We start from the raw sequence: 60336 nt of genomic DNA, 5'->3' as shown, positions 1-60336 counted from the left end.
AAATGCCAGCCTTCAGTGGTCGATCTGAGCCAAGAAATTCTCCCCTGAACTCAGTTGAGTTTACTCGCTTTTATAGGGGATTAAGGGGGTGTAACTGCCCTCTAAATCCGCTCCTAAGTGGGCGTGATTTCCTCAGATCGTGGGAAAAACGGTTCTGAAACCGTTCGACTCATATTTGAATGAGTCAAACGCCCAACCTGGCGTTCAGGACCCTAACCTCGCGTCTTAGGATTGAGACGCGAGGTTGGGTGTTGACTGAACATCCAGAACACGAAGGTCGCTCACGTTTCGCTTGTTGTAACACGGGTCCGACTCCAGCGTTTTGATGTTGTAACGCGGGTTTGACTTCAGCGTTTTGATGTTGTAACGCGGGTTTGACCCTGGCACTTTGATGTTGTAACGTGGGTTCGACCCTCGCGTTTTGATGTTGTAACGCGGGTTCGACCCCAGCGTTTTGATGTTGACACACGGGGAGGACCTCCGCGTCTTGTCTTGAAGAGATTATCACAAAGTAATCTCTTTTGTCATAGCGTTGCAAAGATCATTGTCTTATAATCTTTGTCTTGGTCCTTGAGAATATGAGAGTCGTCAGATTGTAACTCCCGATGTTGATTGTGAATGCTGTTGAACTAGAGCTCTCATCGGTTGTCGTGAAGGTCGTCAGATTGTAACCTTCAGCGATCTACGTGAAAGTCTTTAAATTGTAACCTTCTGGAAGTCGTCAGATTATAGCTTTCATCATCGGTGCTTGATGAAGGATAAGCTATCTATTGTGATTTTTAGACAGCCTACACCCGACCCAACCCATTTATAGTGGGTATGGGTCGAGTTATATGGGTCGGGTCATAAACGGGTTAACCCAAAATGACTCGTTTATTAGATGGGTAAATTACGATTGACCTGAACTGACCCGTGTAACCCAATACAGACCTGTTTAATTCTAAATGGGTTGCAGACTCCAAATATGAAATCATCTTCGTCGTCTTCATCCTCCTCCTTCTCCTCTCTCTCTCTTATTCCTTCGACCCCTAGTTTCCCACCAGGTCCAGCGTCTCCGACGATTCTTCCTCTAATTGTAAAAAAACATTTATCCATTTTTGTAATCGAGAACGAAATTAGCTAGGGTTCCGATGAAGTTTGGGAAGAGTCTGTGCAATCAGATAGATGAAACCCTACCCGAGTGGAGAGACAAGTTCCTCTCCTACAAAGACCTCAAGAAGAAGCTCAAGCTCATCGCCGCCGGCGGTGATCGACCGGCGAAGCGCGCCAAGACCTCTGTCGGTGGCTACGAGATGACGAGGGAGGAGGAGTTTCTGGGGTCACTTGAGGACGAGCTTGAGAAGGAGGAGAAATACGTCATTCGGCAAAAGGTGGAATTTTTAGGGGTTTTTTGAGATATTTTCACCAAATCTCTTTGTTTCGAAAGAAGTCCGCAAAGATTAATATCATGTAAAGATTTTATGTATTTGTTATGCTCTATCAAAGGTTCAGAATGAACCATTGAATTTTGCACGTTAAAATTGATGAGATTGGGCAATGATATCTCAAAAACCCAAATTTTTATGTGCCAAAGTTGTTACGTTTGTGCTTCCATTGGGTTTCTGTGGATTTGAGCTGACATGGTGGGCTGTGATTTGGTTGCAGGAGTTGCAGGATCTGGTGGTGATGGCGATGGTGAGAGAATCTAAGGAGGAGCTGATGAAGGTGAGAAAGGGGAGGAAGTGGAGTTTTCAGTATAATATTATGTTTTTTTTCACAGGATCAGTGTGTGTGATAGGATTCTTTAGGTCTTTTCTCTTTAGTCAGTTAATTTGTATAAATTGGCCAAACTGCACATTGCCCCCTTTGATATTGGCGGGATCATTTCATCTTGATTTGTACAGTATCCATGACATTGAAATGAGATATGATAAACGGATCATTCGAGTTATATGGGTTGGGTCGGATAACCTGTTTGATAAATGGGTCGGATCGCATTGACTCATTTGTTAAACGGGTCGGGTCGGGTCACATTTAAACGGGTTGGATCAACTATGACCCGACCCGACCCATTTGCCACCCCTAGGTTTTAGTTAGGGACCACTCCATCTTGGTCTGTAACTAAACTAGTTTTGTAGACAAAAATTGAACTAAAATACAATTTTCAACAAATAAAAAGCTCTCCTTAACTAGATTAAGGCACTGTTTGGCAACTAAAAAAAATGTCTTATCTAAGAGCTTGTGTCTTATTGACTTGGTCAATAAGCTAGTAGAGCTGTTTGGTGACCAAAAATAGGAGGAGATTATTTTGGAGATTGTGTTTTTTGCAAGTAGCTTTTGGAAAGCTATCTCAAGTAGCGTTTGTCTTTGGGAATGAGCTGTTAATTTTTTTCTTCTGTTTTTATCCCTAATAATTCTAATTTTATATCAATAATAGTGCATGACCTTTTTAGTCATTTAACAAATTTAAGATAGTTGTACAGCTTCTTTTGTCAAACAGCTCTAGTCAATCAGCTAGCTACACAGCTATCAGCTTTCAGCTACAATTTCACAGCTTTCAGCTAGCTTGACAGCTTTCAGCTATAATCTCGCAGCTTTCAGCTAGTTTTGCCAAACAGAGCCTAGAGCTGTTTGGCAAAAGTAGTTGTACAACTAGCTTAAATTTGTTAAATAACTAAAAAGACATGCAATATTATTGATATAAAATTAGAATTATTAGGGGCAAAAATGGAAGAAAAAAATTGGCAGCTCATTCCCAAAGACAAACGCTACTTGAAGTAGCTTTCCAAAAGTTACTTGTAAAAGACACAATCTCTAAAATAATCTCCTCCTATTTTTGGTTACTAAACAACTCTACTAGCTTATTGACCAAGTCAATAAGACACAAGCTCTTAGATAAGACACTTTTTTTGGTTGCCAAACAGTGCCTAAATGTAGCTCATTTTTTAAGAGTTATCGAATACCCCATTACCCTTCAACATCCTTGTTACATGTGAATTATTGATTTTTCATCTACCTACTTAATTGAAATTGTCCTATTCATCCGAAAGTCCAGTGTTATATTAATTTGGTTATGCGGCGCTAATCCTACAGATTGATTGAGGAAACACCAAACATATTCATTTTATTTTGCCAAAAAGTGCCCAGTTGTTCTAGTATATTGCATTAATGCGCACCAAGACTATATCAACAGTTGGATTAGCATAATAAAAATATGTATATTGATCTAACGGTTGACATTCCTTTGATGTACTACTAAAGTAATAGAACAGAATTATTGGATAATTACTTTTACTTTTCCACATCCATCTTCCGTTAATGTCAATCTTCACTGTGATCAACCTAGCTATGGGGTTCTCTGTCTCATCAAAGGAAACTCTATATTTTGATGATCGTGATTTTTTTTAATGGGTGCTTATGGGCACTTATTAGGAAATGAGTGAGAAATTATATATTTTATTTTTAATGATTACACTTTTTCTTACGGGTGTTCATGGGCACTTGTTAGGAGATGAGAGAGAAAGAGGGATCTTCCCGATTTGCACTAATTTCTCTCCATACCTCTCTTAGCAAGTGTATCCTCCTTATTTGCACTAATTCCTCTCCTTACATCTCCTCTCTCGCTCTCTCATCCTCTAGTGAGATGAGCACCCGTTAGAAAAACCCTCATGATTAATATATGTATGGGTACTACCGTTGAAGGCTGATTTCCTCAACCTTGGCTTCTAAATTAATAAGCAATTAACAGAATCTAGTTAAGGCCACTGCTTCGTGATACATATGCATTGAGAACACTACATATTGGTGAAAACAACATCTACTTGTCTGTTTGTTTCTTTATAGTTCATCCCTTTAAAGAGCGCTGGTTAGATTTAATAATCATTATGTCAAAAAAAATTAAAGAAATGATATACAATTATATACTGTACCTACCTCTATATGCATATATTAATACTAATGACCATTTTTATTCATTGGTAACTCATTTAAAGGAGGATCACTTGCACATGGGTTAGAGAGAACCATTTCAAGTCAGGACCACTAAGATGAATGGTTAAGCTTTGGCCACATCACTATCAAACATACATTGTAAAAATAAATACTTAACGATCAAACTCATTCTATATCCAGTCAAATGAGGGTTTCATTACTCTCATATATTGATAACTTATTTTGTTAAAAAGAGTTTCCAAAGAAACAACCTTTAAAATAGGATAATTATATAGAAATCACCTTTTAATTTTTATTTATATATAAGCCACTTTTAAAGTGGGTTTTTGTTCCACTTTTAAAGTGGGTTTTGGTTGCAATCAACCACATTTCAGTCAAAATTTTCATTAAAAACTCAAAATTACACTTGAAAACTCACTTTCATGGTACATGACTCATTTTTGGACAAAATGACCATTCCTTCTTAAAGTAGTGGTGAACTACCAAGTTACCCCAAAGTACTAGCTAGTTTTAATTTTTTTGCCCCTTAATCTATGATTGTGGTTTCAATATGGTCATTTCTTAAATTTCCATGCAAATATTTAACTAATCAATTACGTGATAGTGTTTTTTTCAAATTTTTTTGCAATTAAAAAAATAATTTTTAATTCGTAAAAAAGGGTTAAAGGGGGAAAATTTTTAGGCAAAGTAGTTAATAAAATGAGAAAACTGATAAAAATCTATTAAAATATAAAAACATTGTTATGTATTGATCTGTTAAATATTTGACTACAGACTCATGAAATGACCACATCAAAATAAAAAATATAGTTTGAGGGGCATACTAGGTAAATTGATACTTTAGAGAGTAATTTGAGAGTTTGCTAACACTTTAAGGAGGAAATGATCATTTTGTCCATTATTTTTTTTAGTGTTTAGGTCTTATTACTGTATAACTTAAGTACTTTGAACTTGAATTTTTTAAACTTATTTTTTATTTTTAGTACAAATTTGACTGAAAATGTGGTTGACTGTAACAAAAACCCGATTCAAAGGTGTTTGCATATAAATTTAAATTGAAAGGATGCTGATTCTTCATATGAATTATTTGTGATTTTCTTAGAGCTGTTTCTAGGGGTGGGGGGGACTTTATAAATTTGGAATACCCTGTAATATCATGAATCTACACGGATGATCATAGGGTTTATGTATTTACATGAATAATTCTAGGATGAAGAATTTTTAGAAATAGATCAGTTCTAATGTAATATCATGAAACTAACACCTAGAATAAAAAGGGAGTTGCCAAAGTGACCCTTATACCAGCGTTTTCACATATTTTCAACTGGAGACTTTTTTTTTTTAAAAAAAATTCAAAGAAAAATTAATGAGGAAAATAAAGTATAACTTCCACCTGATCCATAAGAAAGGGACGAATGAGAGAATGAATGAAAGTAATAGCAGCCACTCGGAGTTACTCGTACCGATAGTAATAAATACGAGTGAGAGAGAGAGAGAGTTTTTCAGTGAAAACCAGAAGTGCCGTAGCTGTCACCCGTGTGGCCGGATGCACGTGGCTCCGTCACGTGCGGTTGTTATGACGTTTGTGGAAGAAGGGGAGAGTAGCGACAGGAGAAAAAAAAAGTGGGGGTATGCTAGGGAGGGGGGCAGAGCAATGAATGAAGTGGGTCCCACTGCTCCACACCTGGCAGTTCTCCATCTTGTTGGGCCCACTTCGATGTCTTTGACTGAGAACCCGCACGTGAGCCGAGGGGTTGAGACCTTGCACGTTTTGGGCTCCATTTGGGCTGGCTTCCAACTTTGACGAGACCCATCCACTTTGGAGAAAGAAAAAAAAAACACCGATAGCGAATATAGTAGGTAATAGTCAGGGATTTCGGTCATCTCCACTGATCGATGATGATGATGATGATAATAATAATTATTATTATTTTAATTATAACCATCGATTTATATGCTGGACATGCATAATTTATTTTATATTTAGCACTCATTTTATGTCCTCATGAATTTCACTATTTTTTCTTAATTTACACTGAAAATAAAATCATAGACATTCATTAAATAAACTAAATGTTGTTGATAATGTAGTAATCTCTTTACTATTTTTTGATAGTGTAGAAGATGTGAATCTCATAGTTACTATGGGGTAAAATCATATAGAGGTTCTTTTAGGCCTGTCCAAAAAGCCCGTCGACCTAGACCCGCCACTGCTACACTGACTAGCCCGTGTTCTAACCCAACCTAGGCTCGAGTTCTTGCCTGGCAAGCCAGCCACTACCCAGGTCTGGGTCGAGATCTGGACCGAGCCGACCGGGATTTGACCTAGAACAGTCCAAAAAAAAAGGCTAGCCCAAGCTACCCGAACCTTGCTCGACTCCTGGTTGACCACAAGGAACAAAAAACAATTAATTGGGCTAAAAGGAGGGTCGGGTCGGGTCGGGCTACCCGATGTCTGACAGACCCTAGCAGCCTAAAAACGGCTAGTTGTGGTCTTTTAACCAAATACCCCACAAATAAGATCAAATTTTGAGGATACTTTGATCTCTATGGATCTTGCCTTTATAAACGGTTAATTGCTAAAATTGAGAGCAAATTTAATAAGTATTTTAGACTCATTCATGTTTTTTTATGGTTTTGGTATTCTTATTAATCCATGATTGAAGGATGTCAGTCTTTCTAATCTCTTGACTTCTTTATATGGTAGTATACTAATGGATCATAATTATGAAAGTGTTACTACTTTAGTCATTATACAAACAAACATCATTTTTCTAAATTATTTTATGAGTTTAATGCTTCCAGGTCTTAAGCTTCATCTGCTATGAGATCTAACCCACCTAAAGGTAAGCCTTTGTCTTCAAGCGATTTAATTATAAATAAGATAGATGGTTTGGGGTAGTGGATCATGATTAAGGGAAATTTCTGAACTTGAATACTATTTTACTGCACCTTTAACTATATGTCTGGATAATGAACCGAACTTTGATATTTTACGTGGTGAAGAACACATGGATCAACTGTATATCATATAGTTTCTCGTGATATACTAAAAATACAAGTTTTTACTAAAGCTTCCAAATGTACGCCTTTAGCATTCCGGACAGTTAAAAAAACAATGTTCAATTTGGATATTCAAACCATTATTTTTCTAATTTTTTTATTTTTGAAATTCCAATTTATAATTCTGAGTGATTAATAATAAGAGAGTGTTTTTCTTTGAATTTTTAATTGTTTTAAAAAATTCAAAAAATTTGAAATACTCTAATTTCAAATTGACAGACGTTACATTCTCTTTCTGTCTTGTATAGTTCCACTTTCTATGCTGTATAAGCTAGGATTTTGGGATTTTATGTATTTAATAGTAGTCTAACTATATTAGAGATTTTATCACCACTTTTATACTAAAAGACAAAGAAATTTAGATATTTTAGGGACTCGTGGTTTATGATAGTAACTCAGAACACATGATCCCACCTGTATTTGCTATTAGTATAAAATTTTTAGTATAATAGTACAGAGGAGTTAACAAAAAAAACTAATTGCGTGCAACTCTTATATTTTCGGTTTAAAGGTAAACAAACTTTCGATGTTGGGTTTAGTGAAATATATGAACTAGGTCTTTTTTTGGTAAATAGAAATAAAATTTGGGATTAAAAGCGAAAACTCCGTTTTCCACAAGTTTTGGGATGGTATGGAATGGACGGACCATGGGGGCCTTTTTGTATTGGGCCCACTCAGGGTCTTGCTTGTTGCCTCCGGATTGGGCAAGTACTGGAAAAATGACCCGAAGTACAATTATCATTTTAGAGGATTCAATTTACTTTTAGGGCATTTTTGGTTCGTATCCTTCATTTTCCAAAAATAAATTTCCTTTATTTTTTTGTGTTTCCTTCACTTTTATAGAAATTATTTTTTGTGTTTGTTTCGCCAAAAAATATGGGCTGAAAATACTTTCCACCACTTTTCTTAGTTTGGTTAAACTTGAAATAAAAAACAATTGATATGTGAATAGATTCCCTCATTTTCTAGTATTTGGTTCAAACTAAAAAATCATGAAAACTTTATTGTGGTCACCATTGTGTGATTAGTGATTACCACCCATATAAGACAGAATATTGATAACAAATATTGAGGCACACAAAATATTAGCTAGTACATAGCTGAATATTGCTGGAAATTCAGTTCAGTTTGCACACAACTGAAACCAAAGGCCAAGCACACATATATAACCAAACACTGGCTGAAACCAAGATCATAACCAACACAACTGAAAACAAACATTGAATATCTAACACAAATATCAAGCACAAATATCCAACACAACCGAGACCAATGCAAAAGTCATCCAAGTCGCAAACCAAACCAAGGCTGAGACCAGGCTGCGTTCAAAACTAAAACAAAAAAGACCATCATCATAGTATTGATCTAACCTGTGCAATTAACCATTAAATGAAATAATAGTCTTTTCCCCCTCTTCTCACATTTCTTATTTTTACACATCATATGCAATAAGAATCAACATAAGATGAGATGCAGAAGCCAACCATTGAGTAGTTCATCTTCAGGAAGATGATATCTTTTGATCCATGCCCACCAGGATATTATTGATGAATCAAAGACTACATGCTCGTCGTTACTTGATGCTTCAGGAGTTCCTTGCAGCCATTTCCTTTTTCTAGCCTCTGAAAAGAAAATAAATTTCTTAATAAGAGTTGGAAGTCTTGACTTTCGTATATACTAAAAAAAGGAAAATCAAACATAAACATTAACCTTCGTATATTGCATATTAGAAAGAACTGTCAAATGGAACGATAAGAAATAGTAATTGACAAGGAAATGTTGGACAAAGATGAATGGATGCTCAATATCAACTTTTTGTTGATGAATCTGCAAAGAACCCTGTTCTTGTTGTAACAAGGATTTCAAACAAGCTCCTCGGCTTGGTGACAACTCCTTATAGTGTATGCTTTTAATAAGGTATAAGAAATGAACTAAAAGATGAATCGGTAGCACTAAAAAAAGGTAAATATAAGTGCTACTGCTGCCTTGTGTATAGTAAGTTTAGGGCTGTCCATTTTACCCGCCGGCCCGGGCCCGGCCCCGAGCCCGGCCAAAGGCCAAATCTGGCCGTTGTGGCCGGGCCGGGCCGGGCCGGCCCGGTAACAACGGTCAGATTGGCCCTTTGACCGTTTTGCCCTCAAAAACGGTCAAAAAACGGCTATTTTGTGAGGTTATTTTGGTCATTTACCTAGGGGGCTGGTTCTATAAATAGAGGGGGGTTTTCATTTGTTTTCTTCACACCAAAAACTCATCTCTTCTCTCTTATACTCTTATACTCTCTCTTATACTCTTATACTCTCTTATTTATATATTCTAATCCTTTCATCAAATGGCTTCCGGATCTGATTATGAAGAGCAAAACATATCTCCCGATCCTGAATTGAGTCCTCCTACTATGAGTCCTCCTACTATGAGTCCTCCTACCGAAGTTAATCCCGAATCCGGTGGCGACGAATCTGCACCAAGAGCTCCTAAACGGCCAAGATCCGATGTGTGGAATTTTTACGAGAAGATCGACGTCACCAAGGATGAACACGGTAGGATCCTCACCCAGAAGGCTAAGTGTGCTTTGTGCGGCAAGATTTTTCAAGCTCATCATAAGAGCGGCACCAACCACCTCAAACGCCATTTAGATAAACACAACAAAGGCCAGCCTCCTCAAGGTGATATCCGACAATCCATGATTTCTCAATCCTCCTCTTCTGGTAGTCTCGGTAGTTGGAACTATGATGCTGCCAGAGCCAGGAAATGCGTAATCAGGTTTATCATTCTTAAAAACCTTCCTTTTAAATTAGTAGAAGATGATGAATTTGAAGATATGTTTAGAGATGGTTTTTATCCTGCATTTAAAAAATTTTCTCGTCAAACTTGTCAATGTGATATTTTAAAATATTATCAGCAAGAACAAGAAAAAATAATTTTTTATTTTAAAAATTTAAACTGTAAATTTTCTTTTAACTTCTGATATTTGGACATCTAGAGCACAAACTGGATATTTATGTATCACAGCATACTGGATTGATGAAAATTGGCAAATGTTTAAAAGAGTTGTTTCTTTTATTGCAATAGAAGAGTCACATACTGGTGCTAATGTTGCAAATTTAATAATTGAAGAACTTATGAAATTAGAAATTTCAGAAAGAATATTTTCTCTTTCACTAGATAATACAAGTAATATCTTTATCATTACCATGTCATGGTGATCTTTTTCATATTAGGTGCATCTGTCATATTTTAAATTTAATTGTTCAAAGTGCATTTACTGAAATTAAACCCATGATAGAAAAGGTTAGAACAGTTGCTTACATGCATAGTGCTTCTGAACAAAGACTTAAAAGATGGAAACAATTTTGTAAAAGAAAAAATATAAAGCCTAGACTAATTCCAAAAGATGTTGACCATAGGTGGAATTCCACATATGCAATGTTAAGTGTAGCAATAGAATATAAAGACATTATAACTGATTTTATAAACTATTATGCTTCTAGTTCTAGTTCTGGTAGCACTTATGGAATAACTGAAGATGAATGGACAGTTATATATAATTTAAATAAAATGTTACAAGTTTTTTATGATGCTACCATGTTATTATCTGGCTGTTATTATCCAACCATTACTTTAGCTGCTTTACAAATTTTAAATATTCAAAATTTTTTTGATAAATATCGTTTGGATGCTACTTTTGGACCTATGGTTTTTGAAATGGAGAGCAAATTTAATAAGTATTTTAGGCCTATTCCTCATATTTTTGGTTTGGGGGTTCTTATTGATCCATGCTTGAAGGATATTGGCCTTCGAAGTTTGTTACAGTCATTGTATGGTGGACAGGTTATAGACTTAGATGATGGAACCACCCTGAATGCTACTACTCATCATTTACTTATTAGAAATTATTTTCAAACTTTATATGATGAGTATGCAGCTAGACATGGTGTAGCTGCACAACAGTCTGCAGCTTCGGTTTCTTCGAGCTCATCCCGAGCCCGAGGTAAAAGTGTAAGTTTTGATAGGTATGCAATGGTAGCCGAGCTAACTGGTGGATCTGGACTTGGATCGTCATCATCGGAGGTTTCTGAAATAGATGAATATTTTTCTGCTTCTTTAGTTAGATGTCAAGGAAATGCTTTAGATATTTTGCAATGGTGGAAAGTATATGGATCAGTTTCATATCCTATACTTTCCACCATGGTTCGTGACTTACTAACAGTGCAGGTTTCGACGGTAGCTTCGGAATCCGCCTTCAGCACAGCAGGTCGTTTGATCGACGATCACAGGACATGCTTGGATCCATATACTGTACAAGCGGTGATGTGCCTACAAGATTGGTGGAGGTACGAGAAGCGAACGCAAGGCATCGATCGGATGGCTGGAATTGAAGATAAATTTGAAGAATTGGGACTAGCAGATAGATATAAAGAATAGATTGTAGTTTTTATATCTTAGCTTACAATTTGTGTGATGCGATTAATTCTAAAATAAATTTGTACTTGTAATTTGTAAATGATTTATTAATTATTAATAAAGAATTTGTTTTTATCATTTTTTATTTGTAATTTATGTCATTTTAAGTAATTAATAAAATTATTGTTTTTATTATTTTTCTTGTCTTTTTTTATAATTTATAATTTAAATAACATTAAAAAAATTTGGAAAAAATAAAAATAAAAATAAAAAAGAAAATCACCCGGGCCAGCCCGGAACCCGGCCCGGACCCGGCCCGGACCCGGCCCGGGGTACCCGGGTCCGGGTCCCAGTTTTGCCCGGCCCAGGCCCGGATTTCCGGGCCGGGCCGGGCCGGTCCGGATGGACAGGCCTAAGTAAGTTATACAGTAACGTACAAGGAAATGAACCAAAAAATAAAATTCATTAGCACTGAAAGTTTTATATTAAAAGAAATTTCAGCTAACTACTCACAAACCAGTTGACATATGAACAAGCGGTTTAGGATAAATATGCCCTTGAACAACAATCAAAACATTTTAATTACTTGGAAAATGAATAAGGAATCCACATTTTGATGTTCTGTGCATAGGAAGTGATAGTCGTTCATTGAGTAGAACTTGTGTCAACTTAAGTGGATAGTGAATAGTGTGTCCACCAAACTTTATATCCACTCATTTAACATATAAAAAGTCACTTCATATCATGCAAGGATCCCTAGGAAACATCTAAGGGTTAAAAAGTTTAGTGGATGTCCACTTAAGTGGACACAAGTTTTGCTCGTCGTTCATTTGCCATAAAGCTAAGGTTTCGTTTGGATATCATGGTATTTTTCTTATGTGTTTTTATAAAAAAACACCATGATGTTGTGTTTTCCTTAAAATATTTTTAAAACACCATGTTAAGTATTTTTTGTCAACACTAGTTTGACCCATTGTAACATTAGTATTAAAAATATTATTATTATATTATATATTAATTATAATAAAATATAATTCATTAATAGAATGTTAGTATATTTAGTTTATATTATTATAGTATTAAAGTACTAAATGTAATGCAAATTTTTTTTAATAATACTGTATAATATGCTCGGAGACTACCTGTTCCTTGAATACCCTTGTACGTTTAATGAGTTATATTATAATTAATTATATCATTATTTTTTAAATAATGTATATATTTATTTATTTTTGCCGTTATCAAGTTTTATTATTGTTGTTATATATTTAATATTTTAATAATAATGTTATATTATTATTAATATAATATTATACCTACTTATTCTAATATTAATTATAAAATATTATACTTCATTATTCATAATAATATAATATTATATATGTATATTATGTTATTACTAGTATGTATTAATAAACTAATCATATTTATAAATATTTTAATATTATGTAATTATATTATAGCTTTTTAATATGTTGACTTTATTAATAGTACTTTAACCACTTATATCCAGTATTTATGCTATAAATAAATATTATTATATTTATGAATATATTATTTTTACATAAACATTTATTAGCCAAATAAATTATTTTAATTATAAAAATCATTTTACTTTATAATAAATTATTATTATTTATTCACATAATATAGTTAATATGCTTGATATATTTAATATTTAGTTTACCTATAACAATATGCTTATTGTAATATTATTATTATATTGTTATGTTAGTATTAATATGTTACTATTATATAATACTTTTATAATTATTAATTTATTATAATTTATTTACTTACAAAGCTTAATCAATATTATAACAATTATACTATTGGTATAGTATATTATTATATTATTATAATCATTTATTATTTAATTATCGATAACTTTTTGTATTATTTTATTAGTTTATTTATTTTTTATTATTTATTTATCTATTATATACATACATTACTAAGAAATATTAAATACTTGGTATTTAATATGTTTAGTATCATTATTTAAAAGTATCTTTATATGTTATTATTTTTATTTTTCATTATTTAATAAATATTACTAAATATTCAAATTAACTATAATATATTATAGTAGTATAGTATAGTATAGTATAGTATAGTATAGTATAGTATAGTATAATAAGTATTTTGTTAATAACTCTATATTAATTACATTTACTATATTATATTAGATATTATATTAACAACTTCTCAAACTCAAAACCAAAACACCAAACTTAAAACAGCTAAAAAGTGTTTTGAAATAAGTGTTGTGTTTTTCGTTTGATGATGATTTAGCTCAAAAAACATCATGGTTTCCAAACACATAGTGTTTTGTTTTTGGTAAAAACACTATGGAAACAAGTAAAACACCATGCTATCCAAACGGAACCTTATTATTACATTGGCCTATTTGGTGGCACATATTTATCAATAAGTTATATTTAATGGTTTTGGTGATAATAAAGTATAAAAAATCAGTTCGTTTAGCCAATAAGACCTATTTAATCGCGGCTAGTTAAATTTGAGCCCCAAATCATGGTTTTTTTTTTGCATATATACACAAATTATGAGTGAAGAGGGCATGAGAATAACGATCTACTATTATATGAAGCATAAGAAACATTAATCGAGATGGGAATGTGGAACAATTGATACAATTTATGAGAAAAAGAGTTCGATTTATATTGAATGGGATCGACAGAACATTAAAATACCATGAAAGCTTTTACATGACATTATATTTTCATAAGTTTGCAATGGAGAAAATAATAAAAGAGAGACATGGGGGGGAGGGGGAGAGGGAGTAGATGAGGGAGGTGAAGATGGGAGCGGAGGGAGGCAAGGGGAGTGAATGTGGAAGAGGGAGAGGGAGGAGATGAGGTGAGAGAGGAGTGGGAAGAGAGAGAGAGAGGGAGATATTTACCAAAAATCGAGTTTTTGAGGTAAATTTATAAATACATGATATTTGAGGGGTGCATATGAAAAAACCTGTAATTCGGTGCTCAAATTTCACCATTCATTACCGGACAGGTATTATTGGCTAAGCATACTCACTTTTTATACCTTGTTATCGTTGGAGACACTAAATATACATTATTGGTAAATATGTGCCACTAAATGTATCAATATAGTAATTCAGCATATTTCGGTAATTTTTCTTTTTTAAATTAATTTTATTAAATTCTCATCAATTTTAAGATTTTCAAGCAAACTTTCTATGTTAATTTGATGAAGATTTAAAATTTTCAACAACAAATTTTCTTTAGGTTTGATTAAGAAGATACGTTGCGTGCTCACATGTGTGTTCCTTAGAAGCAATTTGATAATTCCGATTGAAATTTTACTTGAAAATAAGTCAAGATTGTTGTTTGCTACTGAAACCCCCTTTAAAAAAATAATTTATGTATTAATTTAGATATTAAAGTTGGTTTTCGTGTTTTCAACCTATTTAGTAGTTTCTTGGAGGGGAAAAAAAAATCCTAAAATTATCCCCTCTTACTAACCAGCTACAAAAAGTCAATCCATGAAGCCTTAGGCCTTTAACCATCTGTATGTCCTAGTACTCTCTTAACTCTAAACAACAACCTCTTTAATGGTTTTCTTCCCATCATTTTCCACCATAAAATCTTGTTCTTAATACAAATTCATTCAGAAAAATAAAGTAAAGAAGCAAGAAAAAAAGATAGAAAATTATAGTGGAGGTGAGAGTTTCATGAGAAGGAACTTTGATGGTGTTGAGGTAAAATGATCATGAGATGGGAGTCAAAATAGGAAAGAAGCCAAAATTGTGTTATTTTCAGCGTTGGGCAAGATACAAGATTCGGCCCATCAAATTGCTAAACAAAAGGCCCATTAAAATGAGCGACACGCGGGTGAGTAATAATTAAAACATGGGCCTAAGCCTAAGTAGCTCTACGCTGCTTTGTTTTGAAGAGTAGAAGTAGATAGACGAAAATAAACAAACAAAAGTTGAAGGCTTTTTCTGATAGACATTTAAATACAGTAAAGCAAATTTAAAATGATTCGGAGGATAAACCGATAGGAAAGTATATTTCAATTTATAGAGGTCTTTTTTAAGAAAAATTATGAAGATTTTAAATATAAGGTAGTCGCGTATGACTATAGGGGATTAACCACCTAATTATTCATAAAGTTTACCATTATTAGCCAGACTTTGTGACGTCTAATCTGAGTTATTTGTTCCGTTTGTTATGTGTGTGTTATTTAACGGCAATGTGTTATTATGTGTTTCTAGAGGGACTACATGTTTCTTATAAGAAAAATGTTAAGCGTACTACTCAGTTAGGAGTGGGGGCCTCACTTGAAATTTGTATTGATCACTCATCATGGCCCCATTCTCTCTTAAGAGTGAGAGTGCCAATATAGTAGAGAATATATAGTAGTACACTTATCACTACTCTTCTTATAAATACTGAAGATACATAGCTATCACGTGCTAATAATAGAGAGAAAACTACGGTTGGAGGTAAACATGTTTAAGAATTAACGAGGAGAGTTGAGAAATGTTAATTATGCTAAATTCGTAATAACGTTTGGTAATAAGTTTTTTTTTTATGTGTGTTCCTTTATTTGCTGTTGCTAATAGATTCCTTAATTCTTAAATTATTTTAAAGTCAGCCCCTCAAATGAAGTGGGGAAGTACCAATTAAAGGGAAAGTAGTCACTCAAATAATTAAAATATTTTTACGTTCCCTAATTCTCGCTAGTTGTTTCAGATTAATTCTTCCAATTATTACCTTTACTCCTTGATTGAAGGGATTAGTTTTAAAATAACTTCATAATTAAGGGACACCATAAAAATTTCTACCGTCATTTTGCGATCATCAGATAAAAACAAAGAATTTGTCTTCGTGCAGGATTCAAATATGGCATCAAGACAAACGGATGCGTGAATTTTTATGGTGATCGCTTAATGAAGGGCTTAATACCACAAAAAACTCGAGGATTCTTCACCTCACTCACAAATCTAGATTATTTGCAGCTATGCCCTCCAAATCCAACTATTTGCCACTTTATCCTTGCATTTTTTAACATTGAACCCAAACAGCCCTCTTTATTTAACACTATGTCTTAACCTATTCACATACTTTCTATCTAGTTTGCGGTCCGTGCAAAAGCACGGTATTTTTTTTTGCTACAGTAATCCCACTTTTTAATACCGCATGCTTTGAATTTTTAAAAGTGCTACAGTATCCCGTTCTGCTACAGTAACTTCTAAAATGTTACAGTATATCATGTGCTACAGTAATATTTTTAATTAAGTATTAGCTACAGTGACAATGCTACAATAAATACTACTATAGTATTTACTGTAACATGAATAGTGAATCTCTGATCCTCCTGTTTGTATAAAGAAATAGATTTAACCTATGGAATTTACCCGGGGCATAAAAGTTTCAGCGTTAGGAATGTATGTGGAAAAATTATCAAGATTTGCTGGTTGGGCTGCAAATAGGATAGATTTTTTAGGGGCCATATGGGCAAAAACGCAAGAAATCACTGGCCGTACACGTGGCAGATACCCATCATCATCAGAAGGGAAAATCATGCGTTTGTGGAATTGGTTTCTCTTCCTCCTTTGCCTATAAAATGCGCCACAAATTTAGTTGGGTAAACAATCAGAGAACTAAGAAGCACTCATCCATGGCTCTGGAGGTATATATTTTCTTTTTAGCCTGTTATTGTGCAATTATTATTATTTTTCTTTTGTTGCTGCTAAATTATGGGGGTTTTTTTTTAAAAAAAATTCTTGGATTGTTATCTTATAAAGGCTTGGTACATGGAGGAGAATGAGGAGGACAAGAGACTCCCTCATCATAAGAATCCAAAGGAGTTTGTTTCCCTAAACAAGCTTGCAGGTATTGCTTTAAATTGGAAATTCTTGAATTCTCCACAAAAAAAAAAAATTCAAGATTTGAGATTGGTTGTTGAGATTAGCTTTAAGTGAAACTTGATCAGAGGAGTATTGTTGGCGTGTAGAAATTGCTGGCTGCATTATCAACTTATGAACTAACTTCATTTAGTCTGTTCATAAATTTGGACTTTATTCTTCAAGCTTAAGAGGGCTCTCTTATTTGTGCTTGTGGATCTAGGGGGAGTATATGAATATGATTTTGTGTGTGTGGGGTGGGGGTGGGGGTGGGGGTTCCCGCCGTGTCTGCCCGCCAAAGCTTTAGCCTTGCCCCTTGCTCTCTCCTATAAATAGAGAAGGGGTGGAGGTGTTTTTGGTGTGGGGAAAAAAAATACTAAGTGGGTTATGTGGAGTTCTTTTGAGAGAAAATAAAGAGTGAGTTGAGAGAGAACTTGTAAGAGTTAGCCGAACCACATAAATCTCGTGTTTGTATTGTCTTATCCGTGAGTTGTCATTACTTGTAGGTTCCCTCGACATTTCAGTCCTAGAACTGATGAGAGGAATAGTGTATATTTCACTTTGATAAAATATATCACTTTCGATTCTAGTTTTCTTTGAGAAACAAGAATTTTACTATCTATTCTAGTTTCCTTTGAGAAACAAGAATATCGAGGTTGACTTATGCTTTTGTGACAACAAAAGCCAGGGTTATCTCTCAGGTGATATCGCTTTCGCGGCGGTGGGCGTGATTCTGCGCCCAACAATTGGTATCAGAGCTCTTATTCAGATTGGCGGTGGTTGAGCTACTGATCTGAGGTGGTGCTTGGTTATTGTGTGGTAAAACACAAGGTATTTGTTGAAATTCCTGAGAGAAACAATTTTATTAATACAAGCGGATAATGGCTTCTACATGTAAAATAAGTAAAGTTGGAAAGTACGGGATTGAAAAATTCAATGGGAAAAATGATTTTTCCTATTAGAGGATGCAGATGAAAAATTCGCTGATTTCGTAAAAATTGCACAAGGCTTTGGCTGGAAAAGAGAAGCACAATAATATGTCTGATGAGGATTGAGAGGAGCTGGATCTGGAAGCACGGACGTCGATTATCCTTTGCCTTAAAAGAGATGTAGCTTTCTTAGTGGACGGGGAGAAAACGGCTACGGGCGTGTGGTTAAAATTAGAGAGCACCTTCATGACAAAGAGTCTAACGAACCGGATCTATTTAAAATCCAAATTGTATACTTACAAGATGGAGGAGGGTTCATCAATCCGGGAATACATCAACAAGTTCGATAGGATCTTATCGGATTTGAAAGACATTGAGGTGATAGTGGAAGACGAGGATCAGACACTTCTACTACTTCTATCTCTACCGAAGTCTTATGAGAATCTGGTTCAAACACTGATGCTTATGGGCGACAGTTTGTCGATGGATGAGACTAGAACGGCGCTTCTAGCGGATGATCTTTGAAAAATTACAACTAGTGATATGGCCACTGATGATAACAAGGAACAAGCTCAGGGACTGTTTGCCAGAGGAAAAGGCAAGAGAGAAAAGTCTAGATCTAAATCAAGACCTCTTGCGGGACGAGCATGTTTCAAATGCGGTGAAGTTAGGCATTTCAAGGTCGATTGTCCTAACAAGAGAGTAGGTGAGAAGAAGAACAACAACAAAACTGAAAGACGAGAAGGTAAGGAAGAAGCGAGTTATGCTTCAGAGGAAGGGAGCGATAAGGAATGCTATATCGTCACGGGTGACGAGGATACCTCCGGAAAGTGGATACTTGATTCTGGTTGCTCTTACCACATGTGTCCAAATAGGAAGTGATTTACTACCTACAGGAGCATTGATGGTGGAACCGTATTGATGGGGAACAACCATGCTTATAAAACGGTGGGGCTAGGCGATATCAAGATCAAGATGCATGATGGAGTGGTTCGAACCTTGACGGATGTAAGACACGTTCCCAACTTGTGGAAGAATCTTATTTCAGTTGGTGCTTTAGACTTCGGGGGTTGCAAGATTGTAACAGAGAACGGAGCGAAGAGGGTTGTTTGAGGTTCTCTAATAGTGATGAAGGGTGTTCGTCACGGTAATCTATATACTCTCTCGGGTACGACAGTGACGAGAGATGCAGCAGTTGGAGCTGAAGGAAGTGGTGAAGACCCATATGAGCACACACGGTTATGGCATAGGCGGCTTGGGCACATGTCAGAGAAGGGTCTGGATCTGCTTGGTAAAGATGGTTTGCTAAAGAATCTGAAGAAACCTTGCATGGATTTTTGCGAGGATTGTGTGTATGGAAAGGCGCACAGGATCCAGTTTCTGAGGAGCAAGCACAAGAGCAGAGGGATACTAGATTATGTGCACACGGATGTTTGGGGTCCGACTTCGATAACTTCCAAGGGTGGTTCAAGATATTTTGTCTCATTCATAGATGATCATTCGAGATATGCTTGGATTTATTTTCTGAAGCATAAGATTGAGGTATTTGAGACATTCAAGAAGTGAATGGCGATGGTTGAGAACAGGACATGCAAGAAATTGAAGACACTGAGATCTGATAACGGTACAGAGTATACAGACGGTGCTTGAGAACAGGACATGCAAGAAATTGAAGACACTGAGATCTGATAACGGTACAGAGTATACAGACGGTGCTTTCAAGGAGTTCTGGACACTGAGATCTGATAACGGTACAGAGTATACAGACGGTGCTTTCAAGGAGTTCTGTGATCAGGAGGGTATTGTCAGACACTGGACAGTTAGATCTACACCACAGTAAAATGGGGTCGCGGAAAGACTGAACCAAACACTGCGGGAGAAAGCAGTGAGTATGCGATCATATGCTGGTTTAGGTAAAGAATGGTGGGCAGAGTCGATTGCTACAGCTTGCTATATAGTGAATTGATCTCCGCATTCGACATTGGATGGTGATACACCCTATCGGGTGTGGTTAGGGGAGCATGCAGATTATGAGAGGCTCCGAATCTTCGGGTGTACCGCCTACTATCACGTCAACGAGGGAAAACTTGACGCGACGGCCAAGAAAGCAATTTTCTTAGGGTATGCAAAGGGTGTAAAAGGTTATCGTATTTGGTGTACAGAAGATTCGAAGTTCGTGATCAGCAGGGACGTTACCTTTGATGAGAAGTCCATGATTGCTAGGGTGCCCAAGGATGATGGTGTTGAGACTGTTGGGAATTCTAAGTCCCAGGTTATTGATATAGAACCTAAAGACCAACCAGGTTCTAGTCGTGTTCAAGTGGGAAATCAGGTAGATGATGAGCTTGAGCAGGAGGAGGTTCAGCACTCGAGGATAGTGGCTTCCACTAGGCTAAAGCGAGCATCCAAGCAGGTACAGAAGCTAGGGGCTGATCAACCCCTGAAGCACTATGGACAGGTTAATTTGGTTGAGTACGCACTCTCGGTGGAGGAAGATGAGTCAGTCTCCTTCAAGGAAGCTATTCGGGATAAAGATAGCGAGAGTTGGTTGGCTGCGATGGAGGAGGAGATGGAATCTTTCCGGAAGAATCAAACATGGGAGGTGGTCCCATTATCCGTAGGAAAGAAAGCTATAGGTTATAAGTGGCTGTATAAAAGAAAGAAAGATCCTTCAGAGCTCGGTGGTACGAGGTACAAGGCGAAGCTAGTGGCTAAGGGGTTTGCACAAAGAGAGGGTGTGGATTATAATGAGATATTTTCTTCGGTGGTGAAATACACTTCTATTCGGGTGCTATTGAGTATTGTTGCTCATGGTGATCTTGAGCTGGAACAACTCGATGTCAAGACAGCCTTCTTGCACGGAGACTTGGATGAAAAGATCTATATGCATCAACCTGAGGGTTACAAGGTTGAGGACAAGGAAAATCATGTATGTTGTTTGAGGAAGCCATTTTACGGATTAAAGCAATCTCCGTGACAGTGATACAAGCGATTTGACTCCTTCATGCTGAAGTATGAGTTTTCCCGAAGCGACTATGATTGTTGTGTTTATATTCGGAAGCTTCGTGGAGGTGACTATATCTATCTTCTTTTTTATGTGAATGACATGCTTATTGCATCGAAGAACAAGGTGGAGATAGATAGACTAAAATCTTAACTTGGTAAAGAGTTCGAGATGAAGGACATGAGCGCTGCTAGGAAAATACTGGGTATGGAGATTAGAAGAGAGCGGGCGAATCAGTGATTGTTCTTAAGTCAGAAGGGCTACATAGAGCGGGTGATCGTGAGGTTCGGGATGCAAAGTGTAAAGTCGGTGGTGACCCCATTGGCTCCACACTTTAGGCTTTCAGGTAAACAATCTCCCACTATAGCGGAAGATAAGGCACACATGGAGCGTGTTCCTTATGCTAGTACAGTTGGCAGTTTGATGTACGCCATGGTGTGTACACGCCCAGATATTTCATAGGCGGTTAGTGTGGTCAGCAGGTTCACGGTGAATCCGGGAAAGACGCACTGGGAAGCTGTGAAATGGGTCCTGAGGTACTTGAAAGGTACCACGGCTACAGGTCTGTGTTTTGGTGGAGATACATGTCAGATCGACGGGTATGTGGACTCAGATTATACGGGCGATCTAGATAGACGACGATCTACTACTAATTATGTATTCAGGATACATGGAGCTCCAGTTAGTTGGCGATCCATGATGTAGGCTACAGTGATACTTTCTACTACAGAGGCCGAGTACATGGCCATGACGGAGGGAGTGAAGGAAGCATTGTGGCTGTGAGGTCTTCTATACGATTTGGGGATTGAGCAGGAGAGCGTGAACTTGTGGTGCGACAGTCAGAATGCGATTCACTTGGCGAAAAATCAAATTCACCATGCTCGTACCAAGCATATCGACGTTAGGTATCATTTTGTGCGGGATGTCATAGAGGAAAGTAATATTTCTCTCATGAAGGTGCATACGAATGAGAATCCCGCGGACATGTTAACCAAGGTGGTCACACGTAACAAGTTCCAACATTGCTTGGACTTGCTTCATATCAGTCTGTGTTACTTTGCCCAAGAGGGCATGGCCCTACGGGGCGGTGATAGAGATGAGGTGAAGACTATGTTGGAGAATGGTTGCAGAACTACGGTTAGCTTGATCCTGGTGGAGGGTACGTAGGTAGTCGCGGTATACTGACGCAGCTGGTTTGGCCTGGATCTCTCTGGTGGAGTTCGCGGGGTTCTTCTGGTGTTCGTCCAAAATTTAAGGTTTATCAAATAATGTACGAGGTGGAAAATTGTGATAGGGGGGCCCACCTACGTGGGTGGTCAGGGGGCACCGCTTGTGCGGCCACGACGAGCGTGGGCTCGTGTTCGTGCCTCCCACGCGCGCCGCTTGCGACGTGCGCCTGCCCACATCGCTTCAGAGCTCGTGCTCGAGCTCGGTTTCCACACGCACGTGTCTTTCCTGCGTTCTTTTCCCGCTCGCCCGCGATTTCCTACCGTGTCTGCCCGCCAAAGCTTTGGCCTTGCCCCTTGCTCTCTCCTATAAATAGAGAATGGGTGGAGGTGTTTTTGGTGTGGGGAAAAATACTAAGTGGGTTATGTGGAGTTCTTTTGAGAGAAAAGAAAGAGTGAGTTGAGAGAGAACTTGTAAGAGTTTGGTATTCTCCTCATAGTGAAACCCCCTCCCGTGGACGTAGGTTAGTTAGCCGAACCACGTAAATCTCGTGTTTGTATTGTCTTATCTGTGAGTTGCCATTGCTTGTAGGTTCCCTCGACATTTCAGTCCTAGAACTGATGAGAGGAAGAGTGTATATTTCACTTTGATGAAATATATCACTTTCGATTCTAGTTTCCTTTGAGAAACAAGAATTTCACTATCTATTCTAGTTTCCTTTGAGAAACAAGAATATCGAGGTTGACTTGTGCTTTTGTGACAATAAAAACCAGGGCTATCTCTCAGGTGATATCGCTTCCGCGGCGGTGGGCGTGACTCTGCGCCCAACAGCTTTTTTTTAGCTGATTGGTTTGTTCAGTTATGTTCAGTGTTTCGTTGATTCATGTTAAAAATGATGAGTTATTTTGTCCAAGTCCAAATGGAGATGATCATTATTGACCCTTGTCTTCAGTAAAATCAGTTCGATCATAGTTTTAAGTTTCAATATTAGCTGTGCTCATCAGAAAAATAAAAATTTATTGAACTGACAGTTTAACACCTAATATGTTAAAATGACAGTAGAAGTGTGAAATAGAATTGGGTTTTTTTTAGCTGAATAAGAACAATTACTTTGTTCAACCTCGTCTTGGTTACCAATAATTTAGCACATAATTTATAAAAGCTCTCTTTTATTACACAATAATTTATGTTGTATTATTATTTTCTATAATAATAAATATTTTAAATAGATAAAATGTTAAAAGGTAAGAATAATAAAATAAATATTCTTTTTGGTGTAAAATTTGGTGTAATGGATCGGAGATGGAATAGTAATTTGGTGTAAAAACTACACCAATTTGGTGTAAAAACTACACCAATTTGAGTTTTGTGGTTGGAGATGCTCTAATAAGCTTACCTCTCCTTTCGTTTGTGCTGAACATTTGTGAAGCATTTTCGTCGAGCCTCCGCATGAATCTCGTAGAGTAATTGCGTGACTGCTTGGATTATAGATGGGTTAATTGTGGGTAGACCCACTATACTGTTGCCAACTTGCCGATAGACACCATGTAGTTCTATTTGCGTGAACAGACCTCCTATACTATTTGTTCAAGTGCAGATAGTCCCCATGAGCGATTTTTTTTTTTGACTCCTAAAATATTCAAAAAAGCTCACTGAGTTGATACAACTTCAGGGGGCCTATCCGCAACTGGGATATAATACACGAGATCTGTCCGCAATTAACCTGTTCTAGATCGACAATAAGGAAATGTTGTGCGTTGTTTAGTGTATAATTAAAGGTGTGCAATTTGAACTCATGGATGCAAGATAGCAACGCTCCCAAATTTTTTTTTGCTTGATGCTATCCCGTATTCAGTTGATAGATAGAAGCACCGTGGTACCTTTGTGCTCTTTGGAACCGTGTATACTAGAAGACATCATAGACATCAATTTCATTTACAAATAATCATGTAACGTAGTCTCTTGTTCAAAATGATCATTACATGGAATATATGAGCTTCGTAAAATTGGTATTGTCTACAGAGCAAAGCTTATGGATATTTGTTTACTTGCAGAAATTGGGATTTTGTATTGGCATTTGAATCCGAAAAACTATGAAAATGATGAAGAACTAAACAAGATTCGTGAAACCAGGGGATACAACTATATGGTCTGCTTGCTCTGCCTCACTTTCTAACTTCTTTTTAACCTTGAATCATATTCTTCTTCTTCTTCTTTTTTTGTTGCAAACTTTACCATCATGAATATTCATTTTGCAGGATCTTTTGGACTTGTGTCCTGAAAAAATTGAGAATTATGAAGAGAAGCTGAGGAACTTTTACACAGAGCACATCCATGCTGATGAAGAGATCCGTTATTGTCTGGAAGGAAGCGGGTATTTTGATGTCCGTGACAAAGATGACCGTTGGATAAGAATCTGGATCAAAGGAGGAGACATGATTATATTACCGGCTGGGATCTACCATCGCTTCACCCTCGACACTTCAAACTATGTGAAGGTATGCTACATGCTTTATCTTGTTGGTTGATAAAATTTCTGAATTATCAAACATTTGCAAAGTCTCAATGAGCTAATTTTGTTCTGATGTCTGAAATGTGTTGATCCCATAACAATTGAGAATTTTCTTGATGCGTCACTATTTAATCAGTTGCAGATAGGGTGATTGATGAGCTCTGTCAGTAGACTCAGTACATGGAATTATGAAAGTTAAATACTTTTACTGCGGTGTAGCCTGAAGATAATCTAACTCGAGCAATTCACAAATTTATGCTAGAATAGTCTTAAAATCCTTCATCGGTGCAATAACCTTAAAAACACCCAGCGGTATACCAGAGTTACTAATGTTCACGAACTTATCAGTGACTTTCTCTTCCCGTGAATAAGGATTATTTTTTAAATATTTTCTCTGCGTCAGAGCTCAAATAGCATAAAGATTGACTGACAAATGATTAAAGTAACTTGGTCCTAGAGCTAATTCATGAATGGTAATTGGTATCTATACGTGAAGAAATAATTACTTTTGGATTTGGGACAAGTTTAGTATTACAAGTCTACATCGTAGGATATATGATCAATATTCCTAAACTTCATTTGGTAATGAGATATAGTGTTGTTTAAATTTGGCTTACGTGGACTCATGAAGGTGCGGATGTTTGCAGCTGATGAGATTGTTCAAAGGAGAACCAGTTTGGACTGCTTACAATCGCCCTCAAGAAGCTCATCCAGCAAGGCAAGAATACATCAAGAATGTAGTGGAAAATTCGGGCATTGCGCTTGAAGCACATTAGTTCATGTTATTCACCTCACTATGCATGGGCTTCTATGGTACTCTGCTCATGCACCTGTTTAATTATCCTTATTAGTTATGGGTATTTACATTATGGTGTCATCATTCTATGAGCGATCATAAACAGAGACAGGTATTTTTATGCAAAGGGGTTGTAGTTGTAAAGCTATATAGCATATTGAAGAGGCTGAGCACATATCCAGTGTCATGTGTGTGCCTTGGTGTGTGTACATATGGTTCAAAAGGAAAACTGTGTGTGTGCAAATTCTGGGCCTATATATAGTACTTTAGTTTGGTTCACGTAAGAAATTAGAAGATTATCGAAAACTGTTTACAAGCCTGTAATAATAGATAGCTATAGTGAGGGAGTTCCAGTCAGACAGCGTACTGACTCGTGATCTTTCGTCTCAAATGTAAGAGTGAAAACACAATCTGGTATATAACCATTGATAGATATAGTCATTCTTTCATCTTTTTCAGCCAAAAATGGTTTTGAAAATGAATCCGTAATGAACAAAGTGATAAGAGGTAAAGGATTATACCCAAGACTCAACATTTGTTATCTTGGTCGCGAAATACCCATTCAACAATTTTCTTCGACCATTAGAGGCACAAGGGCTATTTTCTGCTGCTTCAATCTCTTTATTCTGTTCCGTGAAGTTCTGTCAACTCCCCAACCCAAGCCAGATGTTACTGTTTGGGGTTGTAATGAACGCAGAGGTCTTATAAGCACACGCTGTCTAAACTGTGACTTAGTCGAAGAAATATCTGCATGGTCAAAGGCAATGTTACTACGAGGAGTTCTGATAATCTCTGGTGATTGCTAAATAGACAGTGTAAGTTTGTAAGAGTGCTAAACCTCTGTTTAAGATCAAGCAAACATGACCCCAAAGATTTCAAAGCATCACAGAGAAGACAACGGTGCCGTTGGAAGCCCATGAACGGATATATTCATCTTTGTCGAAGTAAAACAACGCTTCACTCACCATTAACAGCCTCTTCAAGGGCGAGAGCTACGCTCCCAGCCAGGTTCAACTGTGACTTATCACTGGTCCCAACCGTTTTCACCCTTTTCTGTTCCGTTATAGATTTCGGAACCCAGGATGTTGAACATATTACAGTACTGGATAAGAATCAGACGTTGACTATCGTGTGCTTTCAGCACACTTCAGATACCACGAAATCACTAAAGAGAGAACGCTGAACTAATAGACAGTCTTAACACTTTATGAATTGTAAACTCCAACTGTCAAATCCTCACCTTTGTACAAGCCTCTTTCTTCTAACATAAACAAACCATGTCTTTCTTCAAAGACAAGACATCGTTATAATGGACACTGTGCGTCATGGATACAGATCCCCCCGTTGTCAAAATCAAACTGTCTGTTGAATTGGAGAATTTGATCTTCAACTTTTGCACAAGAATTATTCACAGCTGCATCACCTTTTACCTCCTGTGCCAGCACAGAATCAACTGTTTTGACTTCCTGACGCTTCTCCAATCTTGTTAATTCAAATTGTTTCTCGACTTGACAACGTCCATTTGAATCCCCAGCTGAAGCTTTCAGTTCGTTACTCTGGCTCTGAGGCTCATCCTTCATTCCACCAGATCCTTGCTCATTGAGGGACTGAACACATCAGGTTTTATTTTTGTGCCAGCCTCAACATAGTCAGATTTCAATGCCTTGTCATGTTTTTTCTTACGTCCACCTTAACCATTTCTTCTTCGATCTGGCTTTCTTCGGCTTGAGTTGCTCAACTGGTTCGGGTTGCAGTTCCTTCTCCCTCTCCTTCCTTTTGGAAGGAAGAAGAGTGTACTGGGAACCACCATTTCCACTCATTTGAGAACCATCTTCCACAAATAAGTGCAACGGTTAGGTTAGGCTGTGTTTGTATCCCAGAGACAGAGACTGAAAATTATATACAACAATCGGGTTGGTCATCTAGATTCTTCTGCCCAGTTATGCTCTGTGATGCCCAACAGAAAGACACCAACACTCAAATCTCCTCGGTAGTTATAATTATACTGATAGGAAAATAATTTGGAATTTACATGAAATTTTTGTCAGAGCTCTGGTGCCCACCTAAACTTAATAAATGTCACTCAACCCCCAAATTCATTGTTTTCAACATAACCTCCTAATTGCGTAACCCCTAACTTTCAACATTATATTCAAAAAATCCAAAATTTTAACACTATTATCAGAATCCCCCACAATTTAATTTTGATAAAGTTTCAAGAAACCCCCATCATGACATTAGGAGGGGTATGTTGAAAAAAAGTGCAAATGTTTGGGGGGTTTAGACAAGCTCAAAGAATTTTTTTTTTTGTTTTTTTGTTTTTGTTTTGTTTTTATTATATTATAATATACATATTTATATATTTATATTAAAATTGCAAAAGGGAAGGTACGGCAGGGGGGGGGAGGGGACAAAATGAAGCTGGAACAAACTATATTAAACCATATTGATGTTATGGGAATGGGGGTCCCCAAAAAATATGATATGTGATTCTTTCTCCTTAAATTTGATTGTTAAGAATGAAATGTTTAAGTTATTACAAACTATAATTTTCTTTCAATTTATTTCAATGACCAAACTAATCGTCAATTCTAATATATTTCTCAATTTTCAAAACACGAGTGTAGCTTTAACATACATTGAATTGAAAGAAGGGCAGTTCGGGCTGCTTTGATCTCTACTTCTTTCTTCGTTCTGGATGCAGCGCCGATATATTGAATTCCACCAATTTCTACAGTACAGATCATTCCCTCTTTACGTTCAGTGCATTTATAAGACGGGATTGCGTAGTTCATCTTTTGAGCATAATCTTGAAGTACATTTTTGCATAGGCCAGTTTCATGCTGTAGATTAAAGACATACAAATATAAAAAACAATCACAAGGGAAAAAAGATAAAAAGTTTCTCAGTTCAGAGGCGTTTTTCATGAAAAGTAGAGACACGACACGAATATTGAAGGTTAACTATTGAGACAACATGTGACAATTAATGCTAAACAAAAGTATATATCAATAATAGTTGTTCTATCTCCCAAACGTAAAATATATAGATCAGAACAGATCAGACCCATGCAAAAATTAATCTAGCAAGAAAACGTAAGCTCCTAGCATTTCTGATAGCAAACTACCTGCTTGTTCGTTCTAAGAAATTTTCATTCATGACTTACATTAAATCAAACTTAAGATCAGGAAGACCAAACAAGAGCGAAGTTCTCTGGCAGCGAGGAAAAGCATATTCGATTAGGTCAGAGAAGAGAAGATTGTCACATACAAGATTCTCCCTTGACATCTTAAAATGGACATCAAAGCAACATGTCATATACACACCATCTTGAAGCAACTGAAATTAGTTTGTTGTAGTTGGACCTAGATTTCGGGAACAAATCATGAACAGTGCTGATTGTGGTATTCTGTTCAAAACTAGCAAAAGTGAGCTTAATGGGGTACCTTGATATCTTTGAGAGAACATCTCTCTTACAACAAGAGGCTCTAAATATTTCAGAGCCTCAGGCTTCTAACTAAACATTCTCCCAGTGAAAAGATTTAACATCTCTGCAAGCATTTCATCTGATCAAAGCAACCAAATGTTTGCTAAACTGACATTAGACTGACTACCACCACCAGTGTCAAGTCAAATACAGTGCAAATTTGATATAGCTACAGTCAAATTGTAAGTCACTTTTACAAATGTCACTAGCACCCAACCCCATGCTAAAAATGACTTGCCAGTAATGTAGAATTTCTCCACCCAACAAGCAGAAGGGTGTTTCTAACTTTGAGAGGTGAGGCAAGGCACCCCCTACTGTCTGTAATAATCAGTCAATATCTACATCTCAGTCAAATAGGAATCATGGTTTTATGTGAAGTGTTGTGCGCAGCGGAAATTTCGGCAGCACTTCGGCAGCACAACAAGAGAGATTAGATCGATAAGAATTCTCGTCTCACCAAGGAAACAAGAATCTGAAGCGGATATCTCAACCAAGTGAGATATTGGCTCTTCCTCTCATCAGTTCTAGGACTGACCTGTCGAGGGATCCTACAAGCTATTACAAATCACGACAAGAACACAAATTTTACGTGGTTCGGCAAATAGCCTACGTCCACGGGGCAAGGAGGGGGAGATCTACTATTAGAGGGAGAGATACAATTGGGGTTTACAATCACTCAATCTAAACCCTTTCACAAACTCTCAGATCCCTCACACAAATACTCTCTCAAACGAACAGCCGCAATTAACTCTGTGCACTGAACTCTCCTTCACAAAGCCTTGATTTGCAGCAGCAGCAAAAATCCCTTAAAGCTTCTGACCTCGCACCTGTTTTTCTCCGCAGCCGCAGAAAAAACTTTGCATGCCCCTGCCTCCTTCGCTCTTGCGTCCCAAAAACCTAGGATGAAACAAGTTATTATATATATGAGCAATTGATCGGGTGGGCCTGACCATGTATTTGTTCACCAAAATAAAATCCGCATCTGCTGGCATTCGTGTGGCCCCCACACGTTTTTACAACTATAAAACATTTATTAGTTTTTTTTTAACTCTTTCTTCCTTGGTGATTTTTTCTACTTTAACGGACTTTCTAAGTGACCATTTAACAAGTTTTGGGCCAATGTATCCCAACCCAAATGGGCTTAGGTCATTAAGTATGGAAATACTCCTTGGGCTTAGACCATGTATTTGTTCACCAAAATAAAATCCGCATCTGCTGGCATTCGTGTGGCCCCCACACGTTTTTGATCACGTGAACTCTGTCTGCCACGTTCACAATTCGCGGGAAAAATCGTATCTTTCATTAATTCCATTGCACACTCTTGTAAAAGTTTATCGATTACAAAGATCCGGTCTTTTTATAAGATCCGGTTAAATCAAAAAAAAGAAATAAAAAATTATAACTTTTCTCTTTTGTCGAACAAATCGCGAGCTCCTGTTTTGCGGTCGCTCGCTTTGTGGGTTCTTCGCCTGCGCCGGGTTTATCCGTGGACCACCCGGCGATCTTGATCCGGTCGGGATCTACGCAGTACGACGGGTATTATTTCACCAAGGAAATAATAGCCGGGGGGATTAGTTCACCAAGGAAACAATCACCCAAATCTCGGGATCAAAGACCAAGCTTTGATCCGTAGTACGCCTGCGTAGATCTGAGATCCGGTCCTCTCGAACTCTTGCCTTATTTGGCGTTGACGATCGCCGAGCACCGGATCTGGAAGAGCAAGTCCTCAAAGTCCTAAAGCTTGGATCTTTTTTTAGTTCTGAGCCTTGAATCCAGCAGAGCTTCGCCTCTAAAAGTTCCAACCTTTTCAAATGAACCAAAGGGGGGCCTATTTATAGGCTACCCTCACTGTGCCCGGGCACAGATCTGACCGGCCACCCATAGGTGGCTCGGCCACCTAGCCACCTATTCACGTGAACAAAAACGTGTGGGGGCCACACGAATGCCAGCAGATGCGGATTTTATTTTGGTGAACAAATACATGGTCAGGCCCACCCGATCAATTGCTCATATATATAATAACTTGTTTCCTCCTAGGTTTTTGGGACGCAAGAGCGAAGGAGGCAGGGACGTGCAAAGTTTTTTCTGCGGCTGCGGAGAAAAACAAGTGCGAGGTCAGAAGCTTTAAGGGATTTTTGCTGCTGCTGCAAATCAAGGCTTTGTGAATGAGAGTTCAGTGCACGGAGTTAATTGCGGCTGTTCCTTTGAGAGAGTATTTGTGTGAGGGATCTGAGAGTTTGTGAAAGGGTTTAGATTGAGTGATTGTAAACCCCAATTGTATCTCTCCCTCTAATAGTAGATCTCCCCCTCCTTGCCCCGTGGACGTAGGCTATTTGCCGAACCACGTAAAATTTGTGTTCTTGTCGTGATTTGTAATAGCTTGTAGGATCCCTCGACAGGTCAGTCCTAGAACTGATGAGAGGAAGAGCCGATATATCACTTGGTTGAGATACCCGCTTCAGATTCTTGTTTCCTTGGTAAGACGAGAATTCTTATCGATGCCGAACCACGTAAAAGTTGTGTTCTTGTCGTGATTTGTAATAGCTTGTAGGATCCCTCGACAGGTCAGTCCTAGAACTGATGAGAGGAAGAGCCGATATCTCACTTGGTTGAGATATCCGCTTCAGATTCTTGTTTCCTTGGTGAGACGGGAATTCTTATCGATCTAATCTCTCTTGTTGTGCTGCCGAAGTGCTGCCGAAATTTCCGCTGCGCACAACAAGTGGTATCAGAGCTCCGGGTTGGACTTGGGAGCTTGTTCGAAGGATTCGCTGAAGGATTCCTATTTGAAGATTAGATCGACAACATGGGAGAAACAAGCACATCGGGATCGTCTCTTTCGAAGGCGATACAGAGTCTGAGCATCAATAATACAAAAATTGATGTTCCGAAGTTCGACGACAAGATCAATTTCGGTTTGTGGAGGTGTCAGGTGATGGACGCCTTGGATGCACAAAATTTGAAGGAGACTCTTGAGTTACAAGAGAAACCCGCTGATATGGAAGACAAGGTTTGGAAGAAAATGAATAGTAGGGCTTGTGGAGTTATTCGGTCATGCTTGACGCCGGATCTTATTTATGACGTAATGAATAAGACGTCGGCGAAGAGAATGTAGGAAACACTCAATGAGAAGTATCTGACGAAGAGCATTGAGAATCGGTTTCACTTGAAGAAGAGGTTTTGCCAATTCAAGATGAAGAGGGGAGTTTCCATTCGGGAGCATGTTAACAACTTCACGAAGCTAATTTCGGATATGGCCAATGTAGATATCATGGTTGAGGATGAAGACAAGGCGATGTTACTATTGTGTTCATTGCCGGAGGATGATTTTGGAACATTTGTTCTCACTATGATAAATGGAAGAACTACGGTTAGCTACAAGGAGGTGACCTCAGCTTTGGTGAATTATGAGTTGAGGAAGAGTGATGGCGAACCCTCCGAGAAGGCATCGGGAGATGCATTAGCAGTTCGAGGCCGTGGTCCAAACCGTCGTCCAGGTGATCGCTCAAGATCGAAGTCAAGAGGTGGCCATAGAAATATTGGTAGGAATCAATGTCGCTTTTGCAAAGAAGAAGGACATTGGAAGAACGACTGCCCAAAGTTGAAAGATAAAGCCGGGAAGAATAAAGGGAAAGCTGTACAAGCTTCGGAAGTGAATGTTGTCAAGGCTAGTGACGACAATTCAGATACGGATTCTTCAGGCTATTCTTGCTCTGCATTACCGTCAGTTTGTTACGCTGACTCTACAGAGTGGAGGCTATTCCTGCTCTGCACTACCGTCAGTTTGTTACGCTGACTCTACGGAGTGGATGATGGATTCTGGTGCTACATACCATATTTGCCCTAGGAGGGATTGGTTCTCCAGCTTTGAGGAGTTGGAAAGAGGGGATGTCGTGCTCATGGGTAATGATCATGTATGCCCTATTGGTGGTATTGGTACAGTACGGATCCGGATGTGTGACGGGGTGACTCGGGAGCTGAAGGAAGTGAGATTCGTTCCTCAATTGACGAAGAATATCATTTCGCTTGGAACTTTGGAGGCAGCTGGCTATAAGGTGATCTTGGAGAATGCAACTCTGAAGGTCACAAAGGGGTCCATGGTGGTGATGCGAGGTGTCAGGAAAAACAAACTTTACTACTTGAAGGGCAAGACAGTAAAAGGGGGTTTGGCAGCTTCGATTACCACAGAGGAAGATACTACCAGATTATGGCACATGAGATTGGGACACACTGGTGATAAGTCCCTGCAGGTATTGGCGAAGCAGGGGCTATTGAAGGGTGCGAAGACCTGCAAGATGGAGCTGTGTGAACATTGCATACTTGGGAAGAAGACAAGAGTGAAATTCGGCACCGCTATTCACAATACCCAAGGTATATTGGACTATATTCACACAGATGTTTGGGGCCCTTCCAAGCACACATCACTTGGTGGGGCCAACTATTTTGTCACTTTCATTGATGACTATTCCAGGAGGAATTGGGTATACCCGATGAAGCATAAACATCAGGTCCTGGATATTTTTGTGGAGTGGAAGAAGAAAGCGGAGCTGCAGACAGGTAGAAAGGTAAAAACTCTTCGTTCAGACAATGGAGGAGAGTATAAGAGTGATCCGTTTCTGCAGTTTTGCCGGGATCACGGCATTAGGCGACACTTCACAGTACGTGAGACACCGCAACAGAACGGGGTGGCTGAAAGGTTGAACCGTACCTTGCTGGAGAAGGTGCGATGTATGATGACACAGAGTGGATTGTCAAGATCCTTTTGGGCCGAAGCATTGGTTTATGCGAGCCATCTCGTGAATAGGTTGCCGTGCACTGCGATACAGGGAAAGACTCCGTTGGAGCGTTGGTCTGGTTCGGTAGCTAGTGACTATGAGTCGCTTCGGATATTTGGGTGTCCAGCTTATTACCATGTCAGTGATGGTAAATTGAATCCGAGATGGGATGACAGCCGGGCATTTAGAGGATATAGTGGATGTTGGGACTCAGGAACATGGTCATGTTCAGGAGTCCATTGCAGCTAATAGACCAAGAAGAAACATTCGTCGGCCAGCTAGATATAACGATGTCATGGTTGCATATGCTTTATCAGCAGAAGTCGTTGATGATTTGGTTCCTTTTACATTCAAGGAAGCAGAGTCAAGCTCTGATTCGATTAGGTGGAGGGAAGCCATGGAGGAGGAGATGCAGTCTCTTCATAAGAACGACACTTGGGAACTTGCAAAGCTACCAAAGGGTAAGAAGGCTATTGGATGCAAGTGGGTGTATGCAAAGAAAGAGGGATCTTCTATTGGGGAAATTAGATTCAAAGCCAGATTGGTTGCCAAGGGATATGCACAGCTAGAGGGCGTTGATTACAACGAGGTATTTTCACCTGTTGTGAAGCATTCGTCGATTCGTATTTTATTGGCATTGGTGGCACAGCTGGATTTGGATTTGGTCCAGATGGATGTGAAAACAGCCTTTCTACATGGAGATTTAGAAGAGGAGATCTACATGACACAACCTATGGGGTTCAAAGCTGCAGGAAAGGAAGAATTGGTATGCAAGCTGAAGAAGTCTCTTTACGGATTGAAGCAATCGCCGCGACAATGGTACAAGAGATTCGACGGCTTTATGATTGGCCGAGGGTATACGAGGAGCCCATATGACTCGTGTGTTTACATGCACAAGCTACAGAATGGTGAGTGTATCTATTTGCTGTTATATGTTGACGATATGCTCATAGCTTCCAGGAATACTTCAGCTATTAGAAAGTTGAAAAAGGAGCTGTCATCCGAATTTGAGATGAAGGATCTTGGAGAAGCAAAGAAGATATTGGGTATGGAGATTGAGAGAGACAGGGTGAAGGGGAGGTTGAAGTTGACACAGAGGAGTTACTTGCAGAAGATGCTGAAGAAATTCAGTTATGATGGCAATGCCAAGGCGGTGAGTACTCCATTAGCTCCCCACTTTAAGCTATCAGCTAAGATGTCACCTGTTTCAGTTGAGGACCGTGAATACATGTCCAAAGTTTCATATGCCAATGCTGTGGGTAGCTTGATGTATGCGATGGTGTGTACAAGGCCAGATTTGTCACAGGCCGTGAGCATGGTATCCAGGTACATGCACGACCCCGGGAAGGGTCATTGGGAGGCCGTGAAGTGGATTCTACGGTATATCAAAGGTACCGTGGATGTTGGTTTGGTATTTCAGAAGAATAAGAAGAACGGGCAGGATTGTATTGGTTACGTGGATTCTGATTATGCGGGGGATCTGGACAAGCACCGGTCTACTAGCGGATATGTGTTTACACTAGCAGGAGCACCGGTGTGTTGGAGATGCACACTTCAGTCTACAGTGGCTCTCTCCACTACGGAGGCAGAGTATATGGCGTTGACTGAAGCTGTGAAGGAGGCTTTGTGGTTGCAGGGATTATTGGAGAACTTGGGGATTGCACAGGAGACCCTTCGGGTATATTGTGATAGCATGTCAGCTATCTATTTGGCGAAGAACCAGGTTTATCATGCACGCACGAAGCATATCGATGTCAGATTCCATTTTGTTCGTGACATTTTGGATGAAGGAGACGTCATATTGGAGAAGATCCACACGAAGGACAACCCTGCAGATATGTTGACCAAAGTTGTTTCAGGTGTCAAGTTTGGTCATTGTTTGGAGCTTTTGAACATTCTTCGGTGTTGAGGCCTTTCGAGGCCATTGGATGAACTACGGCGTTCGGCTTGATTCCTTGGGCAAGAGGATACGTAGGCAGTCTTTACGATACAGCCGGTTTGGATTAGTTGATGGGGGTGAGATTGTTTGGACTCTCGTTCGGGTTCTCGACTTGTTGTGGATTGAGTTCGTACTGGACACAACAAGTGAGATTTTTGGTTGCTTTGGTGTCGGCTCAGTTTTGAAAAAACTTCACCGAGGTGGAGAATTGTGAACGTGGCAGACAGAGTTCACGTGAACAAAAACGTGTGGGGGCCACACGAATGCCAGCAGATGCGGATTTTATTTTGGTGAACAAATACATGGTCAGGCCCACCCGATCAATTGCTCATATATATAATAACTTGTTTCCTCCTAGGTTTTTGGGACGCAAGAGCGAAGGAGGCAGGGACGTGCAAAGTTTTTTCTGCGGCTGCGGAGAAAAACAGGTGCGAGGTCAGAAGCTTTAAGGGATTTTTGCTGCTGCTGCAAATCAAGGCTTTGTGAAGGAGAGTTCAGTGCACGGAGTTAATTGCGGCTGTTCCTTTGAGAGAGTATTTGTGTGAGGGATCTGAGAGTTTGTGTGAGGGTTTAGATTGTGTGATTGTAAACCATCTCCCCCCTCCTTGCCCCGTGGACGTAGGCTATTTGCCGAACCACGTAAAATTTGTGTTCTTGTCGTGATTTGTAATAGCTTGTAGGATCCCTCGACAGGTCAGTCCTAGAACTGATGAGAGGAAGAGCCGATATCTCACTTGGTTGAGATATCCGCTTCAGATTCTTGTTTCCTTGGTGAGACGGGAATTTTTATCGATCTAATCTCTCTTGTTGTGCGCAGCGGAAATTTCGGCAGCACTTCGGCAGCACAACAAGAGAGATTAGATCGATAAGAATTCCCGTCTCACCAAGGAAACAAGAATCTGAAGCGGATATCTCAACCAAGTGAGATATCGGCTCTTCCTCTCATCAGTTCTAGGACTGACCTGTCGAGGGATCCTACAAGCTATTACAAATCACGACAAGAACACAAATTTTACGTGGTTCGGCAAATAGCCTACGTCCACGGGGCAAGGAGGGGGAGATCTACTATTAGAGGGAGAGATACAATTGGGGTTTACAATCACTCAATCTAAACCCTTTCACAAACTCTCAGATCCCTCACACAAATACTCTCTCAAAGGAACAGCCGCAATTAACTCCGTGCACTGAACTCTCCTTCACAAAGCCTTGATTTGCAGCAGCAGCAAAAATCCCTTAAAGCTTCTGACCTCGCACCTGTTTTTCTCCGCAGCCGCAGAAAAAACTTTGCACGCCCCTGCCTCCTTCGCTCTTGCATCCCAAAAACCTAGGAGGAAACAAGTTATTATATATATGAGCAATTGATCGGGTGGGCCTGACCATGTATTTGTTCACCAAAATAAAATCCGCATCTGCTGGCATTCGTGTGGCCCCCACACGTTTTTGTTCACGTGAACTCTGTCTGCCACGTTCACATGAAGAATGTGGAATTTGCTATCAAATTCCAGGGTTTCCCTTAGCATGTTCATAGTCATGCTCAATTATTTGGTTATAAGTCTAAAATTGATAGCTAAACAAATTTAAAGAGCCAAACTAGAATGTCCATGACATTCTATCCATACAAAAATAGATGGTACATCATAAAAAAAAAATTATCAGTAATAAAATCGTTCATATGCAGATAGCTTTTCATATTAAGCTTGGTCATACTAACAGGGACATTTTTAATCCTATTTAATTAACTAGTTAACAGAAGCCTATTTAGTATTTAGCATGGTTCCCCAGCCATGAAATGCACCATCTTAAATATTTCAGCATCTCCCTTGATACAATTGAAAACTTTTCAGAAACTTTTTCTTCAAATTAATGTCATGTAGAGGCCTCTAAAAAAAACTATAGCATGCTTTCGAAAAAGTTGACATATCTATAAAATTTGCTAGCCATAAAAAGATAAGTGACAACTTACCACTGTGGGGATACTATGCGTCATTTGGCCTGATCTCTGTATTTCCATAAGTGCAATTTCAGCGGCTGATTGTTCTGCTGCTTTGCGAGTGGAAAATCCAGGCAAAGATTCATACTTGACATCATCAACGGTAACAGCTGACCTGAAAACAGGTTCACTGGAAGGACCCTCCTCAACAGTTTGATATGCTGGAGTAGGAATGCCAACTTTCTGAGCATACTCTTGCATCCGGCTCTTGAATACGTAGCAATTTCCTATGCCTGGAAATAAAATAAAAACATTTAGCTATACTTAGTATGATCTCATCCATGCAAGCAGAGAAATTTCCATAGTTCTACAAGTTCAGGTGTATAAAAGCCTAAGTATGATCTAATATAACCGTAACTTGCCGTTGGGGACTGACACAATGCGAGGTAAGATTAGGCTACAATCTGCATTCAGATATATCATTAACGCAAACCTGCACAAAAGCGTTCTCAGATGTGGGATCTCATGTTCGACTCTCATGACGAACATGATGCCTAATTATCTCATGTGATCAGGTTGTAGGCATGAGGGACGAATTTGCTAAGCAATTGTAGCCTGTTATAACAAACAATAAAAATTGTTCACTATTTCCATTAACCCACTGCACAATGAATTCTGACTTATGAGAAGTCAGGTTTTCACCTACTTAAGTGTGAAAACAATAACTATCCACACAGAGAGATGGAGAAAGTTTTGCTTCTAAAATTTTTGCAACTGGAATAGAGAGTACAGATGAGGAGTAAAGTCATGCTCACCAGGATGCTCACAAAATACAAGTTGTAAAGTTACCAATTTCAACTAAGTAACACTTTTAATTGGGGTTTTCTGATATTCGGTCCTCCAAATTATGTGTATTTTGAAACAGGTCCTAAAAAAAGAATTACGCAAATAAGTCTTCAAATTATTTTGAGTTACTTGGGTCACGTTAACAAGTCAATTAAACTAACCTCCCCGTAAGGAACCTAGGAGAGAACCTGAATCCCTTATAAACTCACAACAAAATATATCAAATTGCAAAATCACCATATTCTTGAAACCCTATTAACAAAAGATAAAAGAGTTTGTACTCGGTATAAAGAATTTACCACTAAACGAAACAGAAAGTGAGGGCAGGTTCATTGGAGAATTCTCTGCAGCTGAACGATCCAAAGGAGGAGGAATTGTGATTTCCTACGTTGAGAAATTTCTAGATTCTCGCTAGGGTTTAATTAAACCCTATATTTTTCTTTAATTTACCTTTTTTTATCACTGTGATTGCAACTGTACCCGCTACGAGATTCGGACAAGGGAAAAAAAATAAAGAGTTATTTGCACATATACCCCCTTACATCATGTGTATTGGCAGAATACCCTCCAAATCTCATTATTTGCAATGCTACCCCTCAAATCATCAATTTTGAAAAAAATACTCTCGAAGCAATTAATCATCAACTTTGATAAGCTAATTTGTAATCGCAATGTAAAAATTATAAACAAAATGGCCGAACAATTAGCCCCAAGCTGATGATTTGTTGATTTTAGGGTATTTTTTTATAAAGTTAATAAGTAGTTTTGCAATTTACTAATATTTGGAGGATATTATTGCAAATGCCCATGATTTAAAGGGTACGTATGCAAATAACCCGAAAATAAAATAGGATCGTGTTTCAATTTATCATTTTGGGTCTTTTAATATATGAGAAATGAGTAATGATTCTATTAGAACACCTCTCACTAAATTGGGTGATCTATACCATACACTAGTGGTTAGAGGGTTAGATTGAAAATTGTGACAGTTCAATCAATGGTTTAAACCACCCCACTCTTATATGAGTAGTTTTGAGGAGGGTACTTTGTAATGAAACTATACTTTATGCAACAAAATGTATCAGAACCACAGGGCCGGCCCTAGGGGCAGGCGGGAGAGGCATGCGCCTAGGGCCCCCAAAAAACAGGGGCCCCCTATGTAATTTTATATATATACATATGGAAATTGGAAAAGTAAGAGGATTTTTATGCAAAAGTGTTAGAGGCTATAAATACAAAAACGAAAAACCCTTGGTCTCTCCGATTTCCGAAGTGGCCGTCTGATCGCCGACCTCTCTTCTTCTTCTCTGATTCTCTCTGAAGTGACGTTTCTTCTTCCCGACTCCGTCCGGACCGTCTGCAGTCCGCTCCTCCGCCGTCAAACTCCACGACGCCGTCTCCGGCCACTCCCTCCACCCCTTCCACCAGCAAGGCAAACGCGACCTCGCCGCCAGCGCCTTTGCCCTTTGGAGACTCTGTCTCTGTCTGCAATCTGCGCCTCCTCTGGCCGGCGACTCCGTCAAGGTTACAAGGTATATAAGTATATTTGAATAATTGAATATTTCTATAATTCTATACAGATAACAGACTATACTTAGAATAGCATGATATCTTTGTTTCATCACTTCATGACCTAATAATACTTTTGCTTTGTTATTGATTCTATACAGCAAGATCCTACGCACATTTGCAGGCCCATCAGCTTAATAGATGTGAGTCGAGACTTAAAACAGATGCGCCAAAAAAAAACAAGTCTCAAAGACTTAGTCAAAAATACACGGAAGCCACTTCCATGTCTTAAGTCAAAACGTTGAGGTATATATGAAATTATGAATCAGACTATACTTAGTATATTTGCTGATTAGTGATTAATCAATTGAAACAAGAAACCATAATATGCATACAGGCTGTATAATCAAAGTGCGGTACCTGAACAATGAAAATCAGTAGCTAGTGATCCATACTTCAAATGATTGCATCGTGTCCCAAATAAATCTTTAAGTCCAAACTTTGTTTTTGTCTATTGAATAGGAAGAAGAGATAAAAGTGCATCTTTTAGGATTCAGGCGTGTTGATCTGAAATTTGTTTGAAGTTAAACTATTCAAATTTCAAGGTAATTTTATAACTTTATAAATTATAATATTTGTTGATCTTATGTATTTTAGTATTTGTATATAATTTTTTATGTAGGCATCCCTAAAGTTACTTGGGTGCAACACTTTATTTTTTTTAAAAAAATCTTGAATATAGGAGGGCCCCTTTAAGATTTTTGTTCAAGTTTTTGCCTAGGGCCCCTGAATGCTCAGGACCGGCCCTGCAGAACCAACAACCTTTGCAAGTAATACACTAGATTTGTATTTGAAAATATTTTTTCCCCTGCCATAGATGGATCCAACGTAACAAAGTGGGGTCGAGTAACTCTATTTTGTTGTGGATTTGCATGGACCCCACCCCTTACCAAGAAAGAAATAAAGAAAAAAAATCATCCAATTGAAATTCCAATCCTAGAAATATGTACTGGGTGATTCAACCTAAAAAAATTTAACTCGCCGTCTCCTCCTGCCTCTAGTTCTTCCTCCTCGCATCTTCCTCCTCTCATATGTCACTTCCTCCTCAAAGACTTCAATCCACATTTTTGATGTGATATTGTTTGATAAAATTGGATGGGACATGTGATCTTTCAAAGAAGGTAATGGAAATGGTGGGGACTAAAAAACATAAGATCCATCTTTTGGTGTATTTTCTTTCAAAGATGAAATTGATCTTCATCCGCGGGCCGTGAGAATGACGGGAATGACTTTTTACTGCAATGAAGTTGATAAGGAGCAAGTTGCAGAATAAAATGAGTGATGATTAGCTCAATGATCGTTTAGTGACATATTGAAAAGGATGTATTTTATAGGGTTACCAATGGTGAGACCATGTACTTTCTTCAAGGTATGAAACCCCACCGGGGATAATTATAAAATTTTAAATTATTAATTATATAGTGATACCGTTTTTTAAAAATCTTAAACCCACTATTGTTTCATGCAATAACCAAGGGAAAGATTAATGCTGATTTTCTGCAACAAATGATGCATATAATGTTTTGTTGCATTTGCAAGAGGGCAAAAAAAAAAAACATGAGCTGTTTTTGAATCCGCTATTTTCTCTTTTTGCACAAAGACAAGATAGAAGCAGATTCAATTAACCAAACGGCAAAAGATAGTATTATCCTCATGAAATCAAAAAAAGTCAAGCCCGAACTAAACCCGCTAATCTCCACAAACCCGACCCGCTTAGCTGATGTCCCGCGGCAGCAAAGTAAGCCTCACAATGAACGGCCTACAGTTGCGTCAGCCGAAGCTTCTGCGATTAAAGATTAGGTTCAGGTTAAGTAACCTAACTCCTCCGGAGTATTTGCACAACGTTGCGGCATTATTTTGGCAACCACATTAGATTCCCGATACTTCCCCTTCGTTGAGTCTCTCCTCTCCGCGTTGTCTCCAGGCTTTTGGTCTTTAGAGGGAGGAAAGAGATGGAGCACGAATTTCAGGTGGTTTTCTATTTTATTTTTTGTGATTATTTCTAATTTCTGTTAATGGGTTTTGTTAATCAAGCTCTTTGGTAGTTTTTCAGGTGATTTTTTTTTTGTTTTTATTTTTATTTTATTATCTCTGGTTTCTGTTCATGGGTTTTGTGAATCAAGCTCTTTGATGGCGATTTTGCCTTCTTCTAAGCCTTGCAGCTGTTCTGTTTGATAATTGGATAGAGCTTGCTGATTTAATTAGAAATTGGTTCGATCGATTAGATGAGAAAAAGTTTAAGGTGATCGTCTCCTTTTTATTGTTTACCTTCATGGGTATTGAAATTTGATATCTTTAAACTAAGATTCGAGTTTTGGTTCTTAATAATCATTCTTGGAGATGAGAGGCTCACTTTCCGTTGTGAAGAGGTATCAATTGATTTCGCGCTAAAAAAGATCATTTCTATCTAACTGCTTTTATTCTTCTTCCTTTTGTTTTGGGGACAAATAAAGGGAATTATGCATCCAAGTATAGTTTGGATTGTAATCTAGAAAGTTATGTTATACTAAAGGGAAGTCTATTGTATGGAAGTATTCACTTAGAAAAACTAAAGTTTCACGCTTGAACGATTTAGGTAGAAAGTCATGGCTGTTTTTTTTTTTGTTGAGGCCTTAATGAACTCCGGTTAACTTTTGTTTGTTACATTTTTTTATAAGTAATTTGAGGACATAGACACTACATTAACCCTTGTTTGTTACATTTTTTTATAAGTAATTTGAGGACATAGACACTACATTAACCCCCACCAAAAAAAAATCAATAAAGAGAAAATCAAAGCATCCTTATACGTAATTCGAGGTAGACACTACATTACCCAACACCCCCACCCCCACCCCACCCAAAAAAAACGATAAAGAGAAAATCAAAACATCCTTATTACTTATGCAGACAACGAATAGGATAAGTAAAAGTTTGTTTTTAATTTCTTATGGTATTATTTAATTTTGAACCTTGTAGGGGTTTAGTTGCAATGTATTTTTCTAATATTTGGATCTCTTTTAAGAGATAACTGCGATGCAATAATGTTGTTCCCACTGTTTTAAAAAACCTCCGCCTAGTCCGCTTAGGCGTACGCCTAGGCCTAGGCGGTACTTAGGCCGTCTAACTAGCGCCTAGCGCCTAGACGGTATTTAGGCTGCCCATCTAGATTTTATGAGCATTTAGGGGAGCATTGTCTGCTTACGTGGATTGCACCCTGTAGGTCTTGGTTGTGATTATATGTGTTGTAGCCTACACGTCCTCCAAACTCCATTAACCTCCAAATATGAACACCTCCACTACCTCCTCCGACCTTCAGCAAAACCTCATCGACCACCACTTAAATGAAGAAAGAAATCCGTCTAGACACCAGTCCGGCATCTAAGCTTTCTATAACATTGACATTCACTATCAATTATTGTAATTAATAATAAAAAAGAAAATATCTTAGGCTCTAGTATTGTTAATTATTATTTTAGCTATTTAGTATCTGAGTATGCATGATTTATTGTGGAACTAAAATTGTTATCTTTTTTTAAAAATTTATATGAATTTAATACATATTTTTATCAATTATTATAATTAAATAATTTAAAAATAATAAAACTTCTGGGCGCATGCCCAGGGGTCTAGGCGCTAGGTGCTCGCTCAAACGCCTAGTCTGCTTAATGTCATCTGTAACATTACCCAGCTCCCCTGATCTCTGTAACTACTAACAAGAAAAAAGTACTTCTTAAATATCTATTTAAGTTAGTTAACAATAGTAACTTAAACTTAAGAAGTGTAAGTTAACAGTAAACTTAAGTTTAAGTTAAACTTAAGTTTAAGCTAACAGTAAACTTAAGTTTATGTTTAAGTTAATATTAAGTTTTTTGTTGATGGTAAACTTAAGTTTAAGTAAACAGTAAACTCAAGTAAACAATATTTTAGTTAACAGTAAACTTAAGTTTAAGTTTATTGTTAACTTAAACTTAACAGTAACTTATAAGTTAATAGTAATTTGAGTTGAGAATGCGTTTTTCACTGTTGAGATGAACTTATAATTTGAGTTGAGAAGTATAAACATACAAAGAGCTATTGTAATTGGTAAACCAAGCAATTTAGTTAATAGTGTTGGTATTTTAGTATTTATGCATCTTTGATTGAGTATATATATATTTATCTTCAAGTATCATAATTAAAAAATATAAAAAAAAACGCCCAGAAACCGCTTAGACGCCCGCCTAGGCGACTAAGCGCTGGGCGTCAAGTCCGACACCTAGAAACGTCTAGCGTTTAATGTAACATTAGCCATTATTGTGCACTCGAGGTTGACTATGTTAACTTGTTATGTTTCAGTACGATGCTGCAATGTATTGGTATAAACTTTTTAATGATATGTGATGGAGGTTTAGCATTGTTTATTTCAAAGAACGTGTTTCATGGTTATCATTTTTTAGTTACATCACTTGGTGTTTTGTATAATTCTCTTAGTGTCAGGATCAGGTTTAGTTTGTTCAACCTTACTCCTTAATCTTGTAAAAGCTATTCAAGAGATAAATTAATGAAAAAGAAGTTTAACTCTTTCTTTAAAAAAAATTTAACTTGTTGAAGGCATAAAATATTAAGCTCTGTTTATGCACAAGCTATAATGAGTCAACTTCTTGTTATTTAAGATGATTTATTTTTATCTTAAAATCCACGTGTACTATTTGATACAATGATTTATTTTTATCTTAAAATCCGTGTGTACTATTTGATACATCATCTACACATAAATGGTTCCAAGTTTAAACTGCATGAGTGACCAGTGTAGATAGAATGTCAATGTGAAGGTTGCTCATTGGCAAATCAGGAGATTGGGTAATGGAAGGTGCTAGGTTTAGGAGTAGGCTCTAGTCTTTGATTAGAAAAATATTTTAAAGCAAAGTCACAGATAAGTGTATGTATTCAGGGAGCAATTTTCGTATACAACTATCATCTCAAACGACCCTACTTATTAAAACTTTTGACCTCTCTTCAAAAGTGATAACCTTGATGCGGGTTTCATTTGGGAAAGTTATATGAGATGAGTGCATTATGAATCTTCATAAACATAATGCAGGATACTGTCTTAGATGAGAAATGTGGATGGGTGCATGTTTTTGATTATAGTTGGCTAATACTCTTTACTTTTACTCAATGTAATATTGTAATTCTTATATTTATCTGATGCTTGATGGCTAGGGTCAATTTTGTTCATTTAGTTAGTAAAACGAGCAAGGGAAAACAAAGTATTGTTTGTATAACCTTTGCTTTTATACCAGCACAAGTGTCACATTACTTCAAATTTGAGATTTACTTACCACTAGCAACTTTTTCTAATCTATAATATTTTTGATCTGTCTAAAGGAAATACAAAATCTTCAATGGAAATTTCATCTTCCATAGCCCATCTCTCTTGAGAATCCGTTTTATTTTGGAAATTTATCTGTGCTTGAGAACTTAATTTCAATTCCTAGCCATAAATTTATCATTTTTCCTTTCTTTTATACTCTTTCATCAAATGGTAGTATTATGGAAAATTGCTCCTTGATTTTACGAGCCTGAACAGTGTGAACATTAAGGCAGATCATCTTAGTTCCAACTGATCTGAGATTTATGGCTATCCCCTCTCTACAATGTTCGCTACAGATTTGGTAAATTTAGAGATTAATATTAGTTGGCAATGCAATTGTCAAATATTTCATGGATCCTTGTGCTACATAGGGCAGAGAACGATGATGACCCCTAAGAAAATAGAAGATGGCTGAACACTGATCAATTAAGCCTAGGAATTTTAACGTATATGATGTATTTGCCATGTGGTGGTTATTGTTATGTTGAGGTTTCTATATCAGATAACTTAGGTAGCAAATTAATCCTCCCTCCCCCTAAAGTAGCAGCCTTCCGTTAAATAATTATCTTGAGTCAAATTACTTCTATTGTTCTTGATTAGGAATTGGGTAATTCTGGTCATGTTTATTAATAAAATGACAAATTGCTTAGAAGAGAATGCTAAAAGCCTGGAGTATTTTGTCATCTATAGGATGGCAAAGAGGGAGTTATCCAAGCTTGGTACATGGATGACAGTGATGAAGACCAGAGACTTCCTCATCACCGTGAGCCCAAGGAATTTATCCCATTGAACAAACTTTCAGGTGTGTATCTTTTATGTCTCATCAATTTTCTCATGTGTCCGTTTGAGATAAGGTTAGTGTGTTCACCTAGATAAACTGTACTCTATGGCCAGAACTTGGTGTTATTAGCTGGCGCTTGAAGGGTGGTGATAACCATGAAGATGATGAAAACCTGAAGAAAATTCGTGAAGCAAGGGGCTACACTTACGTGGTTTGTCATTCAGCTACTTTTTGATTGGGTTAATTGTGGATAGACCCCTGTATCATCACCAAATTTAACTTACTACCCCTGTAGTCTATTGTTGCAGATAGACCCCCCCTGAGTGAAAAAAATTTGACCCTTTCCTGGGGGGCTGTCTGCAACAATATATTTTCACTAGGGGGTCTATCTGCAGCAATAGAACTCTTTCAGGGGGTTCAATAGAACTACAAGTAGTAAGTTCAATTTGGCAATATCACACGGGATCTATCTGCAATTAAACTGTTTCATTCTTTTTCATAGTGTTGACAATGAGGATGACAGCTATGCGATTGCTTTACCATTCTTGATTTTAATTTCATAGGATATTTGTGAAATCTGCCCAGAAAAGATGCCAAACTACGAAGCCAAAATAAAGAGCTTTTTTGAGGAGCACCTGCACATTGATGAAGAGATCCGTTATTGCCTTGAAGGAAGTGGTAAGAATGTCCTTAATTAACATCACTGTTTGTAAAATATACTAGATTTGTATGTGATTATCTATTTATCTTTCCTTCATTTTGCAAAAGGTTACTTTGATGTGAGGGACCAAGATGACTGTTGGATCCGAGTGGCTGTGAAGAAAGGGGGTATGATTGTGCTACCTGCTGGTATTTATCATAGGTTTACTCTGGACACAGATAACTACATCAAGGTATTTATCCTTGCTTATCTCTCCTACAATTTCACTACGTATTGAAGAAAAATAACATGTGTTATGCATGCTACCATGACACCATTTATTACATTTTTAGAGGCCCATTATAACAAATACTCAGTCTACCAACTACTTTATGAGTTGCAAGTAACCCCTCAAATTAATATAAACAAATGCACAATTAAAACTGCAGCAATCATCCTCCTTGCAGAATTATGTTTGCCTTGTTTCAGATTTCAACTAACATTCAATATACAAATTAATAGCCCGGCTAAACAGCCAATAGCCACCAACTCTTGATTCAATGATACAGAAGGGACCGGGATATTGGAGGTGCTGGGTTCAAGACCAAGCTTTGGACTCGCAAAAAGTAGCCCACAAAGATACAATACTTCTTTTTTGTATAACCAAAATGGTTTATTTGGTATATGACAAGGTTGATTTAACCGGGCTTGTTTCCAACTTTGATTCTGAGTTTCGGCCCTTAAGGCTTGGAACTAATAAGCTCAGCTGCTGGATTTCTGTATGATAATCTATACTTGTGAAAGTTTTTGGAGGTGGTTGTCAGATGATGTCTGCCTTCATGTGTAGAATGATTCAGAAAGGATCTTAGTAGTCAAACGCTAGCTTGGTGAGTCTATGAAACAGACTGTTTGTGGAGCATAACAAATTAAGTAATACCTGTTGCAATCCATGTCTGTGTCTAATATCCTTTTATCTATGTTCTTTGCCTTGAAAATAAATTTTCCTAGAATCAGATCATGATTCATTAGTACCATTGTCGTCCAGAATGTTTAAGCTGAAGCTGTTTGATTATTAAATATTCTCGTTCAAATCACTGCTTTGATCTTAGGCTCTTATTCCAGACCCATTCACTTCCCATGGTTGTTTTATTTAGAAATTTTGCATGAAGTCAAATGTTGGGGGAGTAATAGGGTCTCTTTAAGAGTTGTGGCCCTTAAACTGAGTCTGGAAATCAAATTTACCCAAATGTGTAATAATATGTTACTCGTTCTAACTCATTTGATACTCATGCATGAATCGCTGAAGGTAAGTTCCACAACAAAACTATCAAGAACTTTGGCGTATTTTATACAAACAATTGTTGTTGTTGTTTTTTTTTTTGGTGGTGGTGGTGGGGGCGGGGCGGGGGGCGGTGTTGTTTAGAGAAGCACTGCCCCATGAAATTTTTTACACTAAACTACCATGCATGATGGCAATTAGGGTAAGTTGTTATGTGCTTTGCAGGTAACGTATTTTGGACAATCTTGCCATTATGTAATCTATATTTCTTCTATATTACCCTTACGAACTTTGTTGCGTGATAGTTATTAGTTGAGGTAGTTTTTAGCCTTTCTATCCAAGGGGTTTAACACCGGTAGAAGCAGTTTCCTATATAGTTAATGCTATTTCTCTGCAGTTTTAAAAGTTCATGGTAGTTTTCTCCAATAAAGAGTGTTATGATTGTTTTGTGCAAAACTCCTGAAGTTCGTAGTACTTTATTGAGATCTACCTTAATTCCCATCGACAAGTTGACTGGAAAAGCTTGTATGATTATCTGTGGAGCTTCCTTAAGAGTAGTCGCTGGCGACATTTTTTGCATGTGAAAAATCGCTGGGAGATGATGATGACAATAACTTCACTGATAATGCATGTATCATTGAGCATTGGAGTGCATATTCCTATTGAATATGGAAGTCTTGACAAATTACGCCATTTGTGCAGGCACTTCGCCTTTTTGTGGGCGAGCCAGTGTGGACTCCCTATAACCGTCCCCATGATCATCTTCCTGCAAGGTAAAACCAAATTTCTCTACATTCTTTGAGCTATTATATACTTTATCTTTACAGCTTTAAACTGGTTTTTCTTGGTATAATACTCTGTTTTTTTAATACGGTTTGTATATCGCAGGAAGGAGTACATTGATGCTTTTGTGAAGAAGGAAGAAGCTGGCAATCCTGCCATTACAGCTCATTGAAGTACTAAGTAGACTGTATTGCTGGGGGGAAAAAATGTTCATGGTTTTGTGATACTTGCTTATAATTTCCGTGTAATGTGATGTGAGATGATGTTCCTAAAATAAAAGTACTCTTGTCTATATTTCTGGTCACTGATGTTTGCCTTGTTTACCAGTGAGACTTGCTGTTGGTGGATATTGCTGTAGTACCCACCTTTCCCCTTATGATTCAGTCTGTTATTTGCCTGAAGTATGGGTTCGTTAAGATTCGAGTGATCTATTTCGAGGTATCTACTGTTAGTTTTAAAAAAAAATTCAGAGAATTTGTTAAAATAGAAATATGGATGCATAGAGAAGAAGGCCGAAGTGCAATGGGGGTGAGAATAGGGTCCGATTGGATGAGGAGGAAGAAGCATTGGAAGTAACACGTATATTAAAGTATATTAAAGAAGTAACTTCTCAACTAATGAAGTAGGGAATAACAGAACTAATGAAGTAGGGAATAGCGGAAGTAATACCTTTTTAATTTGTTTTGTATAGTTTTTGATGCAGTGGAAATAGAACTTCTTCCACTTCATTCATTTTCTTTGTTTGGATAGCAATTGAAAATATTATTAGGAAGTAATTAATATTTCTTACCTCCGTGATTATTTTTGTTTAGAATGTCACTAGTGCGCACCCCACGGCTTCCATTTTTTTATTTTTGCTACAGTAACTCAGCTTTTAAATATAATTTTTGTAAATACCACAGTAATATTTTTAAATGCTACAGTGTCCCGTCTGAGCTATAGTAACAATGTTACAGTATGTTCTTAAACGCTACCGTTACCGCATGTGCTGCAGTAATAATGCTACAGTGATTTATTGTATCGTGAATTTCGCTGCTTGGATCTTCTACCTGTGCTACAGTAACAAATGCTACAGTATTTACTGTGGTATTTACTGCGGTATTTACTATGGTATGGATAGTGAATCTTGGGTCCTCCCATTATTATAGAGGAACAGATTGAGGTAGAAGATGCAGTAGGCACATACACCTTGGAAAGGTAAACTCCCTTTCTCACCTTCAACTATTCCCTGTGAAATACGAATATTTCTAAAGAGTTGTCTATTCGATGATCAAAACTTTTATCACAAAATGCCTACAATTTGTTTATAAATAGAAATTTGGTGATAGCTCATTGTAAATTTTGTATTGCTATAGACGTCGAGGCGGAAGGAGGTGATTAGTAACTTGAGACCGAAAAACACGTATCTTACTCAATCACTTTGGAGATCTGACGCCTAACCTTAAAAAAATAAACAAATTATTGCTTCTAATTCGAAGATGGGAGCCAATATGTGTCTTGTACCAATGATAACAAAAATTTCTTCAAGCTGATAAAAAAAAGGAGCCTCAGGACTTGTTTGACAATTCAGCTCAAGTTTTTTCTTTATTATATAAATAAACTTTCACGGAGAAGGGATGATTTAAAAAAAAAGAAAAATAGAAAAAGAAAACCTAAGTTGTTCATAAAAATAACACAGGCTATTGACATATGACACCAGAATCAAGATTTTAGCGTGCTGACGAATTGTCTCGCTTCACAAACAGAAATCTATATATATTTTTTTCAATAGTAATAAAATGCTTGACAATTAAATGTAGAATTGGCAGGAAAAATTCGGTTTCAGCAGAATTGGGTGGCGGTCGACCGGCCCGGTCGACCGCATTCGTGCACGAGGCTTACTGGGCTTCGGTGGTGGTGGCGGTCGACCGGCGCGGTCGACCGAATCTATGGGCGGTCGACCGTGTCGGTCGACCGACGGTTCTCTGGACATTGGGTTTGCTGCTGGATGAAGGGCGGTCGACCGGCCCGGTCGACCGCGATGGATCGCGGTCGACCGTGCCGGTCGACCGCCGCTGCGGGTTTCGGTTGGGTTCTGTTTCCAGACCCGTTTCGTTTGTAAGTTGTATATAAACCCTAAACTCGTTTCTAGGGTTAAGCTTTGGGTAACCCTAGTTTGTTCCTCTTGATTTCTAATAGTGAAAACTCCCCCCTCCTTGCCCCGTGGACGTAGGCATCTTGCCGAACCACGTAAAACTGGTGTTTGGTTGTTTGTGCTGTTGATTTTGGTTGGTTGTTTATCTTTCTTGGCGATTGTTTTGGTTTCTCGAGGCACAACAATTGGTATCAGAGCTCCGGGCTACGCTTGGGCTATTTTGGAGGAGTAGATCGCTTTGGAAGTTCATCTAGGGCTTCGTTTGGTGATAAAGGTGGGATCTTTTCAGTAAAAATCTCGTCTTTTTCAATTTGGATCTATTTCTCGTTTGTTTCCGCATTGGTTTGGTGGTGCTTTGAGATATATGGCTGAAAAAGATAAAAGTGGGGAGGGTTCTTCTGGTGTGAAGGCCGTCCAAAGTTTGAATATACATTCTATGAAAATAGATGTGGAAAAATTCAACGGCACAAATAATTTTGGACTTTGGAGATGTGAAGTCATGGATGCGTTAAATGCGCAAAATTTGGAAGATACGTTGGAGTTGGACGGGAAACCGGACAACATGGATGAAAAGGTTTGGAATAAGATGAATAGAACGGCGTGTGGTGTGATTAGGTCTTGCCTTACCCAAGACCTTAAATATGATGTGATGAATGAAACTTCGGCAAAGAAGATTTGGGAGGTCCTAGAGGGCAAATATTTGACGAAGAGCATCGAAAATCGTTTGCATTTGAAGAGGAGGCTTTATCGCTTCCAATTGAAGAAGGGGACATCCATTAGTGATCACATGAACCACTACACGAAGCTACTTGCAGATTTGGCGAATGTAGATGTCAAGGTTGAAGACGAGGACAAGGCATTGTTGTTATTGAGTTCCTTGCCCGACGAGGAATATGAGACCTTCGTTCTCACTCTTATTAATGGAAAGGCATCACTTTCATATAGTGAGGTCACCGCAGCCCTTGTGAATTATCAACTTCGAAAGAAGGACAAGGAGACTTCCATCGAGCCGGTTGCTGGTGCATTGGTTGCAAGAGCTAGAAGTCCAAACCGTGGAAGAAGGTCGCAGTCTAGAATGGGGCATCCTGCAGTTGGTAAGAATCAGTGTGCCTTTTGTAGAGAGGATGGATATTGGAAAGCCGAATGTCCAAAATTGCAAGCTGTGAAGAATAAAGGGAAAGCTATTCAAGCTTCAGAGGTGAATATTGCCAAGGCTAGTGGCGATGTTTCAGATTCAGATTCTTCGGGCTATTCGTGCCCAGCTCTTCCGTCAGTTGATGTTGCCGACTCCACCGAGTGGATGTTGGATTCTGGTGCTACTTACCACATATGCCCTAGAAGGGATTGGTTCTCCAGCTTTCAGGAGTTGGAAAGAGGGGATGCTGTTCTCATGGGTAATGATCACAGATGCCCTATTGGTGGTATTGGTACCGTTCGGATTCGGATGAGTGACGGGATGATCCGGGAGTTGGCTGATGTGAGGTTCGTTCCTCAACTGAGGAAGAACATCATTTCACTTGGGGTATTGGAGGCATCAGGCTATAGGGTGACCTTGGCGGATTCTCGCTTGAAGGTCACATCGGGGTCCATGATTGTGATGAAGGGAGTCAGGCGGAGTAACTTGTATTATCTACTTGGGAGCACGGTAGTTGATAGGGCGCTGACTACTTCTATGGCTAGACTGTGGCATTGTTTGGTGCTGGGATATATTGTTGGTTATACCGTGCACAGATTGTTGAGGAGTGCTATGACCTGCAGATTGAAGTCCTGTGAGCACATTGGTATGAGCGAGAAGACCGAGGTGGAGTTCAGCACTTCTATCCATCGATCGAGAGGTCTTATTGGAGGTGTTCAGTCAGGCATTGGGGGGCTTTCCGAGGAGGCATCATCGGGAGGTAATCGTTATTTTGTTTCCTATGTTGGGGATTGTACTAGGCATATTTGGGTTGCAACCAAGTCACGTTGGTATAAAGCCCTAGTAGTCCGCAATAGTTGGAGGAGGTGTATGGGCAGAAAGGTTACCAGTCGTACTTATTCTAGTAGGAGTCCTTTCTTGCATTGGTGCCGAGCTCACGGCAGTTGGAGACACTTCAGAGGGAAGGAGACAGTGGGACGACGTGATGAGATGGCGGATTTAGTGAGCCGTTCCTTTCTGGAGGAGGATCGGTATTGGTTGTCGAGCAGTGGATCTGGTATTCAGGCTTCGACAGGTTTGGGTCATCTTATGTGGTTGCCGACTGCTGCGTGTAGAGTTGTTAGATCTGGTGGAGCCGTTTCAGATTTTGGTTGGCGTCGGATATTTGGCTACCCAGCACTTGGTCACATCGTTGATGTGAGATTGGATCCGATTGCGCATTTGGGATTCAGGAGTTCATTTTCTGGGGGTGGAGATCCCACCTCGAGTCTCCTTTCCTTCTTTGTTCGGGGAATAGAATATAAAATTCTTCCTTCCCCATACCAATCCTTTTCGAAGAATTCAGGATTCATCCTAGGAAGTTTATCCCGAATCCTAAGCAGGGATAAGTCTGCGCCTAACACGCGCTGCCGGTTTAGTCTTTTTTCTGCACAAAAAGACACCAGAGTTCGATTCTGGGGTATTCTATCCTGAAACCTAAGCAAGGATAAGTCTGCGCCTGACACGCGCTGCCGGTCAGTTCTTAACCGTTTAAAAAGAACACCCGTTCACATATTCAACATTGTGACAGGTTGTTATTAATAACACCAAAATCCATGCCTTACACGCATGGGGAATTTCATCCTGAATCCTAAGAAAGGATATGCCGACGCCTAACACGCGTCGCCGGTTTAGTCTTTCCCCGTAGAAAAAGACACCAGAGTTCGATTCTGGGGTATTTTATCCCGAAGCCTAAGGAGGGATAAGTCAACGTTTAATACACGTTGCTGGGTAGCCTATTCCCATGACAACGGCGAAGTCTATGTATTCAAAGTCATAGCAACAAGTCTTAGAGGATTCAGTCTCTAAGCACAACGTTACATGCGGAACGGATTTAGACAATTCGCATGCTAGCCCGACTCAAACGGTAGTCGGTAAAGGCTAATCAAATCCGTTAAAGGCTTGGGGTTAGCCAAAAATCCTAAAGTCAACGCCTAACACGCGTCGCCGGGTAGTCTATTCCCGTGAGAAAGACGAAGTCTACGTATTCGAAGTCGTAGCATCAAGTCTAAGGGAGTTCATTCCTTTAGCACAACGTCACATGCGGAACGGACTTAAGACAATCCGCATGTAAGCCCGATTCAAACGGTAATCGGTAAGAGCACGTCAAATCCGTTGAAGGCTGAGGATTTGCCAAAAATCCTAAGTCAACGTCTGATACACGTTGCTGTTTAGTCTTTTCACAGGAGAAAGACGAAGTCTACGTATTCAATATCGTAGCACTAAGAGCGTTAACTCTCTTAGCACAACGTTACATGCGGAACGGATTTAGACAATCCGCATGTAAGCCCGATTCAAACGGTAATCGGTAAAAGTATGTCAAATCCGTTGAAGGCTGAGGATTTGCCAAAAATCCTAAGTCAACGTCTCATACACGTTGCTGTTTAGTCTTTTCACAGGAGAAAGACGAAGTCTACGTATTCAATATCGTAGCACTAAAAGGGTTAACTCTTTTAGCTTAACGTCACATGCGGAACGGACTTGAACAATCCGCATGCTAGCCCGACTCAAACGGTAGTCGGTAAAGGCTCATCAAACCCGTTAATGGCTGAGGGTTTGCCAAAAATCCTATAAACATGAGGGTCACTGACGCATCAGCTTCATTAGTTGGTCTCGTGACTTGAGCATCCAGCGACATTCAAAACCCTAAGGTTAACGCCGGACAACGCGTAACCTTAGGTCAACGCCAGTCAACGCGTTGCAAGCAAAAAAATTCAACGTTCAAAACCCTACGGTCAACGCCGGACAACGCGTAACCCTAGGTCAACGCCTATCAATGCGTTGCAATGAAAAAATCTCACTCCGAAAAGTATACGAGTATAAACTGCTTCTTAATACTCCAATAAGGTATATGAGTATAAACTATTCCCTATTTTTGGTTTGAGAAGTTCCTGGAGGATATGTTTTTATAAATATTCTTAAGGATAACTCAACAACACTACGCCGGACAACGCGTTGCAAATAAAGACTCGACGCCAACAATCGATGTTTAGCTAAAAGATCAGGAATCAACTCCAAGTTTAAAATTCCGACAACGGTCAGACAATAAATGCAGCACCGGAACTCTTACAGATATTCGACAAAGCACCGAATAACCTGGAAGATTGAAGGAATCAAGAACGGAGATCATTCCAAAGGTCCCGTTACACCGACTAAAGGTGGGGACGATCATATCCAAAGTATTCCAGACTCTTCTATAAAAGAACGAGACTGAAATACTTTGGAGGGGGTATCTGTAGGCATATAAAATTGCTTATAGGTCCCTTAGCACAGTTCGGCATAAACCGACGAACCAACGAGGCGACGAGATCGACGAATCGCACGCAAGCGACGGAATGCATCCATACGCGTTTGGAATCAAGCCAAGTGTCAAAGAATCAACGAGTCATCTAACCGAGAACAGACTCAGACGAATCACGATCGAATCAAGATCAGTTTCGGACTCGAACTCAGAAGTGGATTTACTGTCAAATCAGGAATCAGACTTACTGCCAAATCAGATCAACAAATCAGATCAACCAAATCACGGACAGAACCGGAAAACGAACACAAAAAACTCGGAAAACCCACCACCTAGAGGGGCTCGGCCGAAACCGAGCCACCGCCCAGAGCCGAGCCACCCTGAGGTGGCCGACCCAGATCTGTGCCTAGGCACAGATCTGGGTGCCTATAAATAGGAGAGGGGGTGTTCATTTTCAGAGGGCCGAGCCACCTCAAGGTGGCTCGGCAAAGGCCGAGCCACCTCAGGGTGGCTCGGCCCAGAGCCGAGCCACCCTGAGGTGGCCGACCCAGATCTGTGCCTAGGCACAGATCTGGGTGCCTATAAATAGGAGAGGGGGTGTTCATTTTCAGAGGTCGAACTTTTAAGAGCCGAAACTCTGCCGGCTTGAAGAGTGAACTCGGAGCTTTGAAGACCTGAAGACTTGCACATTCGGATCTGATCCTCGGCGAGCATCCACGTCAGAAAAGGCAGGATTTCGAGAGGAAGAAAGAACAGATCTGAGATCTACACGAGATCACACTCCAGATCTAAGCTTGGTCTTAGATCTCGAGATCCGAGCGATTATTCCCTTGGTGGACTAATCCCTCCCGGCTATTATTCCCTTCGTGGAATAATACCCATATAATCGTGTAGATCCGACCGGATCTAGATCGCGCGGTGGTCCACGGATTAACCCCGGCGCAGGCAAAGAACCCACCAAAACGAGCTAATTTTTACTTTTTTTCTTTGATTTAGTTGTAACCGGATCTATAAAAGACCGGATCTTTGTAATCCAAGATGACAATTATTTCAATGAAGAAAACAGTTTTCCCCGCGAACAGATATCACTAGGCTGATATGGGACCACGCATTTCTTTAACCAGATAGCGAGGTAACCGGCAAGAAGGGTCATCGGTCGAATCGACGCGGTCGCATGCCACAAGAACGATTTAAACTTGGTCCCTGTAGGAAAACCACTCTCAGGACTGCTAGTGGTATAGGAATGAGCACCAACCTTCTTCAGTAGACTATTAACCCCTGAAGGAGTGAGTGGTGCCAACTCACAAATAGCCTCGCCAGCTATTAACCCCTGAAGGAGTGAGTGGTGCCAACTCACAAATAGCCTCGCCAGAATTGCTCTCTAGATTCTTGAACAAATAAGACGCAAACTGCTTCTGGCTCACATGGGATTTAGCCCTCTTCGCTAAAGGTTCAGACTGCGCCAAAGCGATATGATAGTAACATGTGAGGTCCCACAAAATCTCGTAGCGGTCGGGCATGCGATCCTTCAGCTGACTTAATTCTTGGTTGGAGGGAAAATATTCCTGATATAGCATCTGTCCCATGGGCAAACCAGAAATCCTGTGCATCTCATGGAGGGCCAAGCCCAACTCCCCTTGCCGGGTCAGAAAAGTGTTCAAATCCGGGTTATAGAGCTCGCACAAAGCGAAGAAATGCTTCGCGCTAACACGCAAACCATACATGGTGGCACGAACGGCTGCATACAGACCACAAGTGTGAAACTCCTCACTCTATCGGCTCAAGACGTACTTCGTCATGCGAATCCACCAAAGCTTGTCCAAAGAATGGACCCAACCATAAAATCTGTGACGTGTCGCAGGCATCTCCCGTCCTAAAGCAGCGAGGCGATTCTTCAAAGTAGAAGCAGAGGCAAGAAGCTCGTTACGCGGCGGTGCATCCAACCCCAATACTCCAGGATGCAATCCAGTGATATGACTCCTGCTCGAACCAGGAGCTGCCTGATGAGTGATGTAGCCGCAGTGAACGCTCTCATGCTCCTCCGTCAAGCGCCACGACATCTCCCGTGTCACAGCCTGACGCCTGAGCTCAGTCAACGAACGATGCCGAGGAATCTTCGGCAAATATATGAAACCACTGCCAGTTTTATGAAGCCACTGCTCGGCATCAATAAACACTGCATCCGAATCTCTGGCAGAGTCGCCAAATAAAAAGTCGGTCTTCCTGAGAGGCTGAATAGAACTGGCATCCTTCACGAAAGGCGCATCTGTAATCAACTGTCGAAGAGCTCGATGTCCACCTTCCTTCACCACTTGGGCAACCTCTGTCGACGTGCCCGAAGCAAACTGAGGAGTGACTGGGATAGGGGAAAAATCGTCGGAAGTCGAATAATACTCGCCACGACGCCCGTATACTGCATGAGATGAGAACGCTCCAGAAGGATATCCCACTGGAAATAAACAGTTAAACATTTGTTAGTCTCAATTATAAAAGGAAATTGAACTCATCCTACGAACGGGTAAGATAGAGTCACTGCCTTATAAAAGGTGAGACGATTTGGCCACATTATGTACTTATAAGGTAAGATATATCAAAAAAATATCCCTGCCTTATAAAGCACAATGCAGCGTCAAAACGCCCCTTTATTGATTTTGAGATATGGTTTTGACCAAGCAAAACCCATCTTTAAAGCGTCGATCCTCACCAAGGAGAATCAAGGCTCTTCCCGATCGCCTCACCAAGGAGAACAAAATGGGGATAAAAAGGACCAATTTGCAAATTTCGAAGAAAAAATGGACTAATTTGTAAATTTCCAAAAATAGCTCACCAGCATAAGAGGGAGGCGCGCCATCAGCCGACGCGGTAGAGGATTGACCTCTCGCAATACGAGACATAGAGACCTGCAAAATAAATTAAGGTCAGTCAAAGATCCAAAGGAAGACTAGATCTAATGCAACTATGAAGTTTTGAGGGAGAAAGGATGCTCGAGGGAAGAGAAAAGTAAAAAAAAGGTTAAGAGGGGGAGCCGGCCCTAATGAGGAGAAAAAGACCCTCTTTTATAATGTTGAACCAAGCCTAGTTGAACCGGACCAGACCAAGTTGAACCGGACCAGACCTGATTTGAACCAGAATTCAAATTGAAGCTGAATCGAGCATCCAAAAAACTTCAAATCGACCGAGGGTTCAGTCCTTGGTTTATTCTTGCCTCTCCCACATATTCGGAAGGATCAGAAGATTTTTTTGAGCCTAATTACTGCCTTTTTGGCTCATTATCAAGCCGGTTCAGCTCATTCGGGCACAGAAATTACTCCAATAAGGTATATGAGTATAAACTGTTCCCTATTTTTGGTTGAGAAGTTCCTGAAGAATGTTTTTATAAATATTCTTAAGGATAACTCAACAACATTACGCCGGACAACGCGTCGCAAACAAAGACTCAACGTCAACATTCGAGAGTCAGTTCTATGTTGAACCAACAAACATGAGCTAAAGATCATAAAATCAGGAATCGACTTCAAATTCGAAATTCCAACGACGGTCAGACAATAAATGCAGCACCGAAAACCTCACAGACATTCGAAAAAGCACCGAATAGCCTGAAGGATTGAAGGGATCAAGATCAAAAGTCATTCCGAAGTCCCGTCATACCGACTGAAGGTTGGGATAATCATATCCAAAGTATTCCAGACTCTTCTATAAGAAAACGAGGCTAAAATACTTTGGAGGGGGTATCTGTAGGCGTATAAAATTGCTTATAGATCCCTTAGCACGGCTCAGCACAAACCGACGAACCAACGAGGCGACGAGGTTAACAAATCGCACGCAAACAACGGAATAGATCCACTCGCGTGCGGAATCAAGCTAACGGGTTGAAGAGTCAACGAGTCATCCAACAAAGGGTAGACTCGGACGAATCACGATCGAATCAAGATCAGTTTCGGACTCGAACTCAGGAGTAGATTTACTGCCAAATCAGGAATCTGATTTACTGCCAAATCAGATCAACAAATCAGAGTCTAAGTCAACCGAATCACGGACAGAACCGAAGAACGGATACAACGACAAAACGACGAAACCCAATGCCTAAGGTGGGTTCGGCCCAGAGCCGGCCACCTATAGGTGGCCGGCCCAGTTCTGTGCCCGGGCACAGTGAAGAGAGGCTATAAATAGGAGGGGTGGTTCATTTGTTCGGAGGTTGGAACTTTGAGAGCCGAAACTCTGCCGAATTGAGAATTAAGCTTGGAGTTTTGAAGACTTGAGGACTTGAACATTCAGATCTGGTTCTCAGCGAGCATCCACGTCACAAAAGGCAGGAGTTCGAGAGAGAGAAAGATCAGATCTGAGATCTACACGAGATCATACTCCGGATCAAAGCTTGGCCTTTGATCCCGAGAACTAAGGGCGATTATTTCCTTGGTGAATTAATCGCCCCCGGCTATTATTTCCTTCGCGAAATAATACCCGTCAAATCGTGTAGATCCGACCGGATCTAGATCGCGCGGTGGTCCACGGATTAACCCCGGCGTTGGCAAAGAACCCACACAAGCGAGCGACCGCAAAACAGGAGCTCGTGATTCGTTCGGAAGGAAAGTTGTAATCTTTTTCTTTTTCTTTGATTTCGTTGTAACCGGATCTAAAAAGACCGGATCTTTTGTAACCAAAAAGCAATTACTTGAGATAACAATGAATTCAATGAAGGCAATTTTCACAGCGAACACTCACCATCACTCC

General features: G+C 39.1%; 3 protein-coding genes across 3 annotated transcripts; all 3 read left to right on the top strand.

Moving 5' to 3' along the window:
* Window positions 1131–1774, top strand: LOC109835502 (SPX domain-containing protein 1-like). Its single transcript, XM_020403475.1, has 3 exons — window positions 1131–1370; window positions 1645–1704; window positions 1760–1774. Exons 1-3 carry the CDS (start codon window positions 1131–1133, stop codon window positions 1772–1774), a joined length of 315 nt encoding a protein of 104 aa, XP_020259064.1.
* LOC109835361 (1,2-dihydroxy-3-keto-5-methylthiopentene dioxygenase 1-like) lies at window positions 16985–25879 on the top strand. The gene is made up of 5 exons (XM_020403341.1): window positions 16985–17070; window positions 17186–17273; window positions 24439–24533; window positions 24643–24882; window positions 25544–25879. The coding sequence occupies exons 1-5, from the start codon at window positions 17005–17007 to the stop codon at window positions 25670–25672; spliced, it is 618 nt and encodes a 205-aa protein (XP_020258930.1). The 5' UTR covers window positions 16985–17004; the 3' UTR covers window positions 25673–25879.
* Window positions 42084–49379, top strand: LOC109835359 (1,2-dihydroxy-3-keto-5-methylthiopentene dioxygenase 2-like). Its single transcript, XM_020403338.1, has 7 exons — window positions 42084–42208; window positions 46264–46375; window positions 46468–46565; window positions 46918–47032; window positions 47123–47247; window positions 48976–49046; window positions 49162–49379. Exons 1-7 carry the CDS (start codon window positions 42191–42193, stop codon window positions 49226–49228), a joined length of 606 nt encoding a protein of 201 aa, XP_020258927.1. The 5' UTR covers window positions 42084–42190; the 3' UTR covers window positions 49229–49379.

Source organism: Asparagus officinalis, chromosome 3 (genome assembly GCF_001876935.1).
Source record: "Asparagus officinalis chromosome 3, Aspof.V1, whole genome shotgun sequence".
NCBI lineage: Eukaryota > Viridiplantae > Streptophyta > Magnoliopsida > Asparagales > Asparagaceae > Asparagus > Asparagus officinalis.
This window is presented reverse-complemented; position numbering and strand designations above follow the sequence as displayed.

What these genes read in the sequence shown, in the direction of transcription:
- LOC109835361 (XM_020403341.1), top strand. Translation starts at nt 17,005, where the DNA reads ATGCGCCACAAATTTAGTTGGGTAAACAATCAGAGAACTAAGAAGCAC. An exon ending in ACTCATCCATGGCTCTGGAG is followed by an intron (nt 17,071 to 17,185) that starts GTATATATTTTC and finishes TATCTTATAAAG; the next exon opens with GCTTGGTACATGGAGGAGAA. An exon ending in ACACTTCAAACTATGTGAAG is followed by an intron (nt 24,883 to 25,543) that starts GTATGCTACATG and finishes GGATGTTTGCAG; the next exon opens with CTGATGAGATTGTTCAAAGG.
- LOC109835502 (XM_020403475.1), top strand. Translation starts at nt 1,131, where the DNA reads ATGAAGTTTGGGAAGAGTCTGTGCAATCAGATAGATGAAACCCTACCC. An exon ending in AATACGTCATTCGGCAAAAG is followed by an intron (nt 1,371 to 1,644) that starts GTGGAATTTTTA and finishes ATTTGGTTGCAG; the next exon opens with GAGTTGCAGGATCTGGTGGT.
- LOC109835359 (XM_020403338.1), top strand. An exon ending in CCCATTGAACAAACTTTCAG is followed by an intron (nt 46,376 to 46,467) that starts GTGTGTATCTTT and finishes CTCTATGGCCAG; the next exon opens with AACTTGGTGTTATTAGCTGG. An exon ending in CAAGGGGCTACACTTACGTG is followed by an intron (nt 46,566 to 46,917) that starts GTTTGTCATTCA and finishes TTAATTTCATAG; the next exon opens with GATATTTGTGAAATCTGCCC.